Source organism: Trachemys scripta, chromosome 9, assembly GCF_013100865.1.
Source record: "Trachemys scripta elegans isolate TJP31775 chromosome 9, CAS_Tse_1.0, whole genome shotgun sequence".
NCBI classification, from domain to species: Eukaryota; Metazoa; Chordata; order Testudines; family Emydidae; genus Trachemys; species Trachemys scripta.
The window spans coordinates 95,087,638-95,159,726 of NC_048306.1; the positions used below are offsets into that span (position 1 = coordinate 95,087,638).

At 42.3% G+C, this 72,089-nt stretch overlaps 1 protein-coding gene across 2 annotated transcripts; it reads right to left on the minus strand.

The window, feature by feature from the left end:
* Positions 1 to 11,874: 11,874 nt before the first annotated feature.
* Positions 11,875 to 47,890, minus strand: DCUN1D1 (defective in cullin neddylation 1 domain containing 1). 2 transcript variants are annotated; one of them, XM_034781915.1, is made up of 7 exons: positions 47,735 to 47,890; positions 32,359 to 32,575; positions 24,201 to 24,369; positions 23,434 to 23,564; positions 16,872 to 16,954; positions 16,488 to 16,584; positions 11,875 to 15,056 (listed from the first exon to the last, which is right to left on the minus strand). In XM_034781915.1, exons 1-7 carry the CDS (start codon positions 47,735 to 47,737, stop codon positions 14,977 to 14,979), a joined length of 780 nt encoding a protein of 259 aa, XP_034637806.1. In that variant the 5' UTR covers positions 47,738 to 47,890; the 3' UTR covers positions 11,875 to 14,976. The 2 variants fall into 2 exon arrangements, with proteins under 2 accessions (XP_034637806.1, XP_034637808.1); XM_034781917.1 differs by lacking the exon at positions 47,735 to 47,890 and adding an exon at positions 34,342 to 34,362.
* Between the last annotated feature and the right edge of the window lie 24,199 nt (positions 47,891 to 72,089).

The following is a 72,089-nucleotide window of genomic DNA, read 5'->3' on the forward strand; positions in this document are numbered from 1 at the left end:
AAAAGTAGCCATTGTCTGTCAACGTCATTCATTCCTTAGCCAGCCCTCAGTGGTTTTCAGTGTTGCCATAGTTTTTCATTAGTTCTTGTGATTAGTATGTCATGTTTTGAAATCTAAATTATCGCAAATGATTTATTTTTAAAAAAAGGGGAAATGCTTTGAAAAATAACCCTGCTCCAAGCATTTATAACAATCCCATACCACACATGTATAATATTTTGACTTGTGGTATGAATAAAAGGTTGAGTACTTTTGTGCCAAACAAGAAAAATCTAAGGTTAGTGAAGAAATAAGCTCTTCCTGAATTGTTTAAATACATAAGAATTTATCTGCTTACCACAGGTACACTTCTCTATTTGGAGAAAAACTTTATCAGTAATGTTTATTTCTCATTAATGGAAATACATAGTTGGTTTGCATAGAATACAGAATGTTTATCTAATGAATGCTTAGGAGGAAAAACAACAATGTTTTGTAATGTAGCACAAATAATGTAGAATTGGTTTTACTCAAAGATGTGTTTTGTATACACCTCTCACTGTTACAGTATATGCAATATGCCAGTTCTAGATTTGCTAGTATGTGGAATTTTACACAAAGCAAAGTTAACCAAGTATGTTGTCTTCAGTTATCCAACAGTAACTATTGATCTTTCTGATTGAGAACATGAGGGAAAAGAATGTACAGTATAGAGATGAGTGAGTGTGTGTGTGTGTGTATATATATATTCTATACACACACACACACACACACACTCTCTTGAAATCCACAAAATGAAGGCACATGCAAAGGATTCCTTATGGAGTTTCCTTTTACTGCAATAAAGGCTACTCCAAACATTCTTAACTCACAGTAACACATGACATTATATACATTGTTATTTTACTGTGCTGTATGTTTGATAACATGGATGAAAGAGAGCACTTTGTCCAGAGCCACCTTTTAAAACTAGATTGAATTCTCAGTGGATCTTAATACCTGGTATGGGGGAAAAGTCAGTTTTTCAAGAGCATATATTGTTTCACACAACGTTTGGTGTCTAAAGCATACCGGGTAGAGACTGGGAACTGGAAATGACATAAAAGTCTGCTTACATTAAAAACACTTCAAGCTAAAATATAAATATTATTTAAAATATCCATTTAAATATAATAGAGGGAGACCACAAAAGTGGAGAGACAATGTTGAAAACTTTATAATTTCAAAATGATCTCTTGTTTGTGAAAATGGTTATTTAAAACAGTTTACACAATTTACAATACAAGCTACCCAACTGTCTCTCCTTACTAGAAATAATCGGTAATACTTTCAAACTCTTATTTTTACAATCGGATAAAACTGTTGTGTGTGTGAAAAGTCTCATTTCTAGTACTAGAAATCTCGCATCGTAAAGCTATTGGTAAACAAGAATAGTCTATAGAATTTTTGATTGACAATCTTTCATTTAAGATTAGGCTTTATGTACTCCAATTGTATTTGTGAAGTGCCGCATTCAGAAGTACTTACCATGTATGCTACCAAAATCATGTATCCAAGAGAATCCTATACCTTGCTATATTAGTTTCTCATTTTACAATATATAATAGTAATGTGGCTATTTAACAGAGGTTAACCCACAGTAACTGTAATTGTTACTGCATTATCATATGATCATCATGGTTTCTAATGGAGTTACAATACTAGAGCTGGGTAGACCATTCATAATGAAGAAGTTGACTAACTTATCTTTTTCTGTTCACAAATTATCTACGGACAGACATTTTACAGATTAGTGTTTTATGCAAACATTTCAGTCTACTGCTGGTTTGCAGATTCCTTGCTTCTGCTATTTGCTTTCTAAGGTGTGTGATTTATCACCTCAGTCACATATATCTGGTTTCTTCTCCCTATTTTGGGTTACTTAACTTGTACGAAAGGGGTAGGGGAAATTGGAGATTTTGCTATGGCTGTGTGAAAACTTCTGCAACTGATCTTCTCACAAACACATTCACAAAAATACTTGCGAGTCTTTGTTTTCCACGGAAACATTCCTGCAGCTAAATATCATTCATACAGATTGCAAAGGCAGTCAAATGAAAAATACACCCCAGGTGTTATCCACATTAATCCATGGTTTTCACTAGCATGTTCTCCATCGCTTTCTTGAAATATTCATCTAGCTCTAGTTATTACCACAGTATAATGCAAGTGGTTTTGCAGTAATTGTAGACAATTGTCATTACTGTAGTTATGACTTTTTGTGTCCAGTATGAATAAATGCATGGAACTTAAATAAAGTCTGACAGGCTTGGGGCAAAAAGGCATCTGATTATATAATACAAAAAGGTATATGAGAGCACCCTAAAAATATTGCTAATTACAACACACTGTGAATTGTTTAAAAGACATATTTAAATGTGTCTGAACATGATCTAATGTAATAGAAATATTCTTTATAGTCAACATTTTTAAAGGAAATTGTTTCGTATGTCAAAGGAGCCTGGTTGATTGTATTTTTCTTGGCAGTGGGATAAATCGTAATACGTTGCATGTATATATTTAAGAAGCATGGGCAGAATACTTTAAAAACAAGACTGTTTCAGGTATAAATAAAATGTCGTTACTACACCAAAGAGTATATTTGTAAGAAAAATGCGTAATTATGGTCCCATTAAATGTTTCAATTCTTATGTAGAAACAGTGAATCACCTTAACTTCCCCCCTTCAGAAAAGCATGATCAAGTGCTGCTTGTTTTGGGTACAAAAACTTGAATGATACTCATGCAAGAAGTACTGGATGCTGTGTTGAAACTGATACTGTTAGACATTAATGGGCATTAACAACTGGAAACTAGCAATAATTAGTACAAAAAATTTCAGACCTCAAACACTGCGCTGCCTCTAATGTTCTGACTGACAGCAGAGTTAATGCAGGGTGTTAAATGTACAGTTCTGTTAGTGAAGTTGTTTTTAAATAGTTCATGGAAATTATATTTATTAAATTAAAACTTTCACTTTTAGCTGGGTTGGTTTGTTTTTAATTGTGTAATTTGCTTTGAATTGTCTGTTTTGATGTATTTATACTACACCATTATGTGTGTGGAAACAGAACTCCAGAGCATGATTTCATAACCACAGGTCTGTGTTTAAATTCCCTTTGAGCTATTGTAAAAGTTACTTTACGGTCTTAATGCTCCGTAGCATCCTCTCTTGTCTACATTTGGGAGTTTTATTTAACCCCTTCAACAGCCTATTGGTGTACCTATAGCAAAGGGAATCTTCAGCACATCCTTCAACTTAGAGCTGCTAATTTTTCTGGTAGCCACAAATCAGCATCCAAGAATTGTAACAAAGAGAAGTTTGGTTCTCTGATAGCTGATTCCTTTTTGTTGTTGCCAGTATCCTAGAGTAAATAAAGCCATTTGCAAACTCAGGTTTTAATTTTGTCTTTATCTTTACCTTCAAGACAACTTTACATTTAGCAGAGCGGCAGCTTTTGTTGAGTTTTTTATTTGTTTGTTTGTTTTCTTATGCTGAAACTTTATCAGTGAAGTTTCTTATGGGGTGCAAGCAGACCCAAATCTTCAAAAACTCTCTTGGGCTGCATTAAAAATTTAACAGCTCCTTTGTCCCTTAGCATCTCCTACTCTTTCAAATAAGGAACATCCTGTGTATCAAATTAGGAATACAATTCAACCTTATTTTTTGTTGCATCTTCCATGCCAGTTATCCCTCTGCTCAAGAATTGTATGCCCTATAGAAACTTGACCTCAGGTTGAATTTTAAGACCTTTAAAGAATTTTAAGGCGTAGAAGTAGAAGGAGAAGAGGAGATCAATGAAAACTATTCCAGTTGACAAGAGAAACTACAGTGAAGTTTTATTTGCAACCTTTGTGGCAGGATTGTGTAACGGAACAGAGAAAACCAGTTCTGGATGAGCAGAGAGAAGCAGTCCAGATAGCTTAGATGAAGGCACATGGTAGGCTTATAAAGCAAACAAGCCAACTGTAACTTAGAGACCGAACTGCTTGTGGCTCCTTCTCAAGGCATGGCTAGGCCCCGGGGTTGATTTTTGTCAGTGGGAGCTCTTACTCTGCTGAGCCAAAGAAGGGGGGAGGGAAGGCCTGCATGCAGCCAAGTGCCTCTACCACATGTCTCCATTTTTCTGAAGGCTCTGGGTGCATTGGTGATACATTACGGTAGGCAGGCCTGTCCCCGAAAGCAAATTATACAGATGCTACTCGGGACAGTATTATAAATTTTGCAATTGCTGGCAACACCAGCAATTCATGGTTTGTAAACGAAGCAGAGGAAAGTGTCTGGTGAGGGAGTCTTCAAAATACAGCCTAGTTCTTCTGTAATGTTAATGGAGGTAAATGGTGGAAGGGGCAGTCTATGAATTGCATGTGAATAGCATCTTACTATAAAACAAAGACAAATCATAGCAGAAGTGTTCCATCTAAGGGGGGGGAAATATTTGTGAAGTTCTCTAATGGGGCTGATGGTTTTTCCCTTACCCAAATCTGAGCATGTGCCCTAAACTTTGGAACCTGGGTATATCCCAGCATGATGTGCTTTCACTTTATAAAGGGGAGAAGTAGGGGGAGGGCCAGAACCCTATATAAAGAGCTGGCTAAAGATAACAACAGCGGTAGTAAATGGGATGGTAATGAACTGGAGCGAGAGGAGATTTCAGGGCCACACATGACCAACAGCCACAGTTGAGCTGACACGTGACTGGGAGATGTCCTTACTTCCCCCACCCCACCCACTTTGGCCAGAGGCTGCTCCAGGGTGAGCAAAACCCTAAAGCTCACAGGGAAGACTGAGGGAGCCAATATTAGAAGTGGGAGAGATTAGGGGTCCCAGGCTGAGGTGAATTCAGCAGCGGTACGGCGATGGAGGCCAGCCTGTTGTTTGTATTGCAATGGTACAGAGCAGGCCCCAGTAGAAGTGGGAAACCTAGTGCAGCAGCTCTACAGAACCACCTTGTAAGTGATTGACGTGGCTGGGAACAGCTTATGGTCTAAATCAGGCGTTGGCCACCTTTGGGTCGTGGTGGGACAAGTCCTTATTAATTTAAGGTTTCGTGTGCCAGACGGAACCCCAGACTAGCAGCGGGCTGATCACCGGCCCCGCTCAGCCCGTTGCCGGCTGTGTTCCATCCACGCTGTCCCCTGGGCTAAATAGACAATCTGAGGGGTGGGTGACTCTGCACCAGTGACAGATCTTCATGTCTGGTTTGTTGACTTGGGAGGCGAGGGGGAAAGGTAGTTTTGGGGGTTTTTTAAGGGTGAGAACCCAGTAAGGGATATGTTAGTGAGAGAGCAAAAGGGGGGTACTGTGAGGAAGAAAAGGGAGAGGAAAGGTCTGCAAGTAGAGGAATGAGGCTGGGTGCTTATGGAATGGGAGGAGGTACATGACCTGTGACTATTGAACACACTGTGAAGATTGGGAAGGAATGTACAACTGGGAGATGTCTACATCAACCTTTCTCCCTGAGCTCTGTGTCCTCCTACCACTTCCGCACCCTCCATGAAGGGGTGCCAGTGCCTGTGAGGCCACCTCGCTCCTTCCGAAGATGCTCCCCTCTTCATTAGCAAATGTTGGAATAAGGCAGTAAGCTCATATCTATCATTTTTACTAGGCTTTAACTCCACTTGACAGTAAAACTTTGGCAAAGCAAAGGTTGAGACCTATAGTTTCAGACCCCTTCCGCCCCACACCCACACGCACTCTTCTCCAGCTTCACTTGTCTTCAATAATGACTGATTGAGGCACTCCATGCACCTGTGGCTTGCCCCGTGCAGCACTACATGGGGGATAATTGTAGTTCTATACCCTGACATCAAGAGAAGAACCCTAGTGGGGAGAAGAGGAAGGAAAACATCTCTAAGAACCCAACTCCAGGAAGTCAACCAGCTAGCAAATTCTAGACATACATAAATCCAGCTAGACTGCAACACTTGTACAACTGAAAAAAAAAAAAAGACCTTCCCTGCACAGCGGGAGCTAGAACATTCAAAGCGGGTCTTCAATCAGTTTTTGAAGACTATTTGAAAATCAACTTTGTTCATGATTAAGACTCCATGCTTTTCGTGGAGGTCACAGAAGTTATGGACTCCATGACGTTCTGTGACTTCTGCAGCAGCTGGTGTGCCGGAGGCTGCCTGAGCAGCTCAAGTAGCCCTTGGGCCCGTCGCACTAGCCGCTGCTGGGGCAGTCTCCCACCCCTGAGCAGCAGTTTGGGAGTGCTACAGGAACTTCCCTGGGGCTCAGGGCTGGGGTGCAGGGCAGTGCTACAGGAACTTCCCTCCCTCCGCTCCACGCGCTGCCTCCAGCTGCAGGCACAGCCCCCGCAGTTCCCATTGGCTGCAGTAGAACTGGGGCTTGGGGCAGAGTGGAGGCAGCACATGAAGCGGGGTAAAGAGCCTGCCCTAGCCCCGCCAATCATCCCCTCCCAGGCAACGCCCCTCACAGCACATGTGGTACCCGCCCCCCAGGCTGCATCACCTCAAAACTCCCCCCGCCCCCATTTTTAGTCAAGGGTATATAGTAAAAGTCATGGACAGGTCACGGGCCGTGAATTTTTGTTTACAGCCCGTGCTCTGTCTGTGACTTTTAGTAAAAAATACCCATGACTAAAACATAGCCTTAGGGCTAGTCTACACCGGTAACGTTAAAGCACTGCCGCGGCAGCAGCACTAACCCGTGGTTCATGTAGTCACGGCAGAGTGCTGGGTGAGAGCCACCTCCCCGAAGGGAATAGCTCCCAGCGCTGGGGCACGCTTTACACTGGTGCCTTGCAGCGCTCGGGGTGTTTCTTCACACCCCTGAGAGAGAAAGTTGCGGTGCTGTAAAGCGCCAGTGTAGACAAGCTCTTAGTCATGATATTTCAACCCAGGACATGATTGTATGTGACTTTACTAGACAATCGAGCACCCTAGACAATGTTACGTAACCTAAAGCTCAGGACACTTCCCAGAGGAGGGCCAGAGAAGTAGCTCCCCTGTTCACAAACGAGAGACATTTCCAAACACAGGATTACAGACACATCCCTATTAGCTACACGTTATTTTAGTGTGGCTGATCAAACGCCAAGTCCCACCCAGGAAAACCATTGTTGTCGCTCCAGGGTAGAAATGCTGCCTAATGTCCAAAATATATTACAAGATCCAGGAGAAGGAAAACAAGTCAACTTCATCAAAGTGACTACGAGGAGTGCGACGCCCTCTACGCTGCTCTCCAGCAGCACAGTGGAATCTGTGTTGAATAGCCCTAAAGCAGCCTGGGAGCGCAGCATGTAAGTGGTGTAGACGGCAAGATCTTTGGGGCAGAGATGCTCTTTTCACTGCAGCCGTAGGGTGGCTAGCGCCATGGGTCCCTGATTAGCAAGTACTACTGATGCATTCAAACAAGGGGCTAGTCTACACTGGCAACGTTAAGGCGCTGGAAGAGAGGTCTCCCAGCAACCTAAACACACCACCTCCCCCAGGGGCGCAGCTCCCAGCGCTGGTGCACTGTCTACACTGGCGCTTTACAGCGCTGAAACTCAGGGTCGCCCAGGGGGGAGGGCGGGCAAGTGGGGCAATTTGCCCCGGGCCCCACTGGGCCCCCGCGAGCCCTGGCCGATAATCCCTTCCCTGGCGCCGGGGTGGGGGGCTTCTGGGAGACGCTGGTGGCCGCCGCACGGAGCTACGGGATTTGCTGCCGCCTGCAGCGCTGCCCTTTTCCAGGGGCTCGATTGGCTGAGCTGCCCGCGGAGCAGGACCCACGCTCCGGCCCCGGGGGCGGAGGTAAGCGGAAGGGAGGCGCTGGCGTGGGGCAGGCTGGTCCTGTCCCGCGCGGCGCTCAGCCATGCCCCGGGCCCTACGGGGAGGTGAGGATGGGCTCTGTGCCACCCCTGCCACGGACTCCCCACCGGCAAGCGGCGCCCCCCCCCCCCCCCCCCCCCCCCCCCGGGGGGGGCCCCCCCCCCCCCCCCGGCTGCGCCCCATGTGTGTGCTCCTGCTGGGCACGCTGGGCACGGCGCACGGCGGCTCTGCGCCCACAGGGGAGCTAGGGGGCTCCCCGCGCTCTTGCAGCACCGCTAACGGGCAGCTGCTGGGGACGGGGTGGCCGGGGGCAGGCGCTCTGGCTGCACTCGCAGCGCGTCTCCCAGGCAGCGCCGGCTGCAAGGAGTGCTGCGGGTGGCTGGAGAGAGCGCCCAGAGCACGTCTGGTGGCTGTGGATGACTGGCTGCTGGGGGTGCGCAGAGCTGGGGGTGGCTGGAGAGCGCATCTGGTAGCTATGGCTGCAGGGGGCACACAGAATTCAAACAGAGCTGGGGTGGTTGGAGAGCACGACCGGTGGGTAGGGGGGCGCGCAAAGGTCGGGTGTCTGGAGAGGGCACACAGCACGACCAGTGGCTATGGGTGACTCTGGCTGCAGGGGGCGCACAGAGCTGGGGTGGCTGGAGAGAGCGCACAGAGCACATCCAGTGGTTATGGGTGAATGACCGGCGGCAAGGAGTGCACAGAGCTACGAGTGGAAGGGGGAGCAGCAGTGGGGGTATTTAGGAGTATTCTCTGCAATGAGTTTGTCAGGCCTCAGCCAGGAAGGGCAAGCCAGGCATTTGGAAATAGCTCCCGCTGGGTCTGGACAATGCTGTGTCCTGCTCAGTACTTGTCTGGAAAACTTGGCTTGTAAGCACAGCATTGACTTTTGGAAGCAGAAATTCTCCCCCTCAAGAGGAAACGCCCCCTTTGCATTTCTACAGTCCAAAACTCAGTCCGTTTTTTCTTCACATAGCCCTTAAAAATGTACTGTGGGGGTTAGAGTTTCCCTATGACACCCTTCAGCTTGTATATCCCAGCAATGTAATGACTGGCAAACCCGGCTTATTTTAATGGACTCCAGGCCAGTCTGCAGCCTGACCGACAGGAGACTTCACTGGTCTCCGCCCCGTGCTAATGGTCACACAGCACATTGTGTGGTAAGCTAGAGCGGTGTCTGTGTACGTAGCTCTACCCTGAAAACCCAGTTGTGCTGTTAACTTGCAGGGCAATAATTTTCTGCCATAAACCTTAACTCCAGTCAATAATATACCCTTTGGCGTGTCTTTGCACTTGGGTTATATGTACTCCGCTGATTGACAGTAGTAAATACAATGTCCCCCCACTTGACACAGGATCAATAGTTCACATCCGGCAGTAACGGTCCATTTATCCTCATCATGCAAGTTCTGAGCTCAAATTAGGAGCCCTGGTCATGGACAAAGGCCCATTGCGTTAGGTGCTGTGCAAACACAGAACAAAAAGACGGTCCCTCACGTCCCCACACCGTGGTTCTCAAGTTCACAACCAGCTCTAATGCAAATGCAGAGCGTGAATAAAATGAAATAGCTGGCTCATTTCAAGAGCTGTGGGGCAAGATCGACTGAGTTGAGTTTGAGATTTCATTTAGTTTTTCATTTGCTTTGTTCCTGGCAAACATTGCAGTAACTTGACTGCTGTGTCTACCTCGGCCGGCCTGCTTTTAACTGCTGTGGCAGCTGGAGCATTTCTCCACAGCAAAGGGCCTTTTATAAATGCAGAACCTAGTAATCAGATCTATTACAATTACTACCAGGTGGCAGCAGGGCCAGCTCCCGGCACATGGTTGGGGCGGCACCTGGTAAGGGACAGCGGGGGGAGCGTGGCATGGCATTCCATGGGGGGGGGAGGGTGCTCCGGCGGCACAGGCGCAGTGCTGGGGGGGCGGGGTTCTGGGGGGCTGGGTGGAGGGCGGGGGTGGGCTCCGGCTTTGCCCCAGGGCCCCCTGAATCCTCTGGGTGGCCCTGCTGAAACTTACTGCGCTCAGGGGGGTGTTTTTTCATACCTCTGAGCGAGAAAGCTGCAGCATTGTAAAGTGCCAGTGTAGACAAGCCCAAAGTTAGGAGATGAATGGGCTAGTGAAGAAGGTTAGCATGCGAGAAAAGTCCTTGTCTGCATAGGGTGACCAGGTGTCCCTATTTTATAGGGACAGTCCCGGTATTTGGGGCATTTTCTTCTCTAGGTGCCTATTACCCCTCCTCCCCCGTGCCGATTTTTCACACTTACTGTCCAGTCACCCAATGTCTGCAACACACTTCAATATGAAAACATTTGAAGTTAAAAAGCCGTGCACTCTGGCACATGCAAAACTTAATGATTACAAACAAAATTATCGACATCAAAGGAGGAACAATTTCTGAACTGCCACCCACATGCAGATTTAAAACATTTCAACAGAGGGAGAAGGAGTTAAAAACGACAGAGAAATTTCTGATTGAGGACATAACAGAGGCCTGGCGAAAGGCAACCCTGTCAGCCTGATACAAAAGGTAACTAAGAACCTGTTAAAAATAGGCCAGAAGATCCCGTTATTGAAAGCACACATCAAGTCTTTGCCTGCAGCAAGCAACATACCCAGAAATAGTTGTCAAAAGGCATCATTACATGCAGGAGAGCAGAGAGGTCACAAAATACAAGGCTTCTGCGACCTGCCTGCAACAACACTCAGGGGCAGGAAGGGAGCTATTTAACAGAAGTAGTAAGATATTGTGACTTTGGAGAGATGAAGGCTTCCATTTAATCTTCTGCTAATCTGTTATATACTTTGTTTTTAAGCATTTTGAGGCAGGGACTGTGTTTTTGTTGTTCAAACAGTGCCTAGCAGAGGGAGGATCTGGTCAATGACTGAGGCTCCTAGGTGCTACCACAATGCAAATAATAATCTCTGACTTCCTGTTGTTTTTCTAGACCCTCATTTCAGCTGGGACAGACAGGGAAGTAGCGAGGCCTGCCCTTCAATCCTCCCTTCCCAGCCTTTTTCAGAGTCGTAAGTCTGAGCTCTGTCACTGCCTTTTGCCATAGGGCACCCTCCATTGTTCAGTTTAATGAGGAAAGTCATTATCTAGTCTCTGTGCTGTGCCCTGTAAAGCAGTGGCTCTCAACCTCTCCAGCTGACCTTAACCCTTTCACGAGCCTGATTGATTTTGGGTACTCCCACGTTTCACCTCACTTAAAACCTACTTGCTTACAAAAATGAGATCCCCCCCCCCCCCCCCCCAAAAAAAAAAAAAAAAGACACCAACAAACACAGTGATCACTTGTAAGATCTGAGAGGTTAAGAAGTGACTTAATTATGGTCTGCAAGTACCTACATGTGAAAGAAATTTCTGATAGGAAATGGCTCTATCAGAAAAGGGCATAATGAGCTCAAATGCTTAGAAGCTAAGCTAGAATAGAAATAAGGAGAAATTGTATTTTATTTTTTAAACAGAGACTGTTGGAAACATTGGAACAACTTACCAAGGGATGTGATGGATTCTCCATCACCTGAAGATCTTTAAACCAAGACGCTTGCATTCTAAAAGATATGCTCGGAGAGAAAGGCTTGAGGAGTAAGTGAGGTTCTCTGACCGCTGCTAGGCAGGTCACAATGGATCATTACAATGGTCCCTTCTGGCTTTAAAAATCTATGAGCAATTAGCAAATTGTAATTTGATTGCAAGTTAACAGCCAATGAATCCTTTCTATTTAAAAATGGGAGTTCTCTCCAATTAAGCGTTTACTGGTACTAACATGACACCACAAGTAAGTGTTTCTATTAACATACAAAATAAAAACTTTTTCAGATGAAATCTAACTTTCTCCCAAGTATGCCTTTCATTAGATTTCTGTAGAGGTCAGATAAGCTATTGGCACCAAGTATTTAAAAACCTAATGACAGTCAATGTATCATGCTCAAATAAAATCTACAGAGACTTCTTGCAAAATTATATAAATAAGTGTGAATGACAAAAGTTTATTAAACGTATTTTTAAAAAATTATATCTTTTTTTAAATAAGGATTTCTCAGTAAGGATTTCATTGTAAAACAGTTTTGAAGCAATTCATAAGTTACTTTATTTAATAACATGTTGCTCAGTAAAAAAAAGTCATTTACTCATATACTGTCGTCTTCAAACCAGCCATATTTAAACAAAAGCACTGCATGTACTTATGGTATTGTCCATCACACGCTAGTTAATGTCGATGCAGCATAGCTGGATAAAAATAGCTCCATTTTGTAGCTGTAAACATTTAGTGGCAGGCAAGATGTTGTATCAGTTCTTAGATCTCCCCTCCTCCCCCCGAAAGCTTGCCGTTTAGTGCACGTTTTATTCAGGACATAGTATTCCATATTTTTAAAAAAGTCTAGAAATAAACTTTTACAAACAATAGACTAAAACAATGCATGAGAAGATTTAGTCATGGCAATTTCACTAGAGCTTTATTGCCTCTGTTGGTAATGAGAGGGATTTGTAAGAAGTTACATTGAACTTACAGAGATATGCAGATGATGTTCTTTACTAAATAGAATCTTGATCTTAAGTGTTTTATATCAGGGCACGTCTAATCTTGTACATTTTTAATGTATAAAAACAGATTACAAATTTTAAGTTTTTAACCCATTTTTTTGACATTTGTCAAAATGAAACTGATCCATTAAGGGGAAATCATCATCAAATTGAGGACGTAAGCACTTATGAATTAAAGCAATCCAAGTAGGTAACTGTTTGAATTCTTTAAAAAAAAAAAAAAAAACCCACCCACACGCATATATAAAGGAAGAACACATGGCCACATGTCTGAGCACTTTTCAATACAAAATATTTCCTGTAACCAGGCATTTATCCTTAGAATAACCACACTGTTAAATCAAGCTTGTTTCCAACTAGAGTCATTTGTTTCGTTAAATTCTAAGATGCCATTACAGCATGAATAACCTTAACTTTTCTGCTACATAATTATCCAAAGCTTTATGTAATGTATTTTTGTTTTATAATTACACAGTAATTATAAGTGTGTAGTACCAAACTGATGACAACACTATTTTGTTGAAAAGGTCTCGCATTCATAAGGAATATTCTTTAAAAACACCATGGCATTATGCCACTAACCAATATCAGATTTTTGTGAAGGTCATATCTGTATTGGGATAAAAGCTAATTAGAGCTCATCTCAAAACACAGCATACTTGAACTAATCAATCTGAAACTGTACCAAAACCCTTAAGACAGAAAACAGCACGCATATATACCTTGTAAAGTTTTCATAATTCAAGTCCCCCATTGATATTTACACAAAATTGAAAAAGGAAATACTGAAAGCAGCAAAACAAAAATCACACACATTTTTGGCATAGCCAATTCCAGTAGCTGGCGTAGAAATCTGCAACGCATTTTGTAGAACTGTATTCTTGAAATAAATGTATGAATGGGATTTATTAAAAGGGCACTGCTATGAGGGGAAGCCTACCTTTCAGTCAACTTCAAAGCACAGAAGGTAAAAGTTTTAGCAGTTTAATACTTAAATTCTTCCTAAAATCTTTTTAGCGTCTGCATAAAAGTGTACTGCTGTTTTAATGCAAGTTCCACTTACTAATTTCAACAGTAATTACGACCTTAACATGGGACTGGCTGGAGTATTCAAATACGTACCCTATTCCTAATAATTACTATAATAATTTTTTAGACATCCTAGTTTAACATTTTCTAGCTTGTTTTACAGAAGTTTTTATTTCAAGAAAACAATGGCCTCTTCTTGATAAGTCAGCAACTGAGGAGTGAAAAAGCATTTTCAGGATGAAAGAAATTCAAGGGCTCCTGTAATGTTAAAAAGCACACAACAAGATAAAATCCAGCTTTGAAGTGAAATCAGTTCTAATTTAGTTATGTGCAGTGAGACAAATAGAAGTAGTAGTGATCAACAAAATAATGTAAGGAAACAAAAGAAGCCAGTGTAGTATTTTGCATCTGATCTATGCTTGTTTGAGAAAGTTTTACTTTTAATATCTGTAATTGGCAACCACAATGACCTGTAAAAATCCCAACAAAGTAACTAACTGAAAAAATGGGTTTTGTCCATAAAGGCAGTACCTATATGTTGTAAAAATGTAACTTAAATGGCCTGTGATAATCACTTCAAAAACTCAGATTCATATCAGATTTGCCACCCTCTTATAAAGCAGGTTCATTTGTTATTTCATACCGCAACCATCAAGACCCATGTCTGAATTTAAAATACTGTATTGTGTACAAAACATAAGACACAAATTCAGTATATTGTTCAAGTTTTAGATTTCCACAAAAATGAAAACACCTTCCTGGAGAGACAGATAAGCATTTCAAAACTGTAATGAAATTGGATTAGATAATAATCTAGAGAATATTAGATTCTGTTATGCACGTAGCGTGTCTCAATGAAGCTCACTGGAGGCTGACTATAATATTAAACCAGGGGTCCTATAAGTGCACAGTAGTTGTGTAGTACTTCAACTCCTTTCAAAGATGGGTGACATACAATAAAACCTTTCATATAGGCACCTAGATTTCCCAGTATCAACATTCTTGTTTTTGTTGGTTGTTTCTACAATTGTTTTAATCAGATACTCAAAACTCATTTAGACAATACCTGTAATCTGCCATGAAAGAAAAAAAAAAAAAAAAAAAAATCGAACCCAGTACACTTAAATATATCACTCTTATAGGAAGTGCTATCAGTATAGTCTTTGCAACTAGCCCAAAGTGTATATTTAAGGAATTTAAAAAAAAAAACCATTTGTGATGTTGATCTGTGTAATGCAGATGCCAGACACCGCTCATGAAGACAGCATTGTGCTTTATGCGAAACCAGAAATCTCAAAATAATCATCATAAAGCTTCTAAGACTTATGGGAGAGTAAACAAAGGTGGTCCACAAAAATATGATGAAATCCACTATGCTGGAATTATAACTGGCAAAGGTGGTTCAGACTAGAAGAGAAGCCCAAACCACCGTTAGATGAATGAATGATATGGTCCAAGATGTATCCTTAAAGGTTTGTCTCAACCCTCAACCCTTATGGTGAGGATTGATCTTCAGTTCAGTCCAGCCAGCAGAAATTGACTGTGCAATTTTCCGTTGTATTTATTTGTACAGTCTATGTACATTCTAGAAGGGTCCTTTAGTGCTACACTGTCGTACTTTTTGTCCCAGCAATTTGAGGGCGTGCAAATTCCACAAAGTCATCAATAAGAACTGGCCATGCTCCTGAAAGGAAAGAACAAGCAAGAGCACATAAGAAATCAGGTGAACAAATCCCATTTCTTCCAATGTAGAGCTATTCGGTTTAAAAAAGCCTCTTTACATCAAAATAGGTTCTTGACGATTTATCTTTCCTGTTTAAAGTTTTAAATGAATAATCTTCATTTCATTCTGTTTCTTGAGATTTAATATCTGGTTAAGATTTTTTTCCTCAACTAAGACCTCCCCCATGCCACACAAATTAAACACACCCACTTTTTCAGGTATCATGACATAACAATCATCCTTTTTTTTTTTTTAAACCAAGAAAAGCTGGAAAAAAAACTCCTTTCAGAGCCAATTAGGGTGATTAGATAGCAAATGTGAAAAATCGGGATAGGGGACAGGGGGTAATCGGAGCCTATATAAGAAAAAGATCCAAAAATCAGGACTGTCCCTATAAAATCGGGGCATCTGGTCACCCTAGAGCCAATCAACATGATAATTGGCCCGAGAGGGGTGAGAGTACGACAGCACAATCTCCACAGCGCTCATCTCACCTGGCTAACCTAAATGGGAACCAAAACTCAAATCTGGGTCTCCAGAATGGCAGCAAGTGTGAAGGAATTCTAATAATTGTGAATGCACGCACCCAGCTAACAGCACAAGAACACCAAAATAATTAGAGCTCACAATAGGATTTCATATTAATGTCATGTTCATATGTTGACATCAGCGTGTCACCACATTTCAAACAAAAAATTAGCTGCTACTGCAGACAGTGTAGGGGATGGGTCTTGAAGAAAACCTTGCAGATTAAATGAATTTACCTGATGAAAATACGGTGCACTCAGTGATTATCCAATTCTAAATACTACCCTCTTTATATGTTTTTCATTCTGTGTGTTCCCACCTTCACTTAAATATAAGGTCTGAAACGCTGACAAATCAGTAACTGGTGGCTAAAGAACATAAAACTGTTCCTCTGCTGAGGAACAGCAGAAACAGAGAAGCCATGCAAGGAGATGGGGGGAGGGGGGAAAAAGATGGGCATCATTAGTTGATTTGTTGGAGGAAGCAAGAACTGGGTGGGTAAATTTATTTTTATTTATGTGTGGTAGAGTTGGAGACAATTTGTTTTATGCAGGGAAGAGCTGACTTTTTGGGAGCAGGAGAGGAGTGAAGATGTTAAAAAAAAAAAAGTAATCTCCTGGCTTTGGGGAAGTGACAGCACAAGTATTTTTCTCCTGTGCTAGTAGGCTTAGTCCTCATCAGCTATGTGGCAGAGAACTTCTTCGAACCCCAGAAAAAGTCACATGCTGTTCTGCAGACATTCTGATTGCCAGTCACTAGTCAGATATGCTACCCCAGCGACACACTGCTAAATGTACTAACACACACACACACACACACACACACACACACAGAGAAACTGAGAAAACAAAATGTAAATATTACCTTCCTCATCATAATTAGACATATCATCTGCTATCATTGTACTGAAGTCTAAAAGAAGGTTCCAGGTATCCTTAGGTATTGATCTTTTATGATGTTCCTATTTGGGAAAAAAAATCTGAGTTTAAAATCCATGAACAAAATTAATTTTAAAGTCTGAATATTCAATATTAAATCCCTGAATATATGCAAGTCACCCTCAACTAAGTTTTTACTGTATTTGCCAAAAACTGCAACATCCATGCATCACAAAAGAATGCTCTGTCAAAATAAGTTATGTGATCCCTTCAAAGACTTAAATACACATGGATTCATCTTCCAAACTAAAAAAAATCCCACAAACCTATTGCAGCCCAATTTATATTATAGAATAAGGTTTAAACTTACCAATAAAAATTTGTTCCACAAGTCTAGGAATTTAAATCTTCCATTAAGTACTAAATTCCAGTAGGCTATAGCCATTTCTAAATCTGCAATATTAAAAATATGTTACTCTTATAGATATATTTGAAATATACATTTTCTCCACAGGTATTTTCACCAAGCCTGATTGGACTATAAACTAAACTAATGAAGGTGAAATAAAATTAACTCTCAATGCAAGAATGCTCTTAGGTTCTTTCCAAATTTTTTAAAAGGTAATTAAAATGAGGAAACTGGTGGGTTTGTTTCAGATGAACTAACCCTTAGATTTAGGTCTTGACCCCTGGGGCATACAAGATCTGAAAATGTATTTTAATTATTCGGGTTAAGAATTACTCTGCCCAAAGCATACAACAGATTTTTCAACTTTTTTTGCTCTACACAAAGAGATACCATTGACTTCAATAAGAATTCCACATCATTTGCTGGATTAGGCTCCTTTAATCATATTTAATCAAATGCAATTCCCATAACCTAGTTTGCTATAATTTTATTTTTAGAGCAACTTTGTTACAGGTTTTAGAGTTGCAAAATGGTCTTGTCAAATTTTCAAATCGCTGAACAGATTTCCTTTAGGACAAGCATCCCCGGAAAGACTATGTACATTAGGTGGTTGTCTTTATGATGGCTAATGTGGATTTCCTGCCCGTTTTAAGTCAATTTTTCAGGGTCACTTTCAATCTTTCTCTATTTTGAGTGGGCCTGTATTCCTCAAAGTTAGGAACAAATCAGGACTACTGAAGTATGTGCATGTACCCCAAACAACTTTAGTTTACATAATCAATTAAGAGAGAATAAACTCTTCAAATGAACATTCAAAAATCTCAATACCACCAAGAGAGAATCACTGTCAGCCTAACTGGATCCACCTTTCAAAGTGTCTGCATCCAGAAAGTCTTACATCTTCTGGAGCGTACCAATTTGTTTTGTCCATAACCAATCCATACTTTAAGCAGCAAAAAGCACAGGCACCCTGTTAGATTATTTTTTCAGACAAACCAATGCATTTTTTAAAGTAATATTGAAGACTTCTAGATTAAATATGTTTATCTGCCAATATGAGTACCTATGCTGGTCACACCTGAAAATTCTTACTGACTTATTCCCAGTGCCAAAAGTCTCTCCCCCTTTCCCAATAACTTTAACAGTGCTCCTCTAAGAAGTCTAATAGAGCAATCACCTCATCATAGCCCCTCCAGACAAATACAGAGTGAAATCGTGGCCCACTGAAGTCAATGGGAGTTTTTCCAGTGACTTCATTTGGGTCCGGATTTCACCCAAAAAAATTTAAATTCAGGGCTTCCAGAGGCAGATAAAAATTTTGATCTGATGTGTTTTGTGGATGGACACGATATGCCATTATATTTGAAAATACCAAGGATGCACTAAAACTTAAGAAATCTTATTAGGCTCTTAGCGGTCAGAAATTTGAGTCTGTCCCCACTTACTGGAGGACGTTTCAGATATTAAACTGATGCTCCACTTAAATCTTAGTTAAAAAGCTATTGGTGCCTTTCCAAGAAATACAGACTTTATGTTTGGCTTGTCACACTACTTGAGGGTAAGAAGTTAGAAAAAGTAAGTATTATGAATATGAAACGTAATAGCCATACCAGATAGGTAAAAGCTGTCAAATTCCATGCACATTATAGTACATCTCTACCCCGATATAATGCCAAAACATCTTACCGCGTTATAGGTAAAATCACGTTATATCAAACTTGCTTTGATCCACCGGAGTGCACAGCCCCGCCCCCGCCCGGAGTGCTGCTTTACCATGTTATATCCGAATTCGTGTTATATCAGGGTAGAGGTGTACTATACAAACAAACAGTAATGAGCTGCGCATTTCAATTTGCGTCCATGAGAACCATATGTTATATTCCTGTGGCCAATCAAGGACCTTAAAACATAATTCTAGTGAAACGAGCAGCCTTCATTATTCTTAAACCAAAGTAAAAATAAAACAACCAACCAAACTTTTGTTAAGATAAAGGTTAGGACATGCATAAGTAACTTCAGGGGAAGACATTCTAGGAAAATAATGGAAAGGACAACTGTTAAAAAAAAAAAAAAAAAAAAAAGTCAGGAAATTCAAACTTAGGAGTACATTTTAAAATCCACAAGAAATAGTATGGAAACAGAGGTAAGGTCTCCCTAATAATCGTAAATGTCAAAACAAAAACCAAAGAAAAATTCACTGCCCGTGATCTGTCCATGACTATATACTCCTGACTAAATGTTGGGTGCTTGGGAGAGGGTGGTGGTGGCCCGGGACCCCCACTACTGCTAGACGGGGGGGGGGAGAAGGAGGGGGGAGGGGGAAGAGTTGTGGGGCTGGCAAGCTCCCTACCTGGCTCCGTGCAGCTCCTTGGAAGCAGCAACATGTCCCTCAGCTCCTAGGCAAAGGGATGGCATTGGGGGCTCTACGCGCTTCCCCGCCCCTAGCACCGGCTCCGCAGCTCCCATTGGCCAGGAACTGCAGCCAATGGGAGCTGCAGGGGCAGCACCTGCGGGCCGAGGCAGTGTACAGAGCTGCCTGGCCACGCCTCTGCCTAGGAGCTGAGGCACGTTGCCACTTCCAGGAAGCCCCCATACTCCTGAGCACTGCCCGGAGCCCTCACCCCCTCCCGGAGCCCCCTCCCACACAAATTCCTGCTGCTGCTGGGGGAGGGGCAGAGGCACGGTGGCCCGAGACTGCCCCAGCAACGCCGGTGCAGCTGGCCCACAGGCTGCCCGTGCTGCTCAGGCGGCCCCCAGGGCAGTGGCACCAGCTGCTGCAGAAGCCACGGAGTTCCTGGAAAGTCACAGAATCCGTGATAGACTCATAGCCTTACTTATAACTTAGTTAAATTTGGGCAGATTTTCACTGGGATATTCCTGACACAAAGGACAACCACCTCTGCCAAATGTGAGTCCCTGCTCCAAAGCACAGGGGCACTAAAGTTTTTCAAAGAAAAGGTCACCAAATTTTAAACAAGGGGAAAACAATGTATTTTTTCCCCTAGCCCTGTTCTGAGAAACAACTGAATGGTTTTGGGCTGAAATTTTCAAAAAAAGAAAAAAAATTAATTCAGTCTGAGCCACACACTTAGCATAGAACATTTTAGCCAAAAGTTAAAGTTTGGAAAAGTTATAAGCAACTTATAGTAGTATCTTATATATGGGAAATGAATAGTAAGCACTGCCACCAGCCCTGCCTATAGTAAGAGGATGAAAATGGACAATAAAGAGTTTTAGGTTTTACTGGCATGAGCGTTTAAAATGGCTGCAATACTCATGAATGTTGAAGTCACAAACAAATAATGCAAGTCAGTCCAAATAAGTGCAAATAATCAAATCTTTATACCACACTCCCATGTATTTTGTTTATGCCACTAATTTAATCAAAAGCTTTTAGAAATATTATATATTTGTGGCATAAACTGAATACATGAGGGGAGAGTTTTACTGACACTCATTTGGAGTGACTTGCACGGTACACATCACACAGCACCTCAGAAAAATTGTTGGAAATAAATTAGATTCAATCAACAGCTAATCATCTAGGTTCTATGACAAACAGTGAGCTCAAGCAGTAGTTTATCAAAACACTTCACAACATATTTTAAGTTTAAGTCAGCAAGAAAAGAAACTAATAGGCTTCTCCTTGTGTGAGAAATGTGGACAGAGGAAATCAGAGGTGTGGTCTAAGCACAGAACTGGAAGTCAGAAACTTCCATGATATGCCCCCAGCTCTGACATGTGTGTTCTGAAGCTTTGAGGAAAATCACGACTTTCATGGCTCTATTTCAAAATTAATTATATAAGGCGATAGCTACCTCACAAGGATGTTACAGAGTATTAATCAGTTAACATTTGCAAAACTATTTGAAGATTGAAAATACTATATAAATACTAAACATCACCATGGTAATCAGAAGCTATTGTTAGGGTTCAGGTTGCAAAACTATTTCCATATTATCTCTCTCTCAAACACATATACCCTTCTGTAAAATTCACTGTTGAGGTTGAAACTTTCCATGTTCAACCCCAATTCTGCAAGTGACTCCACATGGGAGTAAGACTCAGCCTATACATCTATACAACAGTGTTACTTACATAAGGTTACCATATTTCGAGCCTCTAAAAGGAGGACACTCCACCGGACCCCGGCCCCACCCCCAGCCCCGCCCACGCCCCAACTCCGCCCCTTCCTCAAAGTCCCCGCCCCAACTCCGCCCCCTCCCCTGCTTCCCGCGAACAGGGAAGCCTGAAGCAGGTAAGGGGGGGTGTGGGGGGAGGAGGAGCGGCCCAGGCTGCCCCCCCCGGCGTTTCCAGCCTGGGCCGGCCCCCGGCCGAGCACCCCCTGGCCCCGCCGGCCCCCGGCCCCCCGGCCGAGCATCCCCCGGCCCGCTCAGCACCCCCCAGCCCCGCCGGCCCCCCGGCCCGCTCAGCGCCCCCCGGCCCGGCCCCCGATCCCCGGCCGAGCACCCCCTGGCCCCGCCAGCCCCCGGACCCCCGGCCAAGCATCCCCCGGCCTGCTCAGCACCCCCCAGCCCCCCGGCCCGCTCAGCACCCCCCGGCCCGGACCCCGGCTGAGCACCCCCTGGCCCCCCCGGCCCGCTCAGCACCCCCCAGTCCCGCCTCCGGACCCCACTTCTCCTACCTGGGCTCCAGCTGAGCTGCTCCTCCCCTCTCAGAATGTAAGAGCCGAGCTGCTGGCTTCGGGCAGCCCTCCCCTGCCTCAGGACCCAGAGCTGGCTGGGCACGTCCCTTCCCCGGCTCCAGCTGAGCTGCTCGGCTCCTCCCCCTCAGACTTACAGAGCCGAGCTGCCCGAGCCAGCGTTACCGGCTTCGGGCAGCCCCCCCCGCCTCCGGACCTTGCACCGTGGGAGCAGCTCAGCTGGAGCCGGGTAGGAGAAGTGCCTGGCTGGGGGCTCGGGGTCCGGAGGCAGGGGGGGGCTGCCCAAAGCCAGTAGCGCTGGCTCGGGCAGCTTGGCTCTGTAAATCTGAGAGAGGAGGAGTGGAGCAGAGCCGCAGCGGGAGAGGAAGTGCCGGCCATTTTCCCAGACATGTGTGGCTTTTCGGCAATTCCCCCCGGACGGGGGTTTGATTGCTGAAAAGCCGGACATGTCCGGGAAAAACCGGACGTATGGTAACCCTAACTTACATCAACAGGTCTGTGTGTAGTGAAAAGCACTTATTCCACTCCAACTTAAAATACCCAGCCAGGCCTACTGAGAGTACAGGAAAGTTTGAAGATTGGCACAGACAGTGTCCTCATGGAGAACAGACATTGCTAATTTTTTAACAAAGATTGGTCCATGTGCAAATTGCAGATTTATCACATCCAGTAGAACATAAACAGTTTCACCATGCACAAATGTGAAGTACTGTGCACATTTGTTGGTTCTAGAAACTTCCACTGGGGAAATTAAAGTTTGCAAGCTGCAAATAAAATAGCTGCAGATTTTTCACTGCCCTAATTCCCCTCATTAAATGAAAAAAATTCATGTCCATTGTTTAACATTAAACAGTTCAAATTACAGAAAATCAGGAAATATGAGTTGCTTTTGGAACCTTAATTGCACTGTACATATGGCCTGTTTCTATTCCTGACTTTCTGATTAAACGAGTAGCTACATTATAATGGCATAAAATGCATATAATACAACAAAGGATGTGCATCCTGGCCCAGTTAATACTGCTGTTAAAAGTAAAGGAATGCAAAAGCTAGAGTCTATGATTCTGCATTAACAGTTATTTCATTTACCGTAATTAGTAACAAACTACACCTCCCCCCTGCCCCTCAATGACTTTTTCCTAGTGAGTAGTTCTTCCACTTCGTTTGGACACTCGATGCTATGACTATCAAGGGGAAGCGCTGAGATAAAATTATAGAAACCATGATTTGTGTGTGTCATTGAGTTTTATATTCTGGAATTTGTCCTTATTTTGCAATCTTTCTCCAAAGAGAAAAACTATAGATCCAGCAGGCCCTGAATTCCGCTTAAGATCTTGACTGTAGATGCAATGAGATGAAAATCTAATCATGCCTGTTATGTGGAAATTACTTAGCAATACCTGAATTGTAGATTGCAAAGAAATTTACCTGTATTTTTGGTGGTATGAGAGACTTTGTGCAAGTCTGTACCTATACACAAACTCACACTTACAGTTGAAATTTAGGCTATTTGCTCATGGTTGCAAATTCTAGAAGTTTTAATTATATTTTTAGTATGAAATCATAACATGTTCACTTTAATGGGAATTTTGCACACACTGTACTCTGAAGGGAAGAATGCACCCTCATATGTTAAATTGAAACATTCAGTTCATAAGGCCGCAGGAAATCTCTGTGAATTTGAAAATCTGGCATTGACCTTCAAGTTAGTTCTGACATCTATATTTTACCACAGTGAAGTATATTTTTATCCCATGGCTAATTTAACTGGATCACAATAATAGTTTCACTTACTACAGTAAGTATTAGAGACAGTTTCTAGTAACTATATCACAAGTGTTTACAATTAAGAATACATACCTAAACCTTTCTGTCCAGGATTCTTTGCAAAGTTGAAAGTAAACTGATAAAAATCCTTAAATCTTCCTGGCTCTTTTAATTCTTGTTCCATTTTAGGAATCTGGGCCTTTAGTTTTTCTATGCTGTCACATCTGTATTTTAAAAAGCAAGTTTTTCTGTGTATTATTCATTTTGTCAAAATGACACGCTAAATTTATTTTTAAAACCTTATCTACTATGGACAATCCTTAGTTGCTTTAATACAGAAGGATTATGCAAACTAATTTCAGCAAGTCCGTAACAAGTCTGTTTATGAAACAATTTCAGCTGCTTTTTAAAAAAATGTTTTTTCACACTGGCATTTGAAGAAGCTGGTTGATAATCAGATATATGTAATCTAGAATAATTAAAAGTCTGTCAGAATGTTCTTAGAAAACAAAAACTAGAGCTCTGATGCAGGGCAAAGAAATTACATTCTTAGATAAATGGCCCCAAACATTTTGGCCTTTGGGCCAAATCCTTCTTTTATTCACTCATTTTGTTGTAGCCAATGGGACTAGTCACATGTTTAAACCAAGCAGCATTTTGCCCTTTATTTGGGTTCGCTTATAACTTCTGCCAAGTTTATAGAAGATGTATTTCTATATTTATAGAAGGCAGATACTAGACACATTTTGAGAAGACATAATTCAGTTCTGAATTGCTAAAAGTGGACATATTTTCCTTTTAGTTCCAGCTTTCTCCAGTATGTTACACTGCTAAGTTTCTTTTACCTGTTGCATACTTACCCTAATTCTGTCATCCCATCCATAAATTCCAGCTTTGAGAACTCGCACTGTGTCGCAGCTCTGAATTTCCATGCAATGATCAGTACGCTAATACTGGCTGGGTCAAGTGCTAGGTCATCACAAAATTGCTGTATACCATCTATGCCAATTTTATTTTCATCTTGAGGATCTTTGGAATACAATAATAAAGATTAAAAACAAACAATCTTCCATGATTTTGTAGTAAGTTCCTTCACACATGAACACACACACACAGATACATGCACAAAATCACCTCTGGAATAAGTCACATTAAAAGGGGATATTTAAGCACTTTTTAAAAATATACACTTCAGATTCAATTTGTAAGAAAACGTTAAGGCTCGTGGCTATTATTGGAACGAAAGCTCTGTACAGTGAAATCCTCTCTGTAGCCACTGAACAGATACTATAGAGACAGTGTGCTGCGTTTTCATTTTTTATCGATTTTCACTGATAAATTACCAGGTTTTTTTATTAAAGGAGCTCAATTTTTACTGATTTACACCCATTTACTAATCAGTCTTTTTTCAGGTACTTATTTTTGTTAAAAAACAAAAGCTTTACACGATTGCTGTGTCTGTCAACTCTGAGACTGAAGCAGTTCCACAGTGTAAAAAAAAAAAAACCACAGAACACACACATGGTGGAGGTTGGAAAAAAATCAAGCAATGTTAATATCGTACCATCACTGGCTCACAAGGACATGCTGCCCGCCTATTTCTTTGTGTCCATTTAGTGTGGCACTGATTTAAGCAATTAATCCTCTACAGATAAAGATATATAATGCCCCCTATCCACCCGGATACCTCCTTTAGTGCCAATCTCCTTATGGGTTTGGATAAATGGGCTTCTGGATCCTCACACAGCCAGTCCTGCCCTTTCTGTGGCTAGCTCCCAAACGGCTTCATTCCCCTCCAGGGGGCTCCCAGGGACAGAATCTCACTCCCTATTGGTCAGGCTAACTCTTCTTCTCCGGCTTTCCTGTATCAATCACTTCACTCTGCCCCTTCCTCTTAGCAGGCACATCTGCAATTCTTCCCCAAACCAACAGGGTCCCCAGTTGTTCTAAACAGTTTCTCTCCTCTCTCCCTCTTGGTTCCCTAGAAGACTTTGAGTCTGCCCTTGGCTCCCCCTTGCTACCAGGAACAGTGTGCCTCTCCCTGAACTATCATCACACAGAGCCCCAGGAACCTAGGCAAGTTCCCTGGGGATTACAGATAGGTAAGGTAAAAAGGTAAATATGGGGTAAAAACGCAAATCAATGCCCGAATACCAACAAGAAAATCAGTGCTTAGAAATTTTCAATAAAAGTAAAGATGGGAGTGAAGAGGATGCATTGCACTGCAAGTAGTGCAGCATTGAGGTCAGTGCTCGCGCTGACAGAATAAAGGAGCATGTTGAAAGCAAGTGACACAAGAAGCTTAAAGAAGAAAGTGAGCTTCGGGATAAACAGTCAATATCAGGAGCTTTCATCAGAGCTTTAATGAAAGAGAGGACACAGCATGATTGTGTAAATGAATTTGTGCGTGCTCTTTGTTTCGCCGGACAACCACTGTTAACAGCTGCAAAACCCTTTCTAATGCCGACAACTTCACTTGTAAGTATCTGAAAGAAAATGACAATGCTTTGGTATCTAAACTGATGGAATGAATTGATGGAAATGGGGTGAGTAGTCTGATTTTTTACAAGTATCCTGATGCTTTCGATCACATGCTTCTTGGCCTTTTGTTTTCATTTTTTTTATTTCAAAGCGAATAAACCTGCATTGTTTTGTGCTGATGTGACATGCATCCCTTCTGCTGCCAGCGGTTTTGTCAACATGTTTGAGATGTACCAACTAATTTGGGAAAATGTGGCCACAACTAACACAGATTCTACTTCCTACATGGCTAAATTTGCACAGGAGATTAAACTCAATCAGAAACAGGAGTTGCTATGTATTACCTGTCCTGCTAATCTGATTAATGTTGCATTGTCAGCAGCTACTGCTACAGAAGAAATGAAAGACATGAAATCTTGCATCATTGGATTCAGGGCTATTTTCAAGCATGGAACAAGTTGAAGGCTTTGTTTTACGCAATGCGAGACGAGTGCAGAGCCAGCTGCCGATTATCTACCCCTGTTGTGCCACACTGGTGGATGAGCTTGTGTTTTGCTGCCTGTCATGTAACTAACGTGAGGACTGTGCTAATGCGTCTCCTAGAACATCTTGATTTTGTTCGCTCTAAAGCAGAAACTCTGAAGAGACTGGCAAATAACCCAAACAACTGCCAGATTCTGTGCACAAAGGTAATGTTCATTGCTGAAAACTTAGTATCACTGTCATACAGAAAACACTGGAGTTTTCTCCAACTACTGCTAACGCATTTGCCAATACAGACGTTTATCAGATCCTGACAACTAAAATGTCATCTGAACTGAGCACAAAAGCTGCAGGAGAAACATACGACGAGAAAACCCAGCTGTTTCTGGAAATCCTTTCCAACCCAGAATATAAAATACATTCAAAACCTTCAACACAACGCTCAGCGAGAAATGGGAGACAACCATGGTCCGTAATCTGAATCCTGAAGCGTTTGGTGCTGAAGATTCTTCTTGGAATGTCATCCAGATGTTGCACCCCTTCCTCAAGGTCAATTTTGTAGCAGCCCCAACCGTTATGCCGAAGTGTTTCAATCATTTGCCACTAAAGTAAAATTTCAAATCTGAAAAGGGAATTTACTACTTACATGAACTTGCCTAACCCTGACTATGTGAAACTGGATGTGCTGGCTTTTCGGAACAGTCATCAAGACACACTTCCCAATTTCTGCAAAGCGCCATGGAAAGCTTTGAGTGCACCCCTGGATCTAGTGATGCAGAGCACTGATTTTCAAAGTTGGACTACCTCCAAGACAGCAAGAGGCTCAACATGAGTGAGGATACTTTGAAAAAAATTATGCGAGCGCACCCAACCAGGATTTCTGGAAAAAACTACTAGCTCAGAGAGGCAAAATATACCTTTGTTCATTTAAAAAAAGTTTCAATTATACTGTAGTAAAATGTGTATCCAAGTTTTTTTGTTTTTCTTTTTCCCCTCTGGATTTTTTAATTTTTTTATTTTTAACCCAATTTCACCCCCATTTTAATGTTAGGAAAATAAACACTGAAAAACTCCCCCCCCCCCCTTTTTTTTTCCACAAATAAAAACTGAAAATGCAGAACACTAAGCATAGGCAAGAGCAGTGCAAGTGCCCTGTGGACGTGTGTTGCTCAGACACAGCATTGCAGGGGACTTTGCCTCTTGCCCTCCCTCTGCTGGTTACTTTTCAGCTGCATTGACCACTCCCAACTCCTCCCTTCGGGTATTTTGTGGCTTGACCCTCTGACCAAGTCAGGTTAAAGTCTAGATCCTTTCTGGAGTAGCAAGAACAAGTCCAAATAAAGATTCAAACAAGTCTTCAAATGAACAGCCCCTCCACCCACTTCAGGCTTCCCTATAGTTCCCTTGTTGTACCTGTCTTGTTAAGCTCTATTCCAGGGTTTCTCTCTGTCAGAGAGATTTGCCTTCTCTGGAGTCTCTCCAAAAATGAGCTCCCTCAGTGTACTTGTATGGCTTAGCTCTGCCTCCACTATCCTGGAGGCAATTAGTTACTCCCAAGATGCAAAGCATAACAGCTGGATGCCCTCCCTTGCCTGGCTGGTGACGGGACTTAACCCCTATCACCTACCCACTCCCCGCCCGAGGTAGTACCTGTCCAGGTACTCTGTACATGTTACTGTACTTGGCCTTGCAGTCATTCCAGCTCTTCTTCGAAGTCATGTATCCAGATGAACAGTGTTTTGGTTCATCTAGCACATCTTAAAGACTACTGGAAGGTATGTTATCTTGCACATGTATTTGCAGGGCTTCTTCAGCAGTGGCTAACCTACCTTGGAATTACTGGAACTGTGTTCTCTCCAGGGCTTATCCAGCCTCCTGCATTGCCTGTGGCGTGGCAGATCAGAGTCCATGACCAGGGCAGCTTCTCCTGTCTCCTCACTCAGGACATCGATTCCCACAAATTTGCCCAATTCGATCTCTCCCCTGCATGGTCCTGCTCTTGACTCCCAGAGATTGAGGCCCCACTGTCACATGGTTCCATGATATACAGTGCAGCTACTTCTTTTCATATGCCAGTCTTGTCCAAACCAGTTCTTGCTCTTGTTTTACAGCCTCCTCTACTATTTTCTGTCATGATGCTTTCACCTCTTCCAGCTCCCAGTTTGCCTCACATAACTATGTTACCAGGGCTTGTAATTGTCTTGATGTCTCCATTCAGAGTCTCTCAATCAGCTCCCCCAGCCCATCGAGTCCTCACTCCTCATCCTTGCCGCTGGGCCACGCAACCCAACACCCCACATCCGGGTGACGGTCATCATATGGTCAACAGATCCGAGCACTCCTCTTTTTCATAATAGGGCAGGGAGATTAGGCCAGTCTCTACCTACAATTATGGACCAGGAGAGGTATCTTACAATGCCGACACGCAGCTTGCTCCTCCAACCTTGCAGTTCTATCTCTACCTCTGCTGTCGGGTAGACCCATGTCTTCCAAGTACATGTGAAACTTTCACCGGCAAATGCCGATCTATTCTCACTATGAGGAAACTACTCCTCACTCTGTCTGCACCCAGACTTAATCAGTCCTCTCATTTCCTGTCCAGCCACTTCAGCAGTTACCTGGTAGGCTGAAGTGTGCCCTCTACTGAGGGAGCATCTCAAGTCGCTTTCCGTGACTGGGCAATCCTTTTGTATATCAGCCACTTGGCCACACCAGAAACACAAAAACGGATTCTTCTGAGTGCCACTACCTCCTCCAGTTTCTTAAGTACAGAATTGTCTATGAATTTCTCTCTCCATGCGTCTCCCATGCCATCCCAGAGTCAGGGTTCTCTCACATTGCTTCCCTCAGAACGGTCCCTTTGACCTACACCTTCGTTTAGGTGGTTCAGCATTATCACCTTCCATGTAGGTCTCTGGACTCACCACGGCCTCATCGGCAGAAGTTGGCCAAAACTTCTAGAGTCAACTATGGATCCCCATAGACAAGATCCTTAGGAACTCTTCTAGAAGTATAAGGTCCATCACTTTGTCTAATGAGTTTGTGTAAGGCTGCAACCATTGTGTTGCCAGATCTTAGAAATGTGCTGCTATTCTAGGATGCACCCTCGGGGGAAAAGGCTCTGTCCTAAACTGGTGGTGGTACACTTCTGGGCCCAGATCCAGTTTATCCAGAATATCTTTTACAATTTTGTATGACTGTGCCTGCTGTCAGACAAAGCTTAGTAGACTGCCTGAGTTTCTCCTGAGAAGAATGGGGCTACTGAAGAGGGGCTACCTGCTGTGGTCACTACCCTCTCAAATGTGTGAAAAAATCCCTCTGGATCAAAATCTGGGCCCAACTTTGCCAGGCCTAGTACCTGTCTGGCAGAATTCTCTTCTCCCAAAACCAGTCGGGTCCCTGGGGTCCACTTTTCTAGGCATTGCAGGAAATGTTCTTGCTGAGCCTGTCCAGCCTCTTGCTGTTGTTGCTGCCGTTGTAGTAGGTACAACAAAAGGGCATGCATCTGCTCCTATTGGGCCGCCAGCATGCGGACAATGTACTCCATCATCCCAAAAGAAGAAAAGAGACTCTTAAGTCTGTCCCTCTAAACCTCGCCTTAAAGGAAGTTCGCCCCCCCCCCCTTTTTTTTTTCTTTCAGAGAGTGAGGTTCCAAATCCTCCTCCTGGTATCATGTGTAAATGTGTCCCCCCACCTCTCGCGCACCCCCTCGTGTCTGAACATGGCATTGCAGGGAACTTTGCCTCTTGCATCCCCTCTCTGCTGGCCACTCCTGCTGGCCAAGTCACATAAAAATCTAGACCCCTTCTGGGGTAGTATAAAAAAGTCCAAATAAAGATTCACACAAGACCTCAAATTAATAGCCCTTCCACGCCCTCAGGCTTCACTGTAGTTTCCTGGTTGTATCTAGCCTGTTAAGCCCTAGTCCAGGGCTTCTGTCAGAGATACCCGTCTCCTGTGTTCCCTGTAAGCTGCGCACTTGAGCGGCCGCCCAGGAGAGATTCAAATGCCACCCAGCTGATTAGCAGAGCATGCTCAGCCGGCAGAATGTGTTCAGGTGCTCCTCCCCCTACGTTGCTCCGTCCTGCAGCTGCTCCCAGGACCCTCCTGCTGGCTGTGTAGAGCAGAGGGAGGGGGGTGCTGATGTCAGGTGTTCCCCTTCCCCACCCCCGTACCCCATCTCCGCAGAGCAGGGGAGGGGACACAGCCTGGTTCAGGACTCGGAGCTGTTGCGGTGAACGGTGAGTGAGTGACTGCCTTTCTTAAAGAGACAGTGCACTGTTTCTGAGATTTCTCCAGCAGTGAGTTCACACAATCTCTGTCTCTCTCTCTCTCACACACACACTCTCCCCCGACTCCCTCCTGCTGCCCGTGTACCCCATCTCTGCAGAGCGGGGAAGGGAAGACAACAGGGTTCAGGACAAAGCAGGAGAGCTTTCAGTGAGTGTCTCAAAGAGATAGCGCACGGCATGTCTCAGAAACTTCCCCAGCAGCCAGCACACACACCCATGTCTGTGTCTGTGTCACACTCACCTCCCAACACATACTTGTATTATTCTTGTTGTTACTTCTTGGTACTTCCTGCAGTGCACCTATATTCTCTGTAATTTTATTCTTTCAAAGTGTGTTACTTTAGTGTTTTAACTGGTCTAAGCATAATTTTTATTTCTCTTACACTTAAATTTAATTCTTTGGTTAGTGAGTTCTAAAATGCCTAACCCTGTCCTGGCTGGAGTAATTATCCCTATGGTAACTTTTTTAAAATATATATTATATCTAGGTTTTTTGTTTCTACTGGTGGCACACATCCGCACATACCTTCGTGTGCATAAAATTTATTCCGCACATGGATGGAAAAAATTTGCGGGAACATTGCCTGTCTCCTCTACTGTCTCTCCACAACTGAGCTCCCTCAGTCTACTTATACAACTTAGCTCAACTTCCTCTATCAAGGAAGCAATTAGTTACCCTCCAGGTTAATGTAGATAAGCTCTAACTCTAGGAAAATGAAGGTAGTTCACTCCTCAATACACACTTAAGTTCTTGGCTAAGATTGCCAATGTGGGTGACACTACCAATGATGGATTTTGAGACAACCAAATTGGCGTCCCCATGAAATTACTTGTGCTGAATTGGATATAGTAACCTAGTAGGTAAAGACTTTGTTGCCTCATTAGCAACCCCAAATCATCCAGCCATGTGTCCTCTTTCCCCCCACAGTTCATAAAAAGTCAGTAGCTGGACTAGAAGAGAGGTCTTCACATTTCAAAAGGAGGTAATAACCCTCTACTAATGTAAGCCAGCAAAGACTTCAGGATAATTGTATGTGTATTACACAATGTTTATGCAAACAGCACCCATCTTAAAACTAATAGAAAACGTGAAGATAACTAAGCAAATCTATTTTTTTTTTAAACTAAAACATGAAGTATTTTTTTAACTAGAATCTAATCGATCGCTGCAAACCCTCTCCGCCTTACATTGTTCATTATTCAGCCAAACATTCAACCGATGACATTTTCAGGTAGGCCAAGTGGGTGTTACCATCACTTTCCTGCCCTGTCTGTATTGGTCTCATAAAACTACAGGGTTGCTTTTAAAGTGACTCCCCATCCTCACTCCACCTTTCTGACTGAGTGACCAATCTATATGCCATTTTATTTTGTCAAGGATTAAGTCTGGAGTGATATGTTACCCACAAAAGAACCAATCAATCTAAAGAAGCATGGCTATCAAGGGGTCAAGTGGGTAACACTACATGAAGCTCCAAGTTTAAGCCACAATCTTGCAAAAACTTACACACATGCTTAAGTCAATAATTCATCAAGTTAAGCATGCGGGTCTTTGCAGTACTGTGGCCTTATAGAAATGGTATCTCTGCTTTTCTAGACTGGGCTTGTATTATTAGTTACATAAAAGTTAGTGTGTACAGGTCAGTTTAAATTTAAGTAGAGTAGCCCAGTTCTAAGCATACGATGCACATGGAATCTATAAATTAGCAGCTGCAAATAAAATAATCTAAAAAGGGTAATTGTTAGAACTCACTGCACTCACCTTTGTATCTGTTATATAGCTGTTCTAACTTCTTTCTGTCCAATGATCCTTTAACGCTCTCTCGTATATAAAGTTCAGGATTTTGGAAAAAATTGTCTGTTGCAACATCTAACTTCCAGTCATTTTGAGATAGACAACTCACTGCAGTCTTTTCACTAGATTGAGTGAAGATCATAAACTGACGAACTTTATCTTTCTGTGACGACTTCAACTTGTTCTAGGAAAGTTAGAAAAGACAATACTGAGACGAACACTGGTTACTGGAAAAAATATAAGTACCTCCAAATTCCATTACAACCTTCACAATATATTAAACTTCTCTCCTTAACAAACATTAAACAGTCAGACCACAACTTATGCTCTTTATACTTAATACATACCTTGTTTTTCTTACAGTTGGTTATATCAAAAGATGCTTTTTTTTTTTAAATTACATGTGGACATATTTTTTAGGCATACTATAAGACAAACAACTGGACAGGTATAAACAGATACATTTCTATAAAACATTATTGCTGGTTTCCTACGAGTGCACACAAACAACATTGTGTGCATCATAATGTTTTCTTGAAGAAGTCAGCAGTGTCTTCAGTATTCTCAACCCCTTCTGGCTGCACAATGCAAGGGTACCCTCAAATCCAGGTCTTCTATGTAATGGCAAAACTATCAACTAAATCATCATACAAATCCCCTAGCCAAACCATCCAGAAAATGTTAAAATTGATAATATTATCTCAATAAGCAATAAGTTGTAGTGATGATGGCGTAACACATGCACATACAGTTCCTATTTAAAAGGCTGATCTTTTAAAACCTATCTTGCCTAGAAGATACTGAGTTCTCGGCTTACAGCAAGAGCAATTTTTAATGTTATGGGTGACAAAGAAAGGTAACTGAAATGCATAAAATTTAAGTCTGCTGTAATTTGGAAAACTCTCATTCCTCATGCAAAAAAAAAAAAAAATCCACCAGATGTTGACAGACTAGTTTGCAACTTCAATTCAGATAATACTAGCATTTAAAAATAGTGAAAGCTGAAAATTGAAAAATGAAACATCTTCAAACATTTATATAGTGCTTTTTGTTTTCAAAGTCCTTAACAATAACTATATAATCCCCACAACAGTTCTATGAAGTAGGTACGGTCTCTATTTTATAGAAGCAGAAACAGACTCAAAAAGGTTAAGCAACTTGCCTAAAGCAATACAGTGACAAAACTTACCCAGCAAAAAAATACCTGCAGCAGTGAGTCTTAGGGTATGTCTTCACTACTGGCCGGATCTACGGGCAGCGATCAATCCAGCGGGGATCGATTTATCGCATCTAGTCTAGGCGCGATAAATCGATCCCTGAGCACTCTCTCGTCAACTCCTGTACTCCAGCTTGGCGAGAGGCACAGAGTCAACGGGGGAGCAGAAGCAGATGACTCACTGCGGTGAAGAACTACAGTAAGTCGATCTAAGTATGTCAACTTCAGCTACATTATTCATGTAGCTGAAGTTGCGTAACTTAGATCGATCCTCCCCCCAGTGTAGATCAAGCCTCAGAACCCAGGTCAAACTGGAGCTCATAGGGCTTGGGCTAAGGTGCTAAAAATAGCAGTACAGACATCTGGACATGGGTTGGACCTGGAATGTCTACACTTCTATTTTTAGCCCTGCAAGCTCAAGTCTGTTGACACAGGCTCTGAGATTGCTGCTGTGGGTTTTTTTTTTTTTTTTTTTTTTTTTTGGGGGGGGGGAGGGTTGCACTGTGTAGACATATCAGGGTCACAGTGAGAATTAAGGAGTTCTCATGCTTAAACAAACAGACTATCCTTCCACTTAAGTCCAAAATTAAACCAACTTCTTGAGTCCAGTAACTTACTAGGCAATATGTGATTCTGGATTCAATGATTCTGCTTTTGAGTGGGGGAGAGGACTAAAGAGTGCTTAGTATTCCAAATCAGACATTTTTACCTGAAGTACATTATAAAAATATTACCCCAATTGTTATTGATGAAAACAGGGTCTCTTCCAGCCATTTCACTGAACCTGAATCCAATTAAAAAAATAGTCAACGTTTTCAAAGTAGAAAGCCTTCTAATCAACATGCTGAAACCTACTAATAAAAAGTGCCATTCTAAATTAGGAAACAAAACTCAGCTTTAAAGCCCAAATTTTCATATTCCCAAACCTACAATTTTTCATCTTGTATCCTATCTAGGTTTTTATACCATGCCCATGACAGCATTATCTGACTGCCAGACTCCTTTTCAGAACCACACGGGGGGAAAAAAAGGCAAAGATCTGAAACGGACATGAATTATTCTTAGACAAAGAATGAACATTTTAAAAGGAGTGGGAACAGAAACCCAATTCCAACACATGTTTTGTGTCCAATTAAATAATTAGGAAGTACAACCAGAGCTTCAGATTCCAAATTATTCTAACTCAAAAGTCAGATCCAATGTAATGCTGCTGAACAACTCTGAGTGGATGACATGAAAAACCAATACTCAATACACTCGCAAAAGTAGTTAACATAAGTTTGCAGCCTAGGTATTACACATTATATTGAGTACAACAATGCATACATAAGCAAAATTTAAATATGATCTACAGTGGAGCCCATTCATGCTATTACAAAAGAAAGACAATCAGCATTTCTATTTAAAACCCCTATTTGAAGGAATGAATTACTATCTGAAAATGTTTACAGATAAGAACTTGGCACATAGAGAATATGCTGCTTTATTCTCTCTCAGCTTTATATAAAGTTTTGCCTTAAACAAGTTTCCCATATTTTGCTCCTTTTCCCACAATGTATGTTAAAAATTAAATTTTCAGGAACAGTTGCAGACAGAGATCAATCCATTTGAATAGGTACTGCACAGATAATGGTAGAGTAAGTGCCCAATGTTTCAAACTGGTGCGCATTTCCTGTGAGCCACTGAGCCCCTCAACTACTGAAATTAGGAATTGTAGAAGCTCAGCACCTCAAAGGAGGCATTCAGTGCCTTCCAGGATTGGACTCAAAGTTTCATCCATGTACATCAAGCACAATGTGGAAGGATTACTTATAGAGGTAAATATGCTTTTTTTTTATATCCGTTTTTAAGAAAGGAAGTACAATATTTTGTAACAGGGTGAATAAAAATAAATAATTTTTTTAATCAAAAAAATCAGATTTTTTGATAAAATGCTTTTTGAGGAAAAAACCTGCCTAAAGATAGTTTTAATTAAGATACACTATAGCTCAAATATATCTCATCATGGAATAGGGATTATAAATTCTAATTCTGTAGTATGAGACAATATATTCATGTAATGTTTAAGAAAAGTTTTGTAAATGAGTTCCAATAGTTCATGGATTAGGGACCCAATTTTATGGTGTTCCAGGGGCTTCTGTATGGATTATTTAGGTTAATCTTTCTATCTACCCAATGGGACTCACTGCTCAGTCTAGAAAATACCATCAGAGATGCTTAGTTTTGCAGTTCTCAAACTGTGGATTTGTGTCTCCAGAGCTAACATGCTTGTTAACAGCAAAAATGTTTTTAAATAAATATAGAGGTGAGAAATAACAGACCTCAACCCTATTGTCCCTCTGCAAATTTTTGTACACAGAGTCAATCCCTTACCTTTCTCTAAAAGTGCAAAGATTCAAAAAGTTCAATGAATAGAAAATTGTTGGGAGCGGAATAGATCTGGACAAGGAGAAGTCTGGAGATAAATGTGAGAAGGGAGGGACAGTCTGTAGAAACAAAAGTGAAACTGTTTGAGCAGTATATTCCACAAGTCTTGAGGTCTTTCTGAGTGTAGCCTTCATTGGTTTGAGATCTACCATACCATTCTCTCACTAGAAGGGAAAACCGATAATGGCAGCAGGCCGTAAAAGAGACCCAGTTTGGGAATAAGAATCATTCAAGGAATATATGTTTGCTGCTGATGATGTTTTAAAGAAAGTCACACCAGTGAACTGGTGGAAGTCACTTAAGCACTTGGATTCAGAGACTGTTGGAAGTGATAATCTCACTTAACAGCAGTAGCTTCTTCTGCCGGTAGAGAGAGAATATTTTCTTCCTTTGGATTAATTCATTCCAATTGAGAAATCGTTTGGGACCTGAAAAAGCAGGAAAGCTTGTTTTTCTTTTCCAGATTATGAACAAACAGGAAGTGAAGGTGGAGACGACTGAGTTAACTGCAGAAGGCAATATTTTAAGTTTCTCGTGTTGACCTGGCTGACATAGTTGATTTAATTTTTGTTTTTAAAAAAAATTTCATTTAACTATTTTAGTTAAAAACAATTTTATCAAAACCAAACTTGATTTTAAAAAACTTGAATGTTTAACTACATTCAAAAATTCATACGTTTGTTTTGTTAAAATATTAAGTTTGCTGTTGAAGAAAAAAAACCCAGAACAACAACATTGTTGTTTTAGTTAAATAAAAATTTAAATGTCTGTCTGGTGATGTTCTCCTACTAATACAGCATGGCAAGAAAATCCTCCAAATATTAATAATAATAATTTATGGAGATATCCCATCTCCTAGAACTGGAAGGGACCTTGAAAGGTCATTGAGTCCAGCCCCCTGCCTTCACTAGCAGGACCAAGTACTGATTTTTGCCCCAGATCCCCAAGTGGCCCCCTCAAGGACTGAACTCACAACCCTGGGTTTAGCAGGCCAATGCTCAAACCACTGAGCTATCCCTCCCCCCAGTGATTAACCTGTTGAATTGGAGATAGTTCACCTCCCAATGACTTCCTAAATATCTGCTTCAATTTACTTTTGATAAATGAAATGACCAATCATTCATTTTCTGATATAGCTGTAAAACTAATCTGAAAAAAATTCAAAATAAATCACTTTAAAAACGTATAGTGTGTACCTTCTAAAAAAAAACGTACATCTCTGAATTGTGAAGAATATGTATTAAGGTTATAACAACAAACAAGAATGCACTTTTATGTATAAATCTATGATTAAATCGAGTCTTCCTGACTAGTTTTTAAATCAAATCCATCCTGTTTTGTAATATTACATATATAATATGCTGTGGAAAGTACTGAACAAAATCCTAGACGGCAACTCCAAATCTGTGCATTCCTCCCTCCCCATTAGCAACACCAGGAAGGTTATAGATATTTGCCCATATCAATCAAGGCTGCAATCCTGCAACTAATTCCATACACTCAGGCCAATGTTCCCATATGAAGTCAGTTATAAGACTGGGCAATCAGACGGTAAACTTTTCAGGACTGGAGTCTTTACTCACTATGTAAAGTACCATGCACACTTATGATTATTTTAACACTTGTATTTGTAAGTCAAATATTTTTAAATACAAAAAAATCACCAGGAAGATATTTATATGCTCTGTACCATGCAATCCCTACAAGGTTTGATGGAAGATCCCAAGAGTAATGGTATAAAAAGCAAAGGGAGGTCAGGGGAAAGCTTAGCAAGGGCTTCAACGGGAATGCAGTGAATTACAGAAAAAGGTAAACAGAAATTTTAAATTATAAATAAAACAAAAAATAAAAGCAATTTACTAGGTAAAAAAATTGTAGCTTAAATTGGTTTTACTGTATAGTTTTAATATATGCCTATGTGTTTCATTCATTCAGAATTTTCCTATATCCAAGATTACCTAAATGTTAGTAACAATTCAATGCCTTTTAAATAAAACTAGAACTCATTTTAACAGATTAATAAAAGCTGTGTTACAATTCATTTCTAATCCATGTTCTCCCTTATAGAATATTTCATTATTAGAATTATTTAACATCCATTTTTTCTGATTATGTCACCAGGGAGCTTATTTCTGGTGGCATATCTGAGATTCCCTCCATCACCTCAAAGGCCCTGTACATTGGAGGAGTCTTTCTCCAAAAGCTTCCATACTATGTGTTCATATTGATTGGGCAGCTCTCCTAAAGCCTGCTGTGTGGGACTGCAAGAGATAAGATTATTGCCAAGTTTTTAATATCCTGTTACAGCTCATATTTGGTTGCACTAAAAATAAGCCACACCTCAAGTGGCAACAGGTTCCAAAGCATACTGCACTTTTTAAAAGGATTTCGAGAAGCTGAGTTTCAAGAGACTTGTTTTAAAATGCTCAATAGAGAGGCTACCACACCCTACAGCCTTTCCTGTATTTAACTAGAGACAGATACAGTACTTGCTACCCTAATTCAGGTTAGCTAACATGCCTCTACCTCAACTTGAAGGGAACATTCTAGTAACATGAAGTCAGTTAAACAAACGTTTATCTGCTATCATTGTTGGAATAAAAAAAAAGACAGTGAAAAGTGAGATAAATGAATAGACTGAATATTCTAATAAATTCTATCAGCCTCTGGATAAGGAGAAAAGTACAAACTCAGGTCTTTGCAGACCATTCCCTCTGATCACAAATTTACGTGATGAGCACGGTATAAGAACCTAGATAGATGTTTATGCATAACACTGACAATTCTGAAACAAATCTCTTGTCTGTGTAGAATAGGGGTGTCAAACAGCGCACAAGTTCCATGTGGCGCCGAGAACCCTATTCTTTAACCTGCAACTTCCTCTGAAATGAAAGACAATCTAGCCTAGAGGGAGCCACTAAGCAGGAAACTCATGCCTGACCACACAGATGCCTGTGCAAACTGCCACTGCTTGGGAGGAGCAGGAGAGCACAGGCAACACCACAAAGCCTGGCACAGAGAAGTTCTTTTCTAGCCTCGCCTTCCTCTTCTCTATCCATCTCTCCCAGCTCCTTAGCACTGGGCTCAGGGATATGGCATCTTCTCCACTTCACTCCCTAGTACCTCCTGCCTCCAAAGAACGGGATGAAGAACATAATTTCCTAAAAGAGGGTAGGAAAAGAGAGAAATTCCCCCAGAGGAAAGGGGGAAGAATGAAAAAAAGTCTTATTTATGAATTCTAAGTGAACACATTTTCTTTAAACACAGTATTTAACTTCACTAATGAGACATTATGCAATTGCACAAGACTGCAAAATTTACTTATCAGTGAATTTTCGCTCCTGCTCCCAACAAAAAAATGAGTTTGACAGCCCTGGTCTAATATGGAGATATACCTATCTCAGAACTGGAAGGGACCCTGAAAGGTCATCAAGTCCAGCCCCCTGCCTTCACTAGCAGGACCAAGTACTGATTTTGCCCCAGATCCCTAAGTGGCCCCCTCAAGGGCTGAACTCACAACCCTGGATTTAGCAGGCCAATGCTCAAACCACTGGAGAGGTTCTGGAAGACTGGAGAAGGGCTAACATAATGCCCCATCTTTTAAAAGGAGGAGCCAGGGAAGTACAGACCAGTCAACCTGACCTCAATATCTGGGAAACTACTAGAGCAATGTATAAAACATCCAATTTGCAAGTACCTAGAGGATGAAAGGGTAATTGCTAGCAGCCAGCATGGATTTACTAAGGACAAATCATGCCAAACCAGCTTGATTTCCTTCTTTGACAAGGTAACTGGTTTGGTGGATACGGGGAATGCAGTGGACATAATATACCTAGACTTCAGTAAGGCTTTTGACACAGTTCCACATGATATTCTATTAAGTAAGCTGGAGAAATGCGGGCTCTGCAGAACTACCAGTAAGTGGGTATATAATTGGACAATTTGCAAACAAAAAGTAACTATTCATGGAATGATGTCAGATTGGAGGGAGGCCTCAAGTGGGGTTCCACAGGGATATGTTCTGGGTCCAGTGTTATTTAACATCTTTATTAATGACCTGGGTGTAGGAATAAAGAACATACTGATCAAATCTGTAGATGACACAAAGCTAGGGATGTTTGCCAACATTTTGGAGGCTAAAGCTAAAATTCAAAGGGATCTTCATAAATTGGAGAACTGGGCGACAGACAACAAAATGAAATTCAACAAAAACAAATGTAAGGTGCTACACTTAGGGAAGAAAAACTAAATGCATAAACACAGAATAACTGGCTTCATAGCAGCAATGCTGGGAAGGATTTGGGAGTTGTGGTGCATCACAATCTCAACAATGATGCTGTTGCAAAAAAAGCAAATACAATTTTAGGTTGCATTAACAACCCAAATCACGGGAGGTGATAGTACCTCTCTATTCGGTCTCAGCTGGAGTACGGTCTCCAATTTTGAAAGGTTGTAGAGAAACTGGAAAGGATCCAGAGACAAGTGATAAAGATGATCAAAGGGATGGAATGCAAGCCATATGAGCAAAGGCTGAAGGAGCTGGATATGCTTAGTTTGGAAAAGAGGAGATTAAGGGGGAGACATGATAGCAGTCTTCAAATACTTGAAAGGCTGCCATAAAAAAGATGGAGAAAAGTTGTTCTCTCTTACCACAAGAGGGTAGGACAAGAGGCAACGAGTACAAACTACAGCATAGCAGATTTAGATTTAGATCAGGAAAAATTTCCTAACGGTAAGAACAATAGGACAATGGAACAGACGGCCTAGGGAGATTGTGGAAGCTCCATCACTGGATGTTTTCAAAAGGAGGCAGGATAGCCATCTGTCTTGGATGGTTTAGATATGCCAAATCCTGCATCTTGCCAGGGGGTTAGACTAGATGACCCTTGCGGTCTCTTCTAACCCTATGGTTCTAAGATTAGGGGTGCTCATTTTAGAAGAGAGACAATTAAGAGAGGTTATGACAGAAGTCTATAAAATCAAGAATGCTGTGGAAAAAGTGAATAGAGAAGTGTTATTTAACCTTTCCCACAATACAAAAGGTCACCTGATTAAATTAACAGACATCAGGTTTAATACAAACAAGAGAAAGTACTTTTTACAAATCACTCAATTAACCAGTGGAATTCATTGCCATGGTATGCTGTGATGGCCAAAAGTATAACTGGGTTCAAAAAAAACAGATGAGTTCATGTAGGATAGGTCCATCGATGGCTATTAGCCAAGATGGTCAGGGATGTAACCCCATGCCCTGTTCTGTACGTGCCCCCCAAAGCTCTGGTACTGGCCACTGTCAGAGAAAGGATACTGGCTAAATGGACCGTGGGTCTGACCCCATATGGCAGTTATCATCTTCATCCTTTATCAACTCATTTCTTGTCATGTGCTTCCGCTTCCCTATCCTTCCTCCCCCACACTGAAACATGTCTTCTTGTGTGTTTATATAGCTTTTTGAACGATGGGAACTTAGATCTTAGTTGTTGCTTTGGAGAACTATGGCAATACAAATAATTTTTTTTAAATAGTTCCCACAGCCACCCACTCACCATCACTCTCATATATCGGACTTAAACATTTGCCAAACACATAATGGCTAGATCACTAAATAAATAAATAAATTAATGGAGATATCCTATCTCCTAGAACTGGAAGGGACCCTGAAAGGTCATCGAGTCCAGCCCCCTGCCTTCACTAGCAGGACCAAGTACTGATTTTGCCCCAGATCCCCAAGTGGCCTCCTCAAGGATTGAACTCACAACCCTGGGTTTAGCAGGCCAATGCTCAAACCACTGAGCTATCCCTCCCCCTCATATCCCTCCCATCATAAAGATGATGGGCCCAGCTGCTCAAGATTAACATCCATGTGAGAAGTCAACACCCCTTCTTCCATGCTGCTTAGAAAGGGAAGCATGGACTTCTTTCCAGTACGCTGCCCCTGGAACTTCCCCAGAGGTTGTGTGTAGTCTCCAGCTATTTGGCATCTGATCAATTTGAAGAATCCCCACCCCAAACCCCTCTGGCTTGCAGAAGGTAGAGAGTATTTGTTCGATTACCATCTCCACCAAACCAATATTCTGGCCCAGGTGTGATGGGAGACTCTGCTATTCCAATCTCTTCCCAGTGTCATATTTTGGATGCCTACCTCTTCTTGTCAGTTTCACAACTACCCATAGAGATCCTAATAGCAGCAATGAACACTCATAAAACTCTAGCCAGTTGTCAATCTGCAGTTTAGAAAAGCTCATAGCAACAGAGCACTGGAACTTATTTAGAGGTTACATCTTTAACTATAATATTTTAATATCTTTATTAGGCCTCTTAAATTATGGCCTAAAAATTCATATAGATGCACTGCATAGGAATCTTTTCCAAGTAAGTAGCATCAACTTTTGCAGAATCTTGGCTTCCATTTTAGAAAAAAATCAGTTCTTATGTTAAGGATACATAAACTGCCTGTAAACCCTACAGAGTAATCTGCATGCAGGAGAGGCCCTTACACTCTCATTAAACTCCAGTGACTTCATGTCAAACACCGAATAACCTGAAGGCACTGTATGCAGACATTAGCATCGGCAGGTATGATCACCTTTTAGCTCTGGGGTCCTGATTTGTGAAGTGTTTGTGTGCACCTTAATGGGAGTATTCTTATGGTCATAACAGCATTTCTTCACTTTTCTTTAGAATCAAAAGCATTCAGTGTTGTGCTACATCCGTCAAAAGAATGCATCAGACACTTGCAAATAACCATAAGTGTTCTTGTCTGTGTTTATTAACATATACAATTGGTAAAACATAAAAAGCAAAACCTGATCAAGGGATATTTTATTCATCATATTTGTTGAGAGCATAAAAACTGATCACAGAAGTATTTATTACCACAACAAGCTATGCATTTACTGAGGGATAATTTATGCATCTAGTGCCATGGCATATGGGTGCATGGCAAATTAAAAATAAATGCAAAGTCCACGTTAAAGTGTAGCACTACCAAAAATCAATTCCCACAGCATTTTTTGTACTAATACTAATAGTCATATCCTGATAATCACCTTCTCTTCTCTGGTGATTTGGGGAAAGGAAGATAAAAAGAAGAAAGCAACATTTTCTTTTCCTTTTTTTTAAACTGTATTTTAAGCTGAAATAAGATCCACTCACTTTCAATTCAGGAACACAAAAATTAAACGTTCACAAGATCCGGCAACATAAACCACTCAAAGAAAGGGTGTGAACACCAGCAAGGTTATCTTGAAGTTTTCTGGCATTCCTTGATTTGTTTTACAAATTTAAGGTTATTTCAATTAATGTGTGTGTGTAATTGGATAATCTTTCATGGCAATTTATACAATTCTTACCTACCTAACCAAGAGAATGTAATAGCTCTGCGAGTCACTGAGGTAATTCTGAGTTAGGGCACGTCTTCACTAGCAATGTTAAAGCACTGCTGCGTAGTCGTGGCATAGCACTGAGAGAGAGCTCGCCCAGCGCTGTAAAAAACCCACCTCCATAAGGGGCGTAGCTCCCAGCGCTGTAGCACTGTCTACGCTGCCATGTTACAGCCCTGAAACTTGCAGCGCTCAGGGGTGTGTTTTTTCACACCCTGGAGCGAGAAAGTTGCAGCGCTGTAAAGTGCCAGTGTAGACAAGCCCTTAATCTAGCAGGCAGAGTAAGTGCTGAATTCAGTCCTTTTCCACTTTTGCCCTAAAAGCAGGTGCACAATAACACTATAACAGTTAAGTATCAGAGGGGTAGCCGTGTTAGTCTGGATCTGTACAAAGGACAAAGAGTCCTGTGGCACCTTTAAGACTAACAGATGTATTGGAGCATAAGCTTTCGTGGGTGAATGCCCACTTCGTCAGACGCATGTCAACTATAATAGTTGTTTTGCACCCATAATTCTGGTCCAGCCTAGAAGCATCTATACAGCCCCTATATAGCTGCTTCCATAGGACACACTTCCACCAGGAGTGCAAGAACGTGAATAGAGAATCAAGGGTGGGCTACACACTAAATCACACAATGCTCTGACAGAAGCCCTATTCCTGAACAATCTTAAGATAGCTCTGGTGAAAAGAAACTATATAAACATGAACCCAATGGACTCTTTGGAAAGCTGGGAAAGGACACAAAGATATATATCCTTTGGCCATCTCTTTTTTAAGATACAGATGAAGTGGCCTGAATTGATCCTAAATGCAGATGCTAAATCTACAAATGTTACTTTAGGAAAATAAGCTGGTTTTGAATTTGATGTGCAAGCACTAAACTATTATAAACACAAATATTCACCACATAGGTACCAAATAGCTGTGTGAAACAATCATCTTACAACTTACAGGGTGATATTAAACTGTAAAATGATGCCATGAACCGAAACAAGATATTACAGAAGATAATGTCAAACATTAAGAATTTCAAGTTGTACAAGAATTTCAGTTTCCTGTTGCTGCAAGAAGTTTGTCATAAGCAACTGTATATTTACCATTTTATCACAAGAGAAGCATTTCTTAGAGAACATGTGCAGATACACAAGACAGTAAACAATGTAAGTTGTTGAATAAAGATTATAAAATTCGTTTGTAGTTCTGGGTTAGGCTTCAGTGCTGCAAATACTTAAGCATGTAATTAACTTTACTATTGTGAACAGCCCATTGATTTAAATAGGACTATTCATGGTAATAAAAACAAGCGCATGCATAAGTGTTCGCAGAATCGGAGCCTTTCTACCCAAGTAGTATTACAAGAAATCCTAACCATTTCATACTGAGGGTGTGTTTTTACTTTGAAGTTCATGGTGACATGAACAAGCCATTAGTACATAATTGTAGAATTAAACAAGTTAAAGCTGGAAAAGACCTATTTGTACAGTGCCTAGCACAACAAGCCCATGGTCCATGACTGAGGTGGCCAGGTACTACTAGAATACAAATTAACATAATAATAAACCTATTAGATTACCCAGTCCATCAGTGTCAATACAGCATTGTTCCATACAGAATGTTTTCTAGTCTTTTGTTCAGTGTAGTGTCAAAAAAACCAAAGTAAATAGGCGTCCACCACTTCCCTCAGGAGACTACTCACAGCATAATATATCTCATTGCCTCTCTCTTGTATTTAAATTGTACAAATGCTTGATTAAATTACAATCTCTAATCATAAAGCCAGGTGTTGATATATGCATACACAACCAACACACCTTGTGTGTGGTTATATGGCATATCCAGGTTGTGTTGTGAGGCATGAGGCCTAAAGCCAACTGCCTTCAAAGACCTAAGTAGTACAGGTATCTAGTTTAATTGTACTTTCTGAAGCCTTAACAAGATGCTTTTTATAAAATGTTGCACAACACTGCTGAGGTAACAATTACTTAGTGCAGTGATTTTCAACTGGGGTCCGCTGACTATGTCTAAAGTAGGGGTGGGCAAACTTTTTGGCCCGAGGGCCACATCTGGGTTGGGAAATTGCATGCAGGGCTATGAATGTACGGTTGGGGCAAGGGGCTGGGGTGCGGGAGGGAGTGCGAGGTGTAGGAGGGAATGCAGTGTGCAGGAGGGGGCGCAGGGCAGGGGGTTGGGGTGCAGGAGGGGGCTCAGGGCAGGCGGTTGGGGTGCAGGAGGGAGTGTGGGGTGTGGGAGGGGGTGCGGTGTGGAGGAAGGGGCTATGGGCAAGGGGTGGGGTGCAGGAGGGGATGCGGAGTGTAGGAGGGGGCTCAGGGCAGGGGGTTGTGGTGCAGGGAGTGGTGCAGAGTACAGGAGGGGGCCCACGGCAGGGGGTTGGGGTGCAGAAGGGGTACGGAGTGCAACAGGGAGCTCAGGGCAAGGGGTTGGGGTGCAGGAGTGGTGTGGGGTACTGGAGGGGGCTCAGGGCAGGGAGTTGGGGTGCAGAGTGCAGGAGGGATTGGGGTGCGGGCTCCGGCCCGCTGCCACTTACCGTGAGCGGCTCCAGGGTGGCAGCGGCACACAGCTCCCTGCCTGCCTTGGCCGCATGCTGCTCTCGGAAGCGGCTGGCACCACTTCCCTGCGGCCCTTGGGGAAGGATGGCAGAGGGCTCTGCGCGCTGCCCTCGCCTGAGGGTACCTCCCCCGAAGCTCCCATTGGCCGCGGTTCTCCGTTCCTGGACAATGGGAGCTACAGGGGGCAGTGCCTGCAGGCGAGGGCTGCGTGCAGAGCCTCTGCCCCCTCCTCCCTCTGGGGCTGCAGGGACATGGTACCAGCCGCTTCTGGGAGCGGCGTGGGGCTGGCAATCCCATGGGCCGGATGCAGTCTGCGGGCTGTAATTTGCCCACCCTGGTCTAAAGGGTCCGCAAAAGATTGTCATTATCACAGAACAGTAGTTTTCAACCTGTTGTCCGCAGACACCTAGGGGTTTGCAGACTATGCCTAAGATTTTCAAAGGAGTCTGCACTTCCATGATGAGATTTTTTTTTTTTAAGTGATATAGTTATGCCAGTACAACCCCTAGTGTGGATGCAGTTATAGCGCTGTAAAGGTGTCTTATACCTTTATAGCTTATTCCCCTTCCCACATATTTATAACAATAAATCTACGTCCTTACTAGGAGCAGTGTACCACTTTAATTGTGCCAATATTGTTAAAGTGGTACAACTTTTGTGTGCAGATGAGGCCTTAGAAAAAAGTATGACACTAAAACATGTCCACTTGAGTACACAAAAACGTGTGTGAGAGAACTCAATATCAAGATACTCCCATATTAAAAAAAAATAATAATTTTAAAAACAACACACTGTATACCAGAAATCATTAGCTATTACCAAAATAAACCAAATTAAAAAGTGTCAATGGATAGAATGTCCTTCGTGATGCTGATGGGAAAGGGATCAATCCCCGCTCTACGCAGTAAACGCCCACAAATTCTCCAGGAAGGCTCCGGTGTGATGAACCTCAGAAACCTCCCTAGCACCAGTGAAGTTGCTTTGCTACCCTGGGCACTGAGCCCGGGGGAAAGCATCCCCATTAGCTCCGGATGTACGATGGGATTTGAATCCACCCAACCCAACAATGACACAAAAAAACCGAACCTCCCTAAAATGCCCATGAAGTTAGAAATCCCCAACCCCAGGGACCTGAATCCCCCTCCTAAAAAACAATACAGGGAATCCCCCCCCTTGAGCCCTTGCTGTGGAGAGGCCTGGACTACTCCCTGCCAAACCCTCCCTGAGATGCAGGGTCCCAAACCCCCCTGCCACCCCAGGAACCCACAGACCCCCTCCCCTAGCCCTGAGGTGCAGTTCCTGCTCTCTCCCCATAGAGCCCTAGTCACCTCTTCCCCGCAGCACTGACCTGAAGGTTCCTGAGTGACCCCCCGACAGAGGTGCCCAGTCAGCCCCGCAGCCCCCTCCCCTCATATGCCATTCCGGGGGGGGGCAGTGTGCCCCCCCCCCCCCGGAGTGGAGGGCCTGACCTCTCCCCCCCCCCAGCCCCTGAGCTGAGGGGCCTGAGCCCCTCCCCCCGAGCTGAAGGGGGGCTGACCCCCAGCACCACCTCCCGCCTGAGCCGAGGCCCCGCAGTGACCCCCGGCCTCCTTTGCTCTGTCCGGCCGGGCTGCAGGCGCCGCCCCCTGGTACTTTCTCCCCCCCGGCGCCACCACGACTAGGCCCCGGCTCCCGCACAGCGGCGCTGCTTGGCGGCGGGGGCCCGGGGCCCGGAGCGCGGCCCGGCCCGGGAGGCCGCCCCCGGCGCTCACCATGTTGGGGGCTGTGCAGGCCTCTCCCCTCCCGGCTCAGGCGGAGACTGAGGGCGGCGACGGCGGCTGCTTCCTCCGGAGGCGGCAGCGGCTCCTCCAGCTCCGAGTCCGGCTCCTCACGGGCCCTTCCGCCGCCTCCCGCTCATGCGCAGTGCGGCGGCCCGGCACCGGGTCCCCGACTCCCTGAGGCGCCCCCCGCTGGGTCTGCCCCGGGCGCTCCCCGCCCCTCGGGGGGACCCCCCTGCTCCCCGCATTGGGCCCCGCCTGACTGTTGGGGAGGCCCCCCTGCCCGAGCAGTGATGGGGCTGGAGGGGAGTAGGAAGGGGACGCCCCTGCCACCCATATTGATTATTAGGGGGCACCAGGAATCGCCCCCAGTGCCACAGTTTCCATGGGATGTGGTGGGAATAAGAGAGACACCTGCTGCACCCCCCTGGTGGTTACTGGCGTGCAGGGCCAATAGGGGAGGCTCCCCCAGTCCTCCTAACTCAGTCCTTAACCTTTCCAGGTTACTGGACCCCAGGCCGGAGTCTGATTTGTCTTGCGGACCCCACCTTTCACCTCACTGAAAAACGACTTGCTTCCAAAATCCGACATAAATATACAGAAGTGTTCCGGCACACTATTACTGAAACGTTGCTTCCTTTCTCCGTTTTACCATATCATTAGAAAATACATGGATTGGAATATAAATATTGTACTTATATTTCAGGGTGATCCTTGCGCCTGTTTTTCACTTGTGAGCCGTTTTTGAAGCCGGAGCCCCAGGCGGCAGGGCTGAAACATGTAACTTCGCTTTGTGGGGCCCCTGGTAGCATGGGGTTCCAGGCAATTGCCCTTCTTGCCTCCCCCTAATGCTGGCTCTGCACTTGTGACCCTCCTAAACCTGTCCCAGGACCACCCCTCTCAGGGCTGTATACCCCTGGTCGAGAAACATTGCTGTAAATTCATAGAATCATCATAGAAGATGAGGGTTGGAAGACACCTCAGGAGGTCATCTAGTCCAACTAGAGTGACCAGATGTCCCGATTTTTAAAGACCCCGATTGTTGGGTCTTTTTCTTATATAGGCTCCTTTTACCCCACACCCCATCTCGATTTTTCACACTTGCTGTCTGGTCACCCTAAGTCCAACCACCTGATCAAAGCAAGACCAACCCCAGCTAAATCATCCCAGCCAGGCCTTAAAACCTCTAAGGATGGAGATTCCACCACTTTCCTGGATAACCCATTCCAGTGCTTCACCACCCTCCCAGTGAAATAATTTTTCCTAATACCCAGCCTAGACCTACTGAGTGATTACTTGATTACTGGGTGCTGGGAAATGGGAGAGAGACATCCACTGGTGATTATTGGTGTGTAATGGGAACGGAGGGACCCTCTGAATACCCTAAAATGATTGTTGACTGCAGCGGAAAGGACATCCCCTAGGGTGAGTAATGGGATGCAGGGGGCTGGGTGACAGATATCTCTGGTGTCCCAGAATGATTACTGTGGTGCAGGGAATGGATTAGGGTCACCTCACTGCAGTACAATTGGAATAGGAGAGGAACATCTGTTAGGATACAAGGATAGAGAGGGACCCTCCAGGGAGCCTTCCCTCCCAGCCATAAGTGGTGGTTACATGCACATGAGTTGAAGGGGACACCCACTTCTCCTGTTGATGTGAACTTGGGGTACATATACTCAGAAATGCTAATCAAAGTCATGGCTGCCATTTCCCAGCTCTCGGAGCCATGGGTGCCTTATCCATCTGCACTTTCTGGCAAGAGTTGCAAACCTAAGAGCATGAGGCTGTCATTTAACTGGTTCTGCAAAAACTTATTTGATTTTTAATAAATAATTAAAATAAAACATTTGCAACTGTTGTTTGAGGACATGGGCGGGGGAAGTAACTGCAATCTCAGGCATTCTTCCATTCACAAGAATATTTCTGAGTATTTATTGAGGGCTGACAGATTGCTTCGCTCTGCACAGAAGGAGAACCTGCCCCAACGTGCTTACCATTTTTAAGGCTTGAATTTACAGAGAGGTTAGTGGGAAATGTGACTAAATAAAAATGGCACCTTCTCACCCAACATATCTCCTCCCTGTGTGTATTCAGAGTCACAGCTCCTTACGTTATTGACAGATATAAGTTTGCACTACTTTATACTACTGTTAGCTCTGCAGATGCAACATTCATAAAGAAGAATGAGCTGAATTATCTTGTAATGTTTTTATGATCAACAGAATTGTTAAATAAGTTTGAACAGCAGACTTTTTATTATTGGTGATAATGCATGATCCAGAAAGAAAGCAGATTGACTTTTGGATCTCAGGGTGAGTTTGCAAATCAGGCTGGACACATTTGCTCTGGAAACAGACAGAATGAAGATGGAACCCCCGGTACCATTTTTACAGTCACTTTTTAGCTTGCACCTGAAGGGCACAGTGAGATTACAGATCTGTTTTTCTGATCCCTATTCTTCTATCCAAACTATACAAATGCTAAACCGATAGAGACATTGGGCTAAGCTGCTGAAGGGAGTTTGATAACACAATATTGAGAAAAGGGTAACATCCCGGAGTTGGGAACTAAGTTAACAAAATATAAAGGAAACCTGGATGGATCACATAGTTGGACACTACAATTTAAAATATTGCACAGAATATATAGGCTCTTACCAGACTCAAGAAGGTTTGTCTTTTGCCATCAATGTATCTTGAATGTTCAGAGATGCTACATGTCCTTTGCACATGTAGCATCCTCTCACTTAATCCAAAATAATTTAGGGGGGGCCTCTAGTGTAATCATTGGAGTTAAACTGATGTGATGGAGAAGAGAATCAGACCCTACAGTGGAAAATGTAGTGTTCTGGAACAGTACAATTGAGGGTCAGTTTGATATTACAAGTGGATATGGAGTTGAGCGTGAAGTCAGTTATCCTGGGAGACACTAGTTGCCTGGTTACCTTTTGAGAAGCTTGTTTGTGAGACCAGTGGTTGCTGCTAAGAGACTAACTCTCTCATAATGCAAACAGCCCTGTACACAGCACAAGATTAAAGTACATGTGAGCAGTAACTTGGTAGCTAAGTTTGAAAAATTACTTCATCAAATTAGCTAATTGCCATCATAACATCATGTAGCAGTCCTTATGCAGTCTGGAGACATATAAATTAGGCTTTCTTGAGCATTACTGCAACAGGTAACATAATCTGATAGATGAATTCTAACTGTGATGTGTCCTTTAGGACAGAGACAATATTTGGGGTGATAGTTAGACATTTTCTTCTCTTCCATTAGTGGGCTGTTGTTTCTCCTTGATGCCCATGAGTCTTCTTTGTGTTTAATAGTTCTTTGTTATTTTGTTTGTTTCCTCTTAATTAGTAGATTGGGGGAACAGAGGGGTAAGCCTGAAGTTGTTATGTAATACAAATAAAAAAAATTAATCGTGATTAATGGCACTGTTAAACAACTAATAGAATACCATTTATTTAAATATTTTTGGATGTTTTCTACATTTACAAATATATTTATTTTTGATTACAAGTATTTGCACTGTAAAAAAAACAAAAGAAATAGTATTTTTCAATTCCCCTTATACAAGTACTGTAGTGCAATCTCTTTATCGTGAAAGTTGAACTTACAAATGTGGTAGCCGATGTCACAATTTGCGTGCCAGATGTGCTGAAGATTCATATATCCCATCATGCTTCAATCACCATTCCAGGGCACATGCGTCCATGCTGATGGTGGGTTCTGCTTGATAACAATCCAAAGCAATGCTGCCTGACGCATGTTCATTTTCATTATCTGAGTCAGATGCCACTACCAGAAGGTTGATTTTGTTTATTGGTGGTTTGGGTTCTATAGTTTCCACATCAGAGTGTTGCTCTTTTAAGACTTCTGAAAGCATGCTCTACACCTCGTCCCTCTCAAATTTTGGACGGCACTTCAGATTCTTAAACCTTGGGTCGAGTGATGTAGCTATCTTTAGAAATCTCACATTGGTACCCAGGGGAGGCAGGTTTGTAGAAATTTTGGTGGTGCCCAGAACCCGCACCCCCCAAACTCTGCCCCCCACCTGCCTAAGGCTCTGGGAGGGAGTTTGGATGGGGGGAGGAGGTCTGGGGCAGGGGATTGGGGTGCAGGAGGGGTGCAGGGTACAGGCTCTGGGAGGGAGTTTGGGTGCAGAAGGGGTGAGAGGTTGGGCTCTGGGAGGGAGTTTGGATGGGGGAGAGGATCTGGGGTGCAGGCTGTGGGATGGAGTTTGGGTGCAGGAGGGGACTCTGTGCAGGGGCAGTGGGTGGGGGGTGCAGGAGGGGTGGGGGTGCAGGCTCTGGGAGGGAGTTTGGGGGTGGGAGGGGGTGCGGAGGGAGGGGATGCAGAGGTGAGGGCTGTGGGGTGGGGCTGGGGATGAGGGGTTTGGAGTGTGGGTTGAGGGCTGTGGGGTGGGGCTGAGGGGTTCATTATGCAAGAGGGCTCAGGGGTGGGGCAGAGGGTTGGGGTGGGGGGGCGAGGGATCTGGCTGGAGGTGCAGGCTCGGGTGGGGCAGGGCTAGGGATGAGTTGGTGGTGCAGGCAGGCTGCCCCGGGGCTGGGACCAGAGAGGAGGACTCCCCCCAGCCCTTTCCCCGCCAGCAGCAGTGAGCTCTGAGGAGGGTCCCCCTCTCCCCCCCGACAGCACACTCACCCCGCACCACTGTCCCTGCACGCGCTCCTAGGCCCCCTCTCAGGTCGAGGAAGCCCCCTTGTCTCCCCTCTGGTGGGTGCCGGAGCGGGGGGCTGCCATCACATGTGTACCACTTCCCCTGCTGCTGCCCCTCACCATAGCCTCACTGGGGGTGGGGGGTGGGGCTGCCCCTTGCCCAGCATGGGGCAGGAGCGGTGACTGCAGGCGGGGGGGCCCTGTGCTGGTGGAGGGTCCCGCCGGAAAAAGGAAGGGTCCGAGGCGGAAGGGCAGGGATAGGACAGCCTGTGCTGCCACTCGTGGACGGGGGGCACTGATGCCGGGAGCCTGCAGAGCAGCCCAGAGCTGCAGGGGAGAGGCAGGGACGCTCTGGGGCCCCGGGAGGTGCGCGAGGGCAGCAAGTGGGAGCCAAGGGACAGTTGGGGGAGGCACGCGGGGCGGCAGGCGGGGCCACGGGAGAGTCCTAGCCCCAAACATTCGTGGAGCCGGGCCCCCCGGCCCAGGGCCAGCTCCAAGCACCAGCTTAACAAGCAGGTGCTTGAGGCAGCCAAGGGAGAGGGGTGGCACCTGCGGCAATTCGGGGGTGGCAGGTCCCTCACTCCCTCTAGGAGCGAAGGACCTGCTGCTGAACTGCCGCCGCCAAGCGCAGCTTTTTTTTTTTTTCAATTGCCGCCACCGATCGCGATCGCGGCTTTTTTTTTTTTTTTTTTTGCTTGGGGCGGCAGAAATGCTGGAGCCGGCCCTGCCTGGGCCCTAAACATTGCTGGAGCCCAGGCACCACGGGCCCATACAACTCGCCGCCCCTGTTGGTACCTTCTTTGCATTTTGTCAAATCTGCTGTGAAAGTGTTCTTAAATGAACAACATGTGCTGGGTCATCATCCAAGACTGCTATAACATGAAATATATGGCAGAATGCGGGTAAAACAGAGCAGAGGACATACAAAACTCCCCAAGGAGTTCAGTCACAAATTTAATTAACGCATTATTTTTTTAATGAGCCTCATCAGTATGGAAGCATGTCCTCTGGAATGGTGGCCAACGCATGAAGGGGCATACAAATGTTTAGCATATCTGGCACGTAAATACCTTGCAATGCTGGCTACAAAAGTGCCATGCAAATACCTGTTCTCACTTTCTGGGGACATTGCAAATAAGAATTTATCTCCTGTAAATGCAAGCAAACTTGTTTGTCTTAGCGACTGGCTGAACAAGAAGTAATTACTGAGTGGAGTTGCAGGCTCTGAAGTTTTACGTTGTTTTGTTTTTGAGTGCAGTAATGTAACAAAAAAAATCTACATTTGTAAATTGCACTTTCACGACAGAGAGATTGCACTACAGTACTTGTATGAGGTGAACTGAAAAATACTATTTCTTCTGTTCATCATTTTACAGTGCAAATATTTATAATCTTAAATAATATACACTTTGATTTCAATTACAATAGAGAATACAGTATATATTAAAATGTAGAAAAACATCCAAATATTTAATAAATTTCAATGGGTATTCTATAGTATAACAGTGAAATTAAAACTGCGATTAATAAGATTAATTTTTTTGAGTTAACCGCATGTGTCAACTGTGATTAAATGACAGCTCTAATATTTACCAGGTGTTACTCATTTTATTTACCTATGTAATATAGATGATTTTATGATCTAATTCTTTTGTGTGAGCTTTCTTTATAGTCATAAAATGGTCAGTTATCTTAAAGGGACACTTGCCAGCCCTTCTGTATGAAAATTTTTTATCTGCGCTTCTTAAAAGTGATATCTAAGGTTCTGTAACTGATAGAATGTAGAGAAAAATAAGTTTGTTTTTCAGTTTGTGTTTAAATTGTTTAGTTTTTAAAAATTCACTATAATAAGCTGTTTGAATGTTGTTACACTTCTTAAACCTCCACTTAGTTAAAACCGTAATTTCATCTTCAACTCAAGTTATAGCATTAGGTGCTTATAAATTATAAATAAATAAATAAATAAATGGAGATATCCTATCTCCTAGAACTGGAAGGGACCTTGCAAGGTCATCGAGTCCAGCCCCCTGCCTTCACTAGCAGGACTAAGTACTGATTTTGCCCCAGATCCCTAAGTGGCCCCCTCAAGGATTGAAAACCCTGGGTTTAGCAGGCCAATGCTCAAACCACTGAGCTATCCCTCCCCCCCTAGCTGAAGTTAGCTGCAGTTCTAGCTGAATCTTCTTTCAGTAATTCAATGCAGAAAGTAGCAGATAAAAAACAAAATATGTCCAGTCCATTCATAACCATGATGTAACTAATTTCTCTTTTACTTTAAGTTAGCATGGTACAATAGATAAGGTACATAACTGTGAGTCTATTTCCACTGACTTGCAGTTTGACCTTCAGCAAGTCACTTCACTTCTCTTCACTACAGTTTCCCATCAGGTAAGATAAGGCTAAAACTACATCCCTGTCTCGCAAGGGGTTGTGAGGCTAAATTTAATAATGATTGTAAAGTGCTTTGAAATCCTCCAATGACAGTAGCTATAGAGGTGCAGAGTATAATTATTGCCAGGATGGAATTGTATTTTCTGTTTAAATTAGATTGGCGATTGGAGCAGGATTAGGAGCTCCTACTGCCAGTTAATAAATGGGGTTTTTGCCACTGATTTCAGTGGGAGCACAATCAAGCCCCTTTATCTTAATTTCTACATTGTCTGTAAAGCGCTTAATGTGCTGTACTAAAATAAATATTATTCTGTTAAGCAAAGGACATCACGAGATGCAAGGCCGATTATACAGAGTATCTCTGGAAGACAGGCGTATACATTCAAAATGTAGTGTCTAAATTGAATTGACTGCGTATTATACTACTATATGGCTTCAGACAATATATCAGACGGATTCAGGCATGATACAGGACTATGCCATTTGCAAACAGGATGTGCACATCAGAGGTATACACGGTACATAAACAGTGCATTGTGCAATCTGTGCACCATATGCTCATCATGACCATTGCAATGTTTTGACTGCTCTTGCCTAAGATAGAGCTGACACCTAGACACTTGTTTACTGCCTGACCCAGTCTTGTTTTTATCATTTGATATGAAAGCCAATTGAGGTTACACCAGAACCAGCTTAAGTGAATTTCAAATAAAAGTGAGCGTGGCTAGTGACAAATAGATAGCCCCAGATAGGGCATGGACAATGCAAGCTTCCCTACATTGACTGACCTGGACTTTTTACTTCAAGGGATGACGGGGTAGTTTGGAACCTAGGAACTGTCATGCTAGATCAGCCCAGTAGTCCGTCTAGCTCAGTTTCCTCTCTCTTACAGTGTCCACTATCAGATGCTCCAGAGGAAAATGGATGAAGCCCCATAATGTACAATAACCTATCCTAGAAGCTTTTTCCTCACCCCCATCATTTAGTGCATGGTTTATGCCTTGAAGCATGAGGTTCATTTCATAACCATGTCCAGGGCCTAGTCAGTTCCTGCCCTCTCTATTAAAGAAGTCAGTTAGTTGTGTGTGTGATGTGACTACCTGACCACTAGAAAGTGAATTGAAACTACCAGTTCATTTTATACAGGGCAAAGAGCCATAAGACCTAATGACTTTGCCTTAGTATTGACTCTGGCACCCATCTTGCAGACACTGGCCACGTGCTTAACTTTAACTTAACCTGAGAGCACAAGGTCCTATGGACTGTCCTCCACTGAGAAAGCTGTTCAGCAGAGAGGCTTCAAGGTACCTGATTCCCCAATGTTCATAGAGAGGCCCAGCTGGCCTACTGCCCAACCCCACTCCAAATCAGCTGACATTGTTAGAGTGACCCTTTCGGATCCCATAGCTGTTGTTTTAATGAAAGTGAGTTGGAAGGTTATAGGATAAGTGAGGAGGAAGAAAACAGTCTGTTTTCTCTGTTGTAGGAGTCTGAGTGATTTTACAAGGAGATTGGCTACAGCCCATATCTGAAGGTTGTAATTAGTAGGTCACTCAAGGGTGTTCACCCTTTATTAGGTTCCTTGTCATCTGCATGACATAAGAGCTTGGCATAATTTATTATAACCGGTTTGTGGCATTGTTAGGAAGCTAATATCAGTAGATTCCATATGACAGTGTCACTGGGAGAGAGCAAGGCAGATCAGTATGAAGTAGTGACAGAAATCAGGTCAGTGAGTCTAAGATCAAAGGAGATGTTTGAAAGCCTCTCGTCATGCAGCTAATTCCTCATCAATTTGGGGTGACTTTATATAGGATGTGAATAAATCCAGTCTTACTATGGCAATATACTGAACACTTCTTAGAACTGATTAGCCCCTCTGAAGTGAGAAATGCATCTGAAAATCAAGATACTTCAAGTGGCTGGGTAAATTGCGAGGGGTTAAGGAATTTGATATGACAGTGATAAATCCTCATAGATGTTATCTGAAAATGTAAATAGATCTGAACTTTTTCTACTTTTGTTCAGAATTCTTGTAAGCAAGCTGCTAAAGGAATGATCACAAATCTGTGAGCCAGAATTTCCTGAGTTATACTCCTGGCTCTGCCTTCACACCTATAATTGTTTTCTGTGTACTATACATTTAAAATGTAGACAGTCTTTCTTCCTTTCTGCCAAGGGAGTAGTCTTGGGATGGAAGAGGATTCAAGATAGAGGATCTTGCTGATCGAGAGACAGTCTGTTTTCCCTGTCATGGAGGTTTTATACTTGTACTTTCTTTTGTTGTTTTCCTTTCTCTAAAATAAATCACGCATACTAAAAGTGCATATTTTGCTCTTTGTGTATAGGAAATATAGTAACTTCACTGGGAATTATGCACATCATAACTCCAGGCTGAAGATACGTGTTCAGGGTTCTATTAATTCTGGAAGAGTTGAGTAACACAGACATTCAGAGCAGCAGAGGGACAGAATATTTCCCAGCACAATCATCAGCTCCTGCATGGGCGAAACAGAACCTACACCTGTTTTGGCAGGAAAAAGACCAGAGAGTTAAGGTATGCCAAAATGGATACTTACATTCCTAAGCTATTCCCTCCAAAAAAATGGGCCTTTATTTGCACTTACCTCCTTTAGCTGCGTGCATACGCACACACACAATTTAACATTAAATAAGAACAGCATATCCCAATAACAAAAATACATCTAATAGAGACTATAAATATATTCTTAAATCAAACAAAACATTCTCTTTCATAAGTATACTCTTTTGTTTCTAGCAACAAAGACAGAGCACATAGCTTATCATTATCTTTATTTCTTAAACCTCCATAATGGTGCAAGACCATACATCTAGGAACAAAGAATGCAGGGCATAGCTACACAATGAGGGATTGTATCCTGGAAGGGATTTAGGAGTCATAGTGGACATATACTCAACGTGAGTTCCCAGAGTAAGCTTTTGGCAAAAAGGGCTAATGCGATTCTTGGATGTATAAACAGTGTAGTATTGAGTAGGAGTAGGGAGGTGATTTTATCTCTGTATACGGAATTCGTGAGACAGATGCTAGAATAGAGCGAACAGTTCTGGGGTTCACATTTTTAAAAAAATGTTGACAAATTGGAGAGGGTGCAGAGAAGAGCCACAACAATGATTCCAGGGCTGGAGAAAATGCCTGAGAATGACTTGAAGAGCTCACTTCGTTTCCCTTATCAAAAAGAAGGTTGAGAGGTGATTTGATTACAGAATATAAAAGCATCTTGGGGGGGAGAAAATATTGACTACTAAAGGGCTCTTTAACCCAAATGCAAAAGAGATAACAAGAACCAATGTATGGAAGTTAAACCAGACAAATTCAAATTAGAAACAGGCACCGTCTTTTAATAGGGAGAGTAATTAATTATTGGAACAAAATACCAAAAGAAGTGGTGGAGTCTCCATCTCTTGATGTCTTCAGATCCAGACTGCATGCCTTTCTGGAAGATATGCTATAATCAAACACATGATTTTGGCTTCAATTCAGGATGAACTGGGTGAGATTCTCCAGCCTGCGATATACAGGAGGTCAGACTAGATGATCTAATGATTCCTTTTGGCCTTAAAATCTACACATCTATGATTATGAGTGACAGAATCAAATCTCCAATGGACAGACTACACAAATCAGATCCAACGGATGTTACTATCCTAGAGCATTTTTTGCCACCTCTCCTGACTTTTTCTTTCCTTGTCTAGTTAGTGATATTCTGAATTGCTCTTTCAGAACTAGAGCTTACAGAGCTAGCTTGGAACATCGTTCTTATAATTATTTGACACGACAAGATTCTGGCCTGTGACAAAGTTACCCATATTCATCTGTTATAGTAACTGAAAGGTATTAATAACAACGAGCATTGGAAGTTAACTTAGGAATGATAGATTTGAAGATTTATATTTCCTCTAATTTTCAACATGAAGACAGAAATTTATGCATTGAGCTGGCACCCATCAATAAACACCATTTTCCTCTGGGCGCCACTTTTGAGGTACTCTGAATTAGAATTATGCCCTGAAAAATCTGTCTTGCAGTAATATATAAAATATGGACAATCATGAGATACGAGAATGTTTCAAGACACGAGGTAAAAAGAGACAATTAATTATGGCAGAATTTTCTAAAGCCCTCAGCAATGGTCCAACTCTGCTTTTGTTAAATCAATGGTAAAATTCCCATTGACATAATCACTGGGACCAGAGTTAGCCAACATGAATCACTTTTGAAAATATTTCTTCTGATTTCTCTGGTACTTTTTAAATTTTCAAACTGATGCCCTTTTTTTTTAGACAACACACAAATATGCATGCACATACATTATTGGGGCACTGGTTGCAACTCTCATAGTTAAGGTTGAGTTGAGCTTTGTACTTAAAGCAGTGCTTCTCAAACTTTTGTACTGGTGACCCCTTTCACACAGCAAGCCTCTGAGTGTGACCCCCCCCTATAAAAAAAACTCTTTTTTTATATTTAACACTATTATAAATGCTGGAGGTGAAGTGGGGTTTGGGATGGAGGCTGACAGCTTGCGACCCCCCATGTAATAACCTTGTGATAATAACCCCCTGAGGGGTCACAACCCCCAGTTTGAGAACCCCTGACAAAGTATATTGTCTATTTGCCAAGCTGTGACCGCCCCGCCTCTTCCCGCCCCATTCCGCCCCCTCCGTTGAGCACGTCACATCCTCGCTCCTGCCCAGAGAATCCGCCATGCTTTGAAACAGCTGATTGCAGTGGGCGGGAGGCACAGGAAGGGAGGGGGAGGCACTGATTGGCGGGGCCCACCAGCAGGCAGGAGGCACTGGGGGAGGGGACTGCTGGTGGGTGTTCCAGCCCTGGAGGTCCAGTACAGTGAAAAGTTATTTCAAAAACTCTTGTCACCATACAAAATGTTTTTCTGAACCCCAAAGGGCCAGCCACATTGCCAGGTCAATATTAGGTTGGATCTTACCCAAAATACCATGCTGTCAGCCAATCCTTTAGCATCTAAAACTAAAGGTTTATTATAAAGAGAAAAAAAAAAGAAGAGAGCCGTGAAATAGTAAAGCAGTCACATACATACAAAGATTCAAAGTCCATGTATCAGGTTCTTAGCTGTGTTGATGAGTTTGCTGGCTTGAAAGTCCCTCTAGAACACATCCACAGCTTGGATGGGCCATTCAGTCCTTTGTTCAGAACTTCAGTTTGTAGAAAAGTTACTCCACAGGTAAGAAGCAGGAATGGATACAAGAAGCAGGACTGAAGACAACAAGATGGACATGATGATGCAGCTGCCCTTTATAGTCCTTTTGCCACGTGTCTGGTACTTCCTTTGTTCCAAACACAAACTCACAGCACATGGCATTGAAAAGCCTTAGAGTTCTCTCCATAGGCATGCCCCTGTATGCCTTTGCTGAGACATAAGGTGTAGCCCCTGGCCCTTTCAATGGGTTCATTGTACAGTTGATGTCCCTTGATGGGCCATCAAGCAGGCTAGGCTAGGCTCTGCTGATGCCAATGTGTCTGGGGGTGTCACCCAGATGCACAGCATAAATTTGGAAATACAGATATACCACACATATCTATAACTTACCATAGAAAGGTGATACAAACATATCAACAAAATTATCATACTTGGGAAATGATAAAATTTTTGCAGATATCTCACATAGCATTTTATAATATCGATATCAACCATATCATAAAGTGTCCCACATATTCCATGCAGTGTCACACACGCAATAGCAGATTTTTGGATTATTGCAGGTCAGTTTCTCATTCGCAGTTGAAATCAGTGATGTGGAGTCAGAGTATTTTCTTAGTGGGAATTGTTGATTTACAAAAGGTACATATGCTCTGTTTTCTTGAACGGGGGCAAGGGTGTAATAATCTGCATCCCCTTTTGCAGAAACCTGAGGTCAGACACCAAGAAGCAGCTGTCTAGGGTTTCCCACAAATCTAGAGACTCAACAAAACAGTTTTTCTCTTCCTACTACAATCCCTGAGCTTTCTACCTGGGAAAACTTTAGCTCAGAACTCCATTCTAGCACCACATGGCCTTCAAAGATGAGCCTGGGTGTGAACCCTCCTTTTGTGCTTTCTATTACAAAGGAACCTCAGAGTTTTAATTGCCAGACAGTGAAGAATGCTTTAACTCACACAATCTCCTTGCAGAAGGTCTGGGTGTTCATACATCAATGACCTACAATGGGGCAAACCATTAGTAACTTTTGGCATAACAATGTCTAGATTTGCATGTTCGTACATGCATGCACAGAGTTGTTTGTTCTTGTAACCAATTTGATTTAAACAACTGATTACAAAAGATGAAATATTACCGGGATTAACTGTACTTTTCTTGCCATTTTTAGCTTTCACCACAAACAAATAAAAGGGTAGAAAGCCAGAACCACATGCAGTTTTGCTAATGGGGCTAATATGAAATAAATATTTTATAGTACAAAGTATTATGTGTCATTTTAAATTGGTTTACAGGGTTGGGCATTTGACCAGTCCAAAAATAACTGGTCAATTGACTGGTCAAACATTATCAATGTCAAAAATGGTCAAATATTTTAAAGCACTAATGAATTAGAACAGCAACAAAAAAGAGTAAGACTTTATGGTCTCCAATAGGCTTAGTCTTAGGCTATGTCTACATTATAGTGTATGCCGGCAAAACTTATGTTTCTCAGGGGTGTGAATATTCCACCCAGCGCTTAATTTGTGTCATGGCTTGCTAGGTCTGAGCACCTCTAAGCTTGGCAGTTCATAGCCCCGGCACCTCTGGGCTTGCCGCATCAGTTATGATTATGAATTAGGGCTGTCAAGTGATTTAAAAAATTAATCGCGATTATTCGCGCTGTTAAACAACAATAGAATACCATTTATTTTAAATATTTTTGGACGTTTACTACATTTTCAAATATATTAATTTCAATTACAACACAGAATACAAAGTGTACGGTGCTCACTTTATATTTATATTTATTTTTATTACGAATATTTGCACTGTAAAAAACAAAACAAAAATATTTTTCAATTCACCTCATACAAGGACTGAAGTGCAATCTCTTTATCATGAAAGTGTAACTTACAAATGTAGATTTTTTGGGGTTACATAACTGCACTCAAAAACAAAACAGTGTAAAACTTTAGAGCCTACAAGTCCACTCAGTCCTACTTCTTGGTCAGCCAATCACTCAGACAAACAAGGTTGATTACAATTTGCAGGAGATAATGCTGTCTGCTTCTTGTTTACAATGTCACCTGAAAGTGAGAACAGGTGTTCGCATGGCACTGTTGTAGCTGGTGTTGCAAGATATTTACATGCCAGCTGTGCTAAAGATTCATATGTCCCTTCATGCTTCAACCACCATTCCAGAGGACATGCATCCACGCTGATGACAGGTTCTGCTTGATAACGATCCAAAGCAGTGCAGACCGACACATGTTCATTTTCATCATCTGAGTCAGATGCCACCAGCAGAAGGTTGATCTTTTTTGGTGATTCAGGTTTCTGTAGTTTCCGCATCAGCGTGTTGCTCTTTTAAGACTTCTGAAAGCATGCTCCACACCTCGTCCCTCTCAGATTTTGGATGGTACTTCAGAATCTTAAACCTTGGGTTAAGCACTGATTCCACCCAGAGTGACTTAAATTACACCCGCATAAGCGCTCGCCTGCACAGCGCTATGTCGGTGGGAGAGCCTCTCCCGCTGACATAGCTTATGCCACTCGCAGATGTGGGGTTTTTATGCCAATGGGAGAGAGCTCTCCCGTTGGCACAGAGTGTCTTCACCAGATGTGCTGCAGCAGCGTAGCTGGTATGAGAACAGCTGCGCCACTGCAGCACTGTACATATAAACATGGCCTTAGATAGGCACTTATACCTAATTACAAAAAACAAGTTACTTAACTGAGTTATTTTAACTCAGAAAAATGCAACACACAATAAAATTAAGTTCCAAAAAATGAAGGAATTACCACCTTTTTTAGCAACATTAGGTGAGCATTTAAAGGTGGATGATATTCAAGACTGAACAATTACAAAAGAAAAGAAAAATGAAGCTAAGCAGAAATAAAACAAACAACAACTATAAAAAGAAGAAAAGTAATTTTTAAATGCACTGATGCTATGTGGGCAGCAGGCCAGCTCTTCAAGAATGTTGCTTTTCATTCTCTTCTTTTTCTATGGCAGCTTCAACTAGATTTTTCTCATCATCAAATCAATCAGTATCTCCTCCTTTCTTTTCACCTGCTGAACATTGAGTCTACTCTTCATCTACCATTTTCTTTTCTAATCGTAAATTGTGATACGCAGTCATCAGCTTCCCAGGAGTGGAGGTCTTCTTCAGTCTATTTATGGTTTTTGAATGGATAGTTCCCCAAACCCGCTGATTTCATTCCACACATGCAGTAGCACATGGAAGTGTTAAAAAAATTTCTGCCACTGTAGCTAAAGTGCAAGGAAGACACAATCCTTTCCACCCTCATGAAGGAGCAAGCTGTTTTGATTGAACTGCTGGGATCGCACTCCACGTTGTTTTACAACTGAATGGGCTGCTTTTTCCTTTAGAATTTGCTACCCCTATTGGAATTTTTTGTTAATTTATATATCCTTTAAAATTTACAACAGCCTCCATGAGGTCAAAAGCTGAATCAAATTAATCATCAGAAAGGGCTTGGTGTGGGAAGTGTTGATAAAGTGTTGATAAATTAGGCAGCGTCATGTGCTGGAGTGATTGATTTTTTTTCTGTTATATTATTTTGTCTATTATCTTTTTATCTTCAGCTTTTGGAAGTAGACTGTGTTCCGTATGCTCACAAATATGTTTCTTATTTTCAGGAACTCATTCCTGACATCAGACAGTGTCAAATTATCACTGTTCATATTCTGAATGCTCTGAGCTACTAATTCAAGAAGTTAAATTAATTCTGAGTTTCATATCCAAAAGACATCAAAAATGTCAGTGTGGAATACCCAACCACCACTTCTTCAACACCAGCTGATTAAAGAATCTTCTTGCATATTTGAAGCTCTTTGAGATATTTAATAAAAGATGCCCATCCACAATGACAAGGCATACTCAGGGTGGATGAAACCGACTGAGGTACTAAATTACTCTGAAAAATGGCTACTGGTACATTTGTTTCTGAAAAACTTGACAGTGCTTCTCACTTTTGACACACGTGATGAGAAAGTAGTCAGATCTACAACATCACCAATGAAAAGCTGCATCGTAGGGGCAGCAAGTCCATAACACAGGAGATGTGGATGCTCATTTATCAACAAAGCCTAAGCAGCTTTCATATTAGCGACGTTGTTGGTCACAACCGAAATAACTTTTCATGGAGCCAATTCATTTATTATATTTTTTAATTGGTCAGCAATATATTGGGCTAGGTGGTGCTGCTCAGTTGTGCATTGAAAGGAGTAAAGCACTGGTTGTGGAGTTGTTACCATGAAGTTGATGACACCCTCATTCTGACTATTTCTCCACCCATCACACACTAGAAGCATGTGAGAAGCTTGCACAATATGGACACCAACTCTATTTTTCACATAGTCCACTTTGCCATTCAGAACGCTTCCTGCAAGCAGTTTTCTACTTAATACTTAAACTGGATGCACCTTATGAAAAAATTCTAGCATATAAGGATACGATATGACATGGTGTATTGCCGGCATAAATTCCACTAGCAAACATATGATCAGGTTCATTTTTCTGATCATGGGACATTCTATCCAAAAACCTAAATATCAATATGATGAATATCTGAAGACTTTCCAGGAGTGGGAGTTTTCGGGGCTGACGCAGATGGAGTGGCAAGATTCTGATTAGAAGATGAAGAAATGAAATTAGCTTCACTTTCATTATCACTCATATCACTATCTTCATCAAGAGATTCTGTGCTTCATGATGCTGCTGCTGAAGATGAAGGAGAATGCACAGAAGAAAAAATTTGGTGCAGACCAGTTTTCCCTTTCTTGCTGTTTGATTCCAATAATCTATCTTTGACAATAGCTGGACACATCACAATAATTCAACACGTTTCTTCATTCTATCTTCATGTGTCACATACTCACAAGAACAAAACTTGCACTTATTTTTTAACAATTTTTCTATGTTCCTGTCTAGTAAAAATTTCCATACAAATGATTTTGGCTTTCCCTGACTCTGTATAATTTATGTCAATTATTAATATCTTACTGCTTCTGGAAGGCTCTCTAGATTATGAAGTATCTTTTGTCTTTCAATCAACCAGTAGCCATTCACTTTTATTTCTAACTGCTGCTGTTCCAGAAGATTTCAGCCAATCAAACCTTCATCAACCCTTGATGGTGTGACTGATGTGGTTGGGTCCTCTGATGGTGTCACCTTAGTACATCAGCCACACCATCAAGGGCTCATTCACCTGCACGTCTACTAATGTTATATATGCCATCATGTGCCAGCAATGCCCCTCTGCCATATACATTGGCCAAACCGGACAGTCCCTACGCAAAAGAATAAATGGACACAAATTGGACATCAGGAATGGTAACATATAAAAGCCAGTAGGTGAACACTTCAATCTCCCTGGACATTCTATAACAGATTTAAAAGTAACTATTCTTGAACAAAAAAATCTTCAGAAACAGACTTCAAAGAGAAGTAGCAGAACTAAAATACATTTGCAAATTTAACACCATTAAATTGGGCAAATTTACCACCATTAATAGGGACTGGGAGTGGCTGGCTCATTACTAAAGCAGCTTTGCCTCTCCTGGAATTGACACCTCCTCATCTATTATTGGGAGTGGACTACATCCACCCTGATTGAATTCGCCCTGTCAACACTGGTTCTCCACTTGTGAGGTAACTCCCTTCTCTTCATGTGTCAGTATATAATGTCTGCATCTGTAATTTTCACTCCATGCATCTGAAGAAGTGAGGTTTTTTACCCACGAAAGCTTATGCCCAAATAAATCTGTTAGTCTTTAAGGTGCCACCAGACTCCTTGTTGTTTCTGTGAGTATTACAATAAGTGTAAACAAAAAAGCCTTACACTTGCTGCTGAGGAAAATTGTCGATTAATTTAGGAACATATGGTTGTATCTATTAGACTTTTTTTTTTTAATTTACTGTAATGTTTATGAAGAGTTAAAATTACATGAAAGACAGTAGAAGGACAAGGTGGGTGAGGGAATATCTTTTATTGGATCAACTTCTGTTGGTGAGAGAGACAAGCTTTTGAGCGTACACAATAAGCTCCAATAAAAGCTATTACTTCACCCACCTTGTCTCTCGAATATCCTGGGACTGACGTGGCTACAACAACATTGTACAGGTCTGTCGCAGCTTACGCGCATTTAACATGTGCAAATTCAGCTTTATGCGGTCGGCAAAAACAAAAACAAAAAAAAGAGAAAAATAACAATTTAAATACTGTTCCTGTAGTGTGGGCAATTCTGCCCGCCATTACACTCAACGTAATTTTGACTATACGCAGTTTTCGCTTTACGCGCTGACCTCGGAACGTAACCCCAGCATAAGATGAGACAGACCTGTATACATGTATACTCAAATATAGTATAGAGGTAATCTAGAGTATAAACATAGCCATAGTGGAGCATATGAACTGTTCACTTTAGTTCTATATATTTATATTAGAATGCCATTCAAAGATACAAAAAGCAGCAGTAAATTTAGAGTTTCATGAAGTCCAAACAAGACTGCACTCTCCTGGAGATAAATCTACCATCGGATAATGACCTGAACTAAAAAGTCCAAGAAGTGATGGAAACGAATATACACTCCCACAGAATCATAAAAACAGCATCTAGATTCTACACCTATAGGCAGATTCAGGGCCGGCCTTATGGGTGGGAGATGTGGGTGACTGTTCAGGGCACTGTGGTCAAGAGGCAAGGAGTGGGGCGGGTTTAGGGTGTGAGGCCGTGGAAGGGAGCTTGGGGCAATGGGTGGGGGAGGAGAGCTGAGGGAGGCAGCGGGGGTCAAGGGGGGATGGGGAGATGGGTGGGGTGCCAAGGGAGGCAGCAGGACCCAGGAGCGATGGGGAATCCAGGGGGGCACTGGCACCAAAATACAAGTTAGCCCAGGGTGCCATTTTCCCTAAGGCCAGCCCTGGATAGATGGTCAGATCCACCCACTTGTGAAATCTAACATCTTAAGGAATACAAACCAAACTCTCTAGATTCAAATATTTAAAGGACATATCAGAAATAGAAAGAGTTTATTGACACTCACACCCTTTCTTCTGTCCCCCAAATTGTTGGATATGTTGGGTGGTGGGTATTTTAGGTTATGCAGCATAGATAAAGGCCTGATTTTCCTCTCACTTAGGGTCTGAGACACAGCTCACTGCAAACAGTATATCTTTTTATTGATTTCAATGGGCTTTGGATCAATCATTACACTAATGTAATGGACTAAAATGGAGTTATTTGGGATTTACACCATTGTATGTGAAATCACAAGCTCTTTGGGGGTGAGGGATAGACTGTCTTTTTGTTCTGGGTTTGTACAGGTTCCAACACAATGGAGTCCTGGTTAATGACTGGGGCTTGTAGGCACTACAGTAACACAAATAAACAATAATTAATAATTATGCCCTGAGACTTACTGAAGGCTGCATGTGTGTGGTGGGATAGTAGGGATGGGAAAAGAAGTTTGCAAAAGTTGGCCACTAGAGAGAGCACAACATTTGCCAGGGAAAATTTTAATGAATGTAATTTACAGACAAAGGACATCAACAAAATTTTTTACCTTTAATTTAAGGTTATCAAATTCCAATATGGTGCATTCTGGAATGCTTTCAAAACTCTACATTAATGCAAAATGTCATAAAATACAGGCTTGGTTTTGGACATTGGCTTGAGAGGATGGTTTAAAGTCTAAACATTAGGTTTCGAATGCTATACATAGATTCCTGGGTGCTACATGTTTAAATCCCAATAGGGCTATCTTAGCTCTTCATCTTTCTTGATACCTTGTACTTTACTTTATGGGTGGGCCCTTTGGTCTCATATGCTTTGCATGAGCTCTGATGACCATCTGGCAACGTCTGGAAGAATGGAGTTTCCCCCCATATCTTTGGCCAACCTTCCCCCACTTTCATATGGTCAAACAGGAACCTGTTTTGGGGAGTACGTCCATACAATATCACAAAGAATAGTTCCCAGTTTTTTGGTATAATCATGGCAAATAGTAACCAACCTTTCCTGGATATGACACGGTAAAGGTGCTGAGCCTGTAAAGAGTTAACACGTTCCACTGGTCACATGACTTATTGGGGCAGTGTACAAAAGGAAAGAGAAAGCCAGGTCAAAGTGAGGAAATCCTCTGGAGTATATTGCCCAGTGTTCTTCGTTAATTTGCTTTTGTCTCTACAACAAAGGGGTGGCAATTACGACTGCAACCACGTTCCCATTATAAGACTGATTCTGATCCCCAAAAGTGGCCTCTCCAACACATCCTCCTGTCTTCAGAGGGTCGGGAAGAGGGAAGCAGTCATCAACAGCCTCTCCCCACAAACACTCCCTGGAATTTTGTGTGGTAGCGCATACCACCTCCTGCTTTTCTTACTTCCCATGTGAGCAAGTTGGCTGTCATTTACAAAGAAAGCAATTACATTTCAAAAGTAACTTTTGGCAAAAAAATACTGCTTATCTGGAGGACAGATTAAAGATAAATCTAACTATCATTATCACTTCAAAAACCAAGTAGGGCATTAGACATACAAATGTGCTCTAGTTAATTATTAAATGCTATAGTAAAAAAATATGAGGTATTCAATCAAAACACCCTGTTTAGCATAGCGTGGATTCCTCGTATAATAAACAGTGTTACCCTGAACACACATCTCAAGAAAGGCACTGCATTTAAAAAAAAAAAAAAAAGCTTTTATTTCATAAAATATAAATAGTCCAAATAAAACTGAATATAGTGGTTTCCATTAAGCAATTACTCTTTATTGCTGCCTTAAAAAAAACAAACAAACCAGAAGTGACACAAGCCAGCCAACATTAGTTCAACTAAGCGACTGCATTCAACTTCATCATACTCAAGGACAAAACCTCAGTGGTATTCGACATTACTTTCCAAATAGAATCCTTATTGCAGAAAGCTCTCCCAGTGTCATAAAAATATTATGTGGCATCTGTCTGGATATCATGTGCACCCATCCATAATACAAATACCATTTACTTTATACAAGCAGCTTAGATATCTATTAAGAACATAACATATTTGAAAGCTACATGCTCAAACCTTATATGGTTGCTATAAAATGCTCCAGTAAACATATTATGCAGAATACTCTCTCTCTCTTTACAAAAAGTAACAGAATCACAGTAAAATAATTCTTGACAGTCAGAGTCCAGAGAAAAATAATCAACAGATACCAATACAGCTGTAATAAGTACATTGGTAGGTCTTCCCTGTAAAATGGACATGTTTTGCTTTGAGTATTAATCTTCATGCTTTTATAAAGGAAGATGAGACTCAGCTCAGGGACAACCCCCTCCTTCCCACTGTTGGTTGAGCTTTAAAAGTCCCTATCAAAAACACTCAGGGTTCACTTTTTAATACTCTTGATGCTGGGAACTGGGATTTACTGGCAACTGGATGACTATGACCATTACAGCCAAGGAGTTAATAAATCTAAAGAAGGGAATTTACAATTCACTCGCTTAGATGTTTTTTCCTAAATAAAATGCAAAGGCTTAAAGTTCTACAAGTAACGATGAAGACTGCATCTGAAATTACAATTTTACCAGCACGCATGCAAAATAAGTACTTAGGCACTTATATAACACATTTCTCTAATGATCTCAATGTGTTAAGTATCATTATCCTCATTATATATGAGGAAGTTGAGGCAAACATAGTTTACATGACTTACCCAAGGTCACACAGTGAATCACAGTGGCTGAATGAAGGCATACTCAGTGAATCCAGCTCTCCTGCTTTCCACTCCCATGCCCTATTTGCTAGACCAGTGTGAGTTTTCTGCTATCGCCTTGTATAGGAGTAGGCACTACAGGGCAAATTGTTAGCTGTTATAAAGTGACTGCTCCACTGAATGGAGCTATGACAATTTACACCAGCTGAGAATCTGCCCCTCTGTGTATATGCAAACATGTTGCCCCCTGCTGGCCAGCTACAGCTTAACAAAGGTATTTCTATAGCTGACAAGTAGAGATCTTCCTTTAGCTCAAGTACTAGAATCTCATGGTTATGAAGCTAGATGACCTGTGTTCAAGCCCTGTCTCTGCAGCTGGGTTTCCACTACAAAGAAGTTACAACCATGTTCCCATAAGATTGTTATGAAGATCAAAATCAACAAAGAAAAATCCTCATGCTTTCAAATTTTTTAATGTCAGCTAGAATATTTTCTGAAAACGTTGATTAAATATGGCCCAAAAATGGCTTTTTTTTTTGCAAATGTTCCTCTACCTGCCTAATTAAATCACATTACAGCAGAATATTGGAAATGTGGGTAGATTTTGACATTGGCTCATGCAGGAGGCAGTTTTAAAGGGCAGAAATAATAAAATGTTTTAAAAAATTCCCATCATTTGAAAACTAGATGAGATTCTCTGTCAATGAAGCTTATGGAGAAAAAAACACATCAACGGAGAATATTTTTGCTGCTAGCCTCCAAAAATCACACAGGGATAATTTTCAGAAGTGAAAGAAAACTCTTGGATCTCATTAAAAACTTGTCCTTCTTCATTCCTCACCCAAATGCCCCTTTGGTCTATGAAAAATGTGCAGTTATCCATCTGCTAGATAGAGTAACTGAAGAATGGACGACTTGAGTAAGCAGCGCAAAGTGAATTAATCAGACAGGAGAAGCTGGCTCAGAGAGTTTAAATGACTTGGTAAAGATTCATATAAGAGGTTTAAACGCAGAGATAGGAACAGACCCATATCTTACTTGCTAAACCACAAAGCCTTTATAGAGATTACTTCAAATTTCTGTATGTAGGTTCCAATCCTATGGGGTCCCATTGAAGGCACTGAAGACACCTAACTGGAAATAAATAGGACTGCCTACACTATTAGTAACCAGACCAACATACAACTGTCTAAAATCTGTGTTCTAACATGTTTTTTGTCTGCATTGTGGGCAGGTCAGCAGTCACAGAATCATGTTAGCAAACTCATCATGAGGTAGTGCAGTGGTTCTCAAACTTTTGTACTGGTGACCCCTTTCACACAGCAAGCCTATGAGTGCGACCCCCCCTTATAAATTAAAAACACATTTTTATATTTAACACTATTATCAATGCTGGAGACAAAGCAGAGTTTGGGGGTGGAGGCTGACAGCTTGAAACCCCCATGTAATAACCTTGCGACCCCTTAAGGTGTCACGACCCCCAGTCTGAGAACCCCTGAGGTAGTGGCTTGAGCCCACAATGACTTCAGAGAGGCTCCACACAGGTACAAAGGCCATCTGCACAGATCTGGTCAGGATTGAGCTCCTTTAGATGCGTGAGCCTGAGAACTAGCCAGGCTGATTAATGAGTTCAGCTGGATTGCGGTCGGAACACCTGATTGGCTGAAGAGAGCCGGCAGGGCTGCTTTCAGCTCAGTTGCTCAATGCTAGGCCTGCTGCTGTGTTCGCTCAGGATCCAGACTTGTTCCAGCTCACATCCCCTTCCCTGGTCCTGACTCCACCTCTGACTCTTGGCTCTGGTTCCCGACTCCTGATTCTGGCTCTGGTCCTTGGCTCCTGACTTTGACTCCAACCCTTGGCCCCCCAGTTACAGTTCCTGTTCCCATAGTCCAGTTTTAACCAGTGAGCCAGGCTGCCAGCACCTGGACCCCTGAGAAATCTCTCTGCAGGATTGGAGCCTTCGTGTGTATGGTGATTCTCTAACATGGTTCTGTAACAGCTATATTGTCCTGTCTACAGTTCAAACCATGCCAGATAACCACAATGAGCACATACACAGTATCCTGAAAGTTCAGATGACAAAAAGCACTTCACACTGTATAAACTGTGAAAGGAATTTGAAAGGTTTTAATAATTAATATGGGCATGTTTATTAATAAAGTGTCCTTTCCCTTTACCCAAGCATTTGGGATTCAGCATCAACAAGTTAAAAATAAATTACAGTAAATAGCCAATATGCAGTATTCCCCTCACTTATACTGCATTTGTGTATAAAAGAACCACACATTTTAATTAACGAAGAAATGTACACATGAATGTAGCAATAAGTGTTATAATCAGTCTGACATTTCATA

What these genes read in the sequence shown, in the direction of transcription:
- DCUN1D1 (XM_034781915.1), bottom strand. An exon ending in TCCTGGACAGAAAGGTTTAG is followed by an intron (nt 16,955 to 23,433) that starts GTATGTATTCTT and finishes TTAATATTGCAG; the next exon opens with ATTTAGAAATGGCTATAGCC. An exon ending in TGTGGAACAAATTTTTATTG is followed by an intron (nt 16,585 to 16,871) that starts GTAAGTTTAAAC and finishes TTTCCCAAATAG; the next exon opens with GAACATCATAAAAGATCAAT.